At 44.2% G+C, this 52,441-nt stretch overlaps 1 protein-coding gene across 2 annotated transcripts; it reads right to left on the bottom strand.

Annotated features, from left to right (window-relative positions):
• Positions 1 to 6,930: 6,930 nt before the first annotated feature.
• On the bottom strand, positions 6,931 to 51,262 carry fip1l1b (FIP1 like 1b (S. cerevisiae)). Of its 2 annotated transcripts, none has more exons than XM_071408294.1 (19): positions 50,914 to 51,262; positions 50,396 to 50,447; positions 45,691 to 45,754; positions 45,213 to 45,319; positions 43,082 to 43,146; positions 40,942 to 41,052; positions 40,609 to 40,739; positions 31,757 to 31,875; positions 30,678 to 30,731; positions 29,801 to 29,900; positions 20,719 to 20,875; positions 20,384 to 20,410; positions 18,922 to 18,973; positions 18,400 to 18,458; positions 17,081 to 17,104; positions 13,452 to 13,538; positions 10,348 to 10,480; positions 7,499 to 7,780; positions 6,931 to 7,332 (listed from the first exon to the last, which is right to left on the bottom strand). In XM_071408294.1, the coding sequence occupies exons 1-19, from the start codon at positions 51,002 to 51,004 to the stop codon at positions 7,191 to 7,193; spliced, it is 1,857 nt and encodes a 618-aa protein (XP_071264395.1). In that variant the 5' UTR covers positions 51,005 to 51,262; the 3' UTR covers positions 6,931 to 7,190. The 2 variants fall into 2 exon arrangements, with proteins under 2 accessions (XP_071264395.1, XP_071264396.1); XM_071408295.1 differs by having other exon boundaries at positions 40,942 to 41,049.
• Positions 51,263 to 52,441: the final 1,179 nt, after the last annotated feature.

Here is a 52,441-nt window from a genome sequence, read left to right as displayed (position 1 = left end):
AGGCCCCTTTAAGAATGTCTCCTAGTACTTTTACAGTAATCCAGTCTACCAGATTCCCAACTGAACATTACCAACATCCACCTTCTCAATGAGATCATCTGTGATCTTCATCATCACTGGGACTGTATCTGCATAAAGACCAACAGGTCCCTGTAAGTCTGCATGGCAGGCCAGTTGTGCAGAGAATTCTGGACAGAGCTCTATACAGACAGAGACTGGGAATTAATATAGATAGACAGACACACAGCCTAGGAATTAATATAGACAGGCAGACTAGGAATTAATATAGACAGGCAGACTAGGAATTAATATAGACAGGCAGACTAGGAATTAATATAGACAGGCAGACTAGGAATTAATATAGACGGGCAGACTAGGAATTAATATAGACGGGCAGACTAGGAATTAATATAGACGGGCAGACTAGGAATTAATATAGACAGGCAGACTAGGAATTAATATAGACAGGCAGACTAGGAATTAATATAGACGGGCAGACTAGGAATTAATATAGACGGGCAGACTAGGAATTAATATAGACGGGCAGACTTGGAATTAATATAGACGGGCAGACTAGGAATTAATATAGACGGGCAGACTAGGAATTAATATAGACGGGCAGACTAGGAATTAATATAGACAGGCAGACTAGGAATTAATATAGACAGGCAGACTAGGAATTAATATAGACAGGCAGACTAGGAATTAATATAGACAGGCAGACTAGGAATTAATATAGACAGGCAGACTAGGAATTAATATAGACAGGCAGACTAGGAATTAATATAGACAGACAGACTAGGAATTAATATTGACAGGCAGACTAGGAATTAATATAGACAGGCAGACTAGGAATTAATATAGACAGGCAGACTAGGAATTAATATAGACAGACACACACACAGTGACAGACTGACCGAACAACCGACCAACAGATCGCTATAGATAATATAGTGAACTAGACAGTGTAGATGCTCACCGGATCATCTCTAGGGGTTTCAGGATGTTCTCACAGGTTAGAGGAGCATGAGCAGTCTGGTTCCCTGATAGTAGACTGTAGAGTACAGTAACACACCTCCAGCATGGTCACTACCCTGATAGTAGACTGTAGAGTACAGTAACACACCTCCAGCATGGTCACTGCCCTGATAGTAGACTGTAGAGTACAGTAACACACCTCCAGCATGGTCACTGCCCTGATAGTAGACTGTAGAGTACAGTAACACACCTCCAGCATGGTCACTACCCTGATAGTAGACTGTAGAGTAACACACCTCCAGCATGGTCACTACCCTGATAGTAGACTGTAGAGTACAGTAACACACCTCCAGCATGGTCACTACCCTGATAGTAGACTGTAGAGTAACACACCTCCAGCATGGTCACTACCCTGATAGTAGACTGTAGAGTACAGTAACACCTCCAGCATGGTCACTACCCTGATAGTAGACTGTAGAGTACAGTAACATACCTCCAGCATGGTCACTACCCTGATAGTAGACTGTAGAGTACAGTAACATACCTCCAGCATGGTCACTACCCTGATAGTAGACTGTAGAGTACAGTAACACCTCCAGCATGGTCACTACCCTGATAGTAGACTGTAGAGTACAGTAACACACCTCCAGCATGGTCACTACCCTGATAGTAGACTGTAGAGTACAGTAACACACCTCCAGCATGGTCACTACCCTGATAGTAGACTGTAGAGTACAGTAACATACCTCCAGCATGGTCACTACCCTGATAGTAGACTGTACAGTAACACAACTCCAGCATGGTCACTACCCTGATAGTAGACTGTAGAGTACAGTAACACACCTCCAGTATGGTCACTACCCCAAGAACACAGTGGCCTCCATTATTCTGAAATGGAAGAATTCTCTGACAGAGCCCCAGAGTTCCTCTGTGGAGATGGGAGAACCTTCCAGAAGGACTCCACCAATCAGGCCTTTATGGTAGTGGCCAGACGGAAGCCACTCCTCAGTAAAAAGCACATGACAGCCCGCTTGGAGTTTGCAAAAAGGCACCTAAAGGACTATGACCATGAGAAACAATATTCTCTGGTCTGATGAAACCAAGATTGAACTCTTTGACCTGAATGCCAAGCGTCACATCTGGAGGAAACATGGCTCCATCCCTACGGTGAAGCATGGTGGTGGCAGCATCATGCTGTGGAGATGTTTTTCAGCGGCAGGGAGACTAGTCAGTTTAGTTTATTTTAACAGGGACAGTGCACATTAATCAACGTTTCAGTAAAAGTGCCGGTTTTAGCCAGCCGGCTAATTTTCAACCGCAGTCACTGGGCAGGTTATTAAAAACAATTACAATACAGACAATCATTGAGCAGTGAGCACATGCAGAGCAACATAGGACAAGCAAGACGTAGCATACAGACAGAGCAACATAGGACAAGGAAGACGTAGCATACAGACAGAGCAACATAGGACAAGGAAGACGTAGCATACAGACAGAGCAACATAGAACAAGCAAGACGTAGCATACAGACAGAGCAACATAGAACAAGCAAGACGTAGCAGACAGACAGAGCAACATAGGACAAGCAAGACGTAGCATACAGACAGAGCAACATAGGACAAGCAAGACATAGCATACAGACAGAGCAACATAGGACAAGCAAGACATAGCATACAGACAGAGCAACATAGAACAAGCAAGACGTAGCATACAGACAGAGCAACATAGAACAAGCAAGACGTAGCATACAGACAGAGCAACATAGAACAAGCAAGACGTAGCATACAGACAGAGCAACATAGAACAAGCAAGACGTAGCATACAGACAGAGCAACATAGGACAAGCAAGACGTAGCATACAGACAGAGCAACATAGAACAAGCAAGACGTAGCAGACAGACAGAGCAACATAGAACAAGCAAGACGTAGCATACAGACAGAGCAACATAGAACAAGCAAGACGTAGCAGACAGACAGAGCAACATAGAACAAGCAAGACGTAGCATACAGACAGAGCAACATAGAACAAGCAAGACGTAGCATACAGACAGAGCAACATAGAACAAGCAAGACGTAGCATACAGACAGAGCAACATAGGACAAGCAAGACGTAGCATACAGACAGAACAACATAGAACAAGCAAGACGTAGCATACAGACAGAGCAACATAGAACAAGCAAGACGTAGCATACAGACAGAGCAACATAGAACAAGCAAGACGTAGCATACAGACAGAGCAACATAGAACAAGCAAGACGTAGCATACAGACAGAGCAACATAGAACAAGCAAGACGTAGCAGACAGACAGAGCAACATAGGACAAGCAAGACATAGCATACAGACAGAGCAACATAGAACAAAAAGCAACAAGACAAAATCCATAAAAGCAACAAAGTGTTTCCACACCTTACAAGTTACAGACAACAGACAACATGGAAAGCGGCAATACACAGCTAGAGATTATGTTCACAAGTCTGATTGACCTTTAGCCGTGTCTTCATGTTTTTTGTGAAAGTGTGATCGGTGGTGCAGTTGTGTGTGTCTGATGGCAGTGTATTCCAGACATGGGAAGCGGATTTACTAAAGGTGCTTTTCCTTAAGGGAACTATACAGTCACCTCTCATGGCAGACCTTGTGGCTCTGCTGCCATATGTTTGGGTTTTCTGTTTAACAAAAATATTGAGTGGAGGGGGAGCCAGGCCCTTTAGGATCTTGAATACAAGACATGCGTCGGGGTAGGATCGAGGCAAAGATGAACGGAGCAAAATACAGAGAGATCCTTGATGAAAACCTGCTCCAGAGCGCTCACGACCTCAGACTGGGGCAAATGTTCACCTTCCAACAGGACAATGACCCTAAGCACACAGCCAAGACAATGCATGAGTGGCTTCGGGACAAGTCTCTGAATGTCCATGAGTGGCCCAGCCAGAGCCCAGACTTGACCCCAATCTTGACCCTCTGTCTAACAACCTGACAGAGCTTGAGAGGATCTGCAGAGAAGAATGGGAGAAACTCCCCAAATATAGGTGTGCCGAGCTTGTAACATCATACCCAACAAGACTTGATGCCGTAATCACTGCCAAAGGTGCTTCAACAATGTACTGAGGAAAGGGTCTGAATATTTATGGAAATGTGATATTTCAGTTTCTTTTTTTCTTAATTTTTTTAACATTTCTTAAAACTTTTTTGCTTTGTCATTATGGGGTATTGTGATGTCATTCTGGGGTATTGTGAGGTCATTCTGGGGTATTGTGAGGTCATTATGGGGTATTGTGAGGTCATTATGGGGCATTGTGTGTAGATTGATGAGGATTTTATTTTTCATCCATTTTAGAATAAAGCCGTAATGTAACAAAATGTGGAAAAAGTCAACAGGTCTGAATACTTCCAAATGCACTGTACCCCGTATGGCTTGTAATGTAGTCTATATGTATCCCTTATGGCTTCTAATGTAGTCTATATGTACCCCTTATGGCTTCTAATGTAGTCTATATGTATCCCTTATGGCTTCTAATGTAGTCTATATGTATCCCTTATGGCTTGTAATGTAGTCTATATGTACCCCTTATGGCTTCTAATGTAGTCTATATGTATCCCTTATGGCTTCTAATGTAGTCTATATGTATCCCTTATGGCTTCTAATGTAGTCTATGTATCCCTTATGGCTTCTAATGTAGTCTATGTATCCCTTATGGCTTCTAATGTAGTCTATGTATCCCTTATGGCTTCTAATGTAGTCTATATGTATCCCTTATGGCTTCTAATGTAGTCTATGTACCCCTTATGGCTTCTAATGTAGTCTATGTACCCCTTATGGCTTCTAATGTAGTCTATATACCCCTTATGGCTTGTAATGTAGTCCATATGTATCCCTTATGGCTTCTAATGTAGTCTATATGTATCCCTTATGGCTTCTAATGTAGTCTATGTACCCCTTATGGCTTGTAATGTAGTCCATATGTATCCCTTATGGCTTCTAATGTAGTCTATATGTATCCCTTATGGCTTCTAATGTAGTCTATGTACCCCTTATGGCTTGTAATGTAGTCCATATGTATCCCTTATGGCTTCTAATGTAGTCTATATGTATCCCTTATGGCTTCTAATGTAGTCTATGTACCCCTTATGGCTTGTAATGTAGTCCATATGTATCCCTTATGGCTTCTAATGTAGTCTATATGTATCCCTTATGGCTTCTAATGTAGTCTATGTACCCCTTATGGCTTCTAATGTAGTCCATATGCATCCCTTATGGCTTCTAATGTAGTCTATGTACCCCTTATGGCTTCTAATGTAGTCCATATGCATCCCTTATGGCTTCTAATGTAGTCTATGTATCCCTTACTGTAGCTAAACATTAACAGGACAAAGCCTTTGGCCTAGATTGAGGGCTCTATTTAATGTGTAGCTAAACATTAACAGGACAAAGCCTTTTGCCAGGATTGAGGGCTCTATTTAATGTGTAGCTAAACATTAACAGGACAAAGCCTTTGACCAGGATTGAGGGCTCTATTTAATGTGTAGCTAAACATTAACAGGACAAAGCCTTTGGCCAGGATTGAGGGCTCTATTTAATGTGTAGCTAAACATTAACAGGACAAAGCCTTTGGCCAGGTATGAGGGCTCTATTTAATGTGTAGATAAACATTAACAGGACAAAGCCCTTGGCCTAGATTGAGGGCTCTATTTAATGTGTAGCTAAACATTAACAGGACAAAGCCTTTGGCCAGGTTTGAGGGCTCTATTTAATGTGTCATCGCTGAAGCGTTACAGATTCCACCATAGAAAAGTCAAGGTCATTTCTGATTGAGCCGACATATGCATCGTTTACCGTGAACTCAGTCTCCGCGAGCGCGGGATCGTTGACTTTAAAAGCCGCAAAGCCTATAATCTGCTATCATATACCACACCCTCATCCTATAATCTGCTATCATATACCACACCCTCATCCTATAATCTGCTATCATATACCACACCACACCCTCATCCTATAATCTGCTATCATATACCACACCCTCATCCTATAATCTGCTATCATATACCACACCCTCATCCTATAATCTGCTATCATATACCACACCCTCATCCTATAATCTGCTATCATATACCACACCCTCATCCTATAATCTGCTATCATATACCACACCCTCATCGGGCCTTATTGCTTCATTACCCCTCCGTCAGCCGCTGCCCCTCCGTCAGTCATAGAGGAAGGAAGAGCGAAGACACACCATCCAGCCTCACAGAGAAACCACCCAGCCACACACAGAAACCACCCAGGCTCACACAGAAACCACCCAGGCTCACACAGAAACCACCCAGCCACACACAGAAACCACCCAGCCTCATCACACATAAACCACCCAGCCTCATCACACATAAACCACCCAGCCTCACAGAGAAACCACTCAGCCTCACACAGACACCCCACAGCCTCACACAGACACCACCCAGCCTCACAGAGAAACCACCACACAGAAACCACCCAGCCTCACAGAGAAACCACTCAGCCTCACACAGACACCCCACAGCCTCACACAGACACCCCACAGCCTCACACAGACACCACCCAGCCTCACACAGACACCACCCAGCCTCACACAGACACCACCCAGCCTCACACAGACACCACCCAGCCTCAGAGAAACCACCTAGCCACACACACCAACCAGCCACACACACCAACCAACCAGCCACACACACACACACACACCAACCAGCCACACACACACACACACACACACACACCAACCACCACACACACACACACACACCAACCAGCCACACACACACACACACACACGCACACACCAACCAGCCACACACACACACCAACCAGCCACACACACACACACCAACCAGCCACACACACACATCAACCACCCACACACAGAAACCACCCAACACACAGAAACCCCCCATCACACAGAAACCACCCAACACACAGAAGTTATCAAAAGCTTGTTTTTTAATTCAACAAATTGACATCTTTCAGCGGAGGTGTTTGGTTAAGAAAAATAAATGACAGAAGATGAGGGTTGTTTATGATCGTCATGACTACGAAGGGAACGGGTAAACAACAACGATCTCTGAGCATGATCAACTACAACAGTGCTCTGAGGGAGAGGAGAGAGAGAAAGATGGAGGGACGTATAGAGGGAAACAGAGGGAGAGACAGATGAGGAGAGGGAGAGGAGGGTGTTGTCTTCATCACTCCATGGTGTCCTGGTTCTCCTGGTCTCCTCCCATGTCATCACTAGGTTCCTTGCCCTCCTTGCTTCTCTTGCTCTTCTTGTGTTTGTGTCTCCTGTGACCGTCTCCTTCTTCACTATCATGTCTCCTCCTGCTGCTACTGCTCAGAGTGAGAGAGAGGGGGAGAGAGTGAGGGAGAGGGAGGGAGAGAGAGAGAGAGAGGGGGAGAAAAGGAAGACAGTTCTGATTCAACAAAGAGGTGAAATAGTGTGTGTGTGTGTGTGTGTGTGTGTGAGTGAGTGAGTGAGTGAGTGTGTGTGTCGTACCTGCGTGATGACTTGTGTCTCCCCTCCTCCTTCTCTCTGTGTCTTCTCTCTCTGTGTCTCTCCTCCTTCTCACGGCTCGACCTCTCTCTGTGACGCTCCCCGCCTCCACCACCACGCTCACCACCACTGCCACGGTCACCGCCACGCTCCCCACCTCCACGGTCACCTCCGCGGTCTACGCCTCCACGCTCCCCCCCTCCACGGTCACCTCCTCCACGGTCACCGCCGCTGTAGCCACGCTCCGCCTGGTACTCCCGGTAACCGCGGTACCGCTCCTCGTCACTATGGAGACCAGACAGACAGAATATCTCATTGGACGCTGGACAGTGACATGACTAATCATCTTTTCTGATTGAAACAACTCACTGTTCAATCTGGTCGTTGTTAAACAGATCTTTTCTGATTGGACAGTGAGATGAGGTGTGTCAATCTGTCGGTCGTGGTTTAACCTCTCTTGGGTAGGGGGCAGTATTTTCACGTCCGGATGAAAAGCGTGCCCAAAGTAAACTGCCTGTTACTCAGGCCCAGAAGCTAGGATATGCATATAATTGATAAGATTTGGATAGAAAACACTCAAGTTTCTAAAAATGTTAGAATAATGTCTGTGAGTATAACAGAACTGATATGGCAGGCGAAACCCCGAGGACAAACCATCCAAAAATAAAAAGATTCAGCCTACCACTGTTTCCAATGGGTTTCATGTTTATTATGAGGCGAAGTCCTCCCAGATTGCAGTTCCTAGGGCTTCCACTAGATGTCAACAGTCTTTAGAAAGAGTTTCAGGCTGGTTTTTGGAAAAATGAGCAAGAAGTTGTCGTTTTTCTAAGAGGCTCCCATTTTGGCTGTAGTGTTTCCATGCGCGTGGATGAAAGTGCGTTCTTTCGTATTTATCTCCGGTAATGAACATCTCCGTCTTAAATTGTATTGTTTATTTGCGTATTACGGTACCTGAGGTTTGATTATAAACGTTGTTTGACTTGTTTGGATAAGTTTATTGGTAACGTTTGGGCTTCATTTTGAAGGAGGGAAACCGAGTGGATTATTGACTGAAGCGCGCCAGCTAAACAGAGTTTTTATGGATATAAAGAAGGACTTTATCGAACAAAAGGACCATTTGTGATGTAGCTGGGACCTTTTGGAGTGCCAACAGAAGAAGATCATCAAAGGTAAGGCATTTATTATATCGCTATTTCTGACTTTCGTGTCGCACCTGCCTGGTTGAAAACTGTTTTCATGCTTTTGTATGCGGGGCGCTGTCCTCAGATAATCGCATGGTGTGCTTTCGACGTAAAGCCTTTTTGAAATCTGACACCGCGGCTGGATTAACAAGAAGTTAAGCTTTATTTTGATGTATAATACTTGTATTTACATGAATGTTAAATATTTATATTTCTGTCATTTGAATTTCACACTCTGCAATTTCACAGGATGTTGGCCAGGTGGGACGCTACCGTCCAGCATTGCCCATAAGAAGTTAAACAGATATTTTCTGATTGGACAGTGAGATGAGCCAATCTGTTGGTCGTTGTTTAAACAGATCTTGCTCTCTCACGGTAGAGAACATGTGAAACTAGAAGAGGTGTGTATGTGTGACCATGCATGCGTCTGAATGTGTGTTGTTTTTGTGTTAACGTGTAACGTAAGGCCCTATAAAATTCTGTTTTGGTTTTCCTCAGTTTCACACAATAGAAAAACAACTAAATTGGATTGTTCTCTAAGTCCACAACACAAAGCTTAAAAGCAGCTTTGAGGTCTGGTCATGTTTGTGGATTTTTTATGCAGGGTTGTAGTTACCCTTTAATTCCATTACCCACCTAGCAAGAGGCTGTTAGCTGCGTTTTTTGTAGCGCACATGTGGCGGTCGAGTTTGCTAAACCAATCACGACAATGAAAATAATCATGATGTCATTCAGCCTGGTTAAAGCATAGGCTACTTTGTAGTTAACATTTAATTGAGAGGTTTTTTTTAATATTTTTTTTTACGGAAAACGTTGCACCTACCAGAAGATTTTTCATTAGCATCGTGGCTAACGGCTACATGAAGGGGTAGCTGAGTGCAAACCCCGCATTCCTCGTTGCCTCTTCAGAAAGTTGGTGGGAATAGGAATCACTGATGGCGCTCTGCTAACGTCTTATGATAAACTTGGAGCAAATTAATCAAATGTTGAATACATTTAGTTTTTGTCTGGATTCTGCGATCCCGTCCGGGGTCTCCAGATTTTATAGGGCCCTAGTAACAGAGTTAATTTTTATTTAACCTTTATTTAACTAGGCAAGTCAGTTAAGAACAAATTCTTATTTACAATGACGGCCTAGGAACAGTGGGTTAACTGCCTTGTTCAGGGGCAGAACGACAGATTTTTACCTTGTCAGCTCAGGGATTTGAACTAGCAACCTTTGGGTTACTGGCCCAACGCTCTAACCACTAGGCTAGCTGCCGTTAAGAATGTGCCGTAAGCGCACTCCACAGCTAGCTATCGTATTCAATATGTTTCTATAGCTCAACTGGTTTGTGCGTTGCCAAGGAATGCGGTCACTTGTGTTAGCGAGCAGAGGACCACTGGTCCGAGCCCGGTACGGGGACAGGGAAAGTGGGGGAAGATATACTGTTAGGAGAACACTGTCGCCGCGTCGTCCTCGGCTAACCCGCTGTCGCCGCGTCGTCCTCGGCTAACCCGCTGTCGCCGCGTCGTCCTCGGCTAACCCGCTGTCGCCGCGTCGTCCTCGGCTAACCCGCTGTCGCCGCGTCGTCCTCGGCTAACCCGCTGTCGCCGCGTCGTCCTCGGCTAACCCGCTGTCGCCGCGTCGTCCTCGACTAACCCGCTGACGCCGTGTCGTCCTCGACTAACCTGTTGTAAGCCATTGTGGAGGGGCTGTGCTCTCTCTCTCTCTCCCTCTCATGTGGTCTCTCCCTGGGTCTCTCTCTCTCCTTCTCCCTCTTGTCCTCCCGTCTGGGTCCTGGTCCAGGTCCCGGTCCCGGTCCTGGTGGGTAGTAGTACAGTAAAAAACATCAGGTCAGACTGATTGATTGGTTATTGATTGACTGGTTGGTTATTGATCACTAGTAAAAAACATTAGCTGACACCCAAAAACAGTTTGTAGAGGCGCTGACTAACAGAGTGACCCTTTTAAAGGCAATGTTCCTGTGTTCACGGAGACTGTAGTCACGGTAACCACTGCATAGGTCAGCTCAATCAGATATGACCTTTAAATTCTGCTATTACACAGATCTACTGCGGATCACATTAAATAAATACATGGTCTATACCACCCTCCTGTTTAGGTTTACCTGGAGGGTAGCAGTCCCACTGTTTAGACTGGTTTACCTGGAGGGTAGCAGTCCCACTGTTTAGACTGGTTTACCTGGAGGGTAGCAGTCCCACTGTTTACACTGGTTTACCTGGAGGGTAGTAGTCCCACTGTTTAGACTGGTTTACCTGGAGGGTAGCAGTCCCACTGTTTAGACTGGTTTACCTGGAGGGTAGCAGTCCCACTGTTTACACTGGTTTACCTGGAGGGTAGCAGTCCCACTGTTTAGACTGGTTTACCTGGAGGGTAGTAGTCCTACTGTTTAGACTGGTTTACCTGGAGGGTAGTAGTCCCACTGTTTAGACTGGTTTACCTGGAGGGTAGCAGTCCTACTGTTTAGACTGGTTTACCTGGAGGGTAGCAGTCCCACTGTTTAGACTGGTTTACCTGGAGGGTAGCAGTCCCACTGTTTACACTGGTTTACCTGGAGGGTAGCAGTCCCACTGTTTAGACTGGTTTACCTGGAGGGTAGTAGTCCTACTGTTTAGACTGGTTTACCTGGAGGGTAGTAGTCCCACTGTTTACACTGGTTTACCTGGAGGGTAGTAGTCCCACTGTTTACACTGGTTTACCTGGAGGGTAGCAGTCCCACTGTTTAGACTGGTTTACCTGGAGGGTAGTAGTCCTACTGTTTACACTGGTTTACCTGGAGGGTAGCAGTCCCACTGTTTAGACTGGTTTACCTGGAGGGTAGCAGTCCCACTGTTTACACTGGTTTACCTGGAGGGTAGCAGTCCCACTGTTTAGACTGGTTTACCTGGAGGGTAGTAGTCCCACTGTTTAGACTGGTTTACCTGGAGGGTAGTAGTTCTACTGTTTAGACTGGTTTACCTGGAGGGTAGCAGTCCCACTGTTTAGACTGGTTTACCTGGAGGGTAGCAGTCCCACTGTTTACACTGGTTTACCTGGAGGGTAGCAGTCCCACTGTTTAGACTGGTTTACCTGGAGGGTAGTAGTCCTACTGTTTAGACTGGTTTACCTGGAGGGTAGTAGTCCCACTGTTTAGTCTGGTTTACCTGGAGGGTAGTAATCCCACTGTTTAGACTGGTTTACCTGGAGGGTAGTAGTCCTACTGTTTAGACTGGTTTACCTGGAGGGTAGCAGTCCCACTGTTTAGACTGGTTTACCTGGAGGGTAGTAGTCCCACTGTTTAGACTGATTTACCTGGAGGGTAGTAGTCCCACTGTTTAGACTGGTTTACCTGGAGGGTAGTAGTCCCACTGTTTAGACTGGTTTACCTGGAGGGTAGTAGTCCCACTGTTTAGACTGGTTTACCTGGAGGGTAGTAGTCCCACTGTTTAGACTGGTTTACCTGGAGGGTAGCAGTCCCACTGTTTAGACTGGTTTACCTGGAGGGTAGCAGTCCCACTGTTTAGACTGGTTTACCTGGAGGGTAGCAGTCCCACTGTTTAGACTGGTTTACCTGGAGGGTAGTAGTCCCACTGTTTAGACTGGTTTACCTGGAGGGTAGTAGTCCCACTGTTTAGACTGATTTCCCTGGAGGGTAGTAGTCCCACTGTTTAGACTGATTTCCCTGGAGGGTAGTAGTCCCACTGTTTAGACTGGTTTACCTGGAGGGTAGTAGTCCCACTGTTTAGACTGGTTTACCTGGAGGGTAGTAGTACTACAGTTTAGACTGGTTTACCTGGAGGGTAGTAGTCCCACTGTTTAGACTGGTTTACCTGGAGGGTAGTAGTCCCACTGTTTAGACTGGTTTACCTGGAGGGTAGCAGTCCCACTGTTTAGACTGGTTTACCTGGAGGGTAGCAGTCCCACTGTTTAGACTGGTTTACCTGGAGGGTAGCAGTCCCACTGTTTAGACTGGTTTACCTGGAGGGTAGTAGTCCCACTGTTTAGACTGGTTTACCTGGAGGGTAGTAGTCCCACTGTTTAGACTGGTTTACCTGGAGGGTAGTAGTCCCACTGTTTAGACTGGTTTACCTGGAGGGTAGTAGTACTACAGTTTAGACTGGTTTACCTGGAGGGTAGTAGTCCCACTGTTTAGACTGGTTTACCTGGAGGGTAGCAGTCCCACTGTTTAGACTGGTTTACCTGGAGGGTAGCAGTCCCACTGTTTAGACTGGTTTACCTGGAGGGTAGTAGTCCCACTGTTTAGACTGGTTTACCTGGAGGGTAGAAGTCCCTCTGTTTAAACTGGTTTACCTGGAGGGTAGCAGTCCCACTGTTTAGACTGGTTTACCTGGAGGGTAGTAGTCCCACTGTTTAGACTGGTTTACCTGGAGGGTAGTAGTACTAGTGTTTAGAATGGTTTACCTGGAGGGTAGTAGTCCCACTGTTTAGAATGGTTTACCTGGAGGGTAGTAGTCCCACTGTTTAGACTGGTTTACCTGGAGGGTAGTAGTCCTACTGTTTAGACTGGTTTACCTGGAGGGTAGTAGTCCCACTGTTTAGACTGGTTTACCTGGAGGGTAGTAGTCCTACTGTTTAGACTGGTTTACCTGGAGGGTAGCAGTCCCACTGTTTAGACTGGTTTACCTGGAGGGTAGTAGTCCTACTGTTTAGACTGGTTTACCTGGAGGGTAGTAGTCCCACTGTTTAGACCGGTTTACCTGGAGGGTAGTAGTCCCACTGTTTAGACTGGTTTACCTGGAGGGTAGTAGTCCCACTGTTTAGACTGGTTTACCTGGAGGGTAGTAGTCCCACTGTTTAGACTGGTCCATCATAGGAGGCCATGGAGACACCACACCTGGCATAGGAGGAGGGTAGCCACCTGGAGACAGAGACGTTATAGTAGTGAGGAGGATATACTGTAGTGAGGAAGAGGAGGATATACTGTAGTGAGGAGGAGGATATACTGTAGTGAGGAGAGGAGGATATACTGTAGTGAGGAGGAGGATATACTGTAGTGAGGAGGAGGAGGAGGATATACTGTAGTGAGGAGGAGGAGGATATACTGTAGTGAGGAAGAGGATATACTGTAGTGATATACTGTAGTGAGGAGGAGGAGGATATACTGTAGTGATATACTGTAGTGAGGAAGAGGAGGATATACTGTAGTGATATACTGTAGTGAGGAGGAGGAGGATATACTGTAGTGAGGAAGAGGATTTACTGTAGTGATATACTGTAGTGAGGAGGAGGAGGATATACTGTAGTGATATACTGTAGTTATGAAGATGAGGATATACTGTAGTGATATACTGTAGTGATATACTGTAGTGAGGAGGAGGAGGATATACTGTAGTGAGGAAGAGGATATACTGTAGTGATATACTGTAGTGAGGAGGAGGAGGATATACTGTAGTGATATACTGTAGTGATGAAGATGAGGATATACTCTAGTGATATACTGTAGTGATATACTGTAGTGAGGAGGAGGAGGATATACTGTAGTGAGGAAGAGGATATACTGTAGTGATATACTGTAGTGAGGAGGAGGAGGATATACTGTAGTGAGGAAGAGGATATACTGTAGTGATATACTGTAGTGAGGAGGATATACTGTAGTGATGTACTGTAGTGATGTACTGTAGTGATGAGGACATACTGTAGTGATATACTGTAGTGATATACTGTAGTGATGTACTGTAGTGATGTACTGTAGTGATATGCTGTAGTGATGAGGACATACTGTAGTGATATACTGTAGTGATGTACTGTAGTGATGAGGACATACTGTAGTGATGTACTGTAGTGATATACTGTAGTGATGTACTGTAGTGATATGCTGTAGTGATGAGGACATACTGTAGTGATATACTGTAGTGATATACTGTAGTGATATACTGTAGTGATGTACTGTAGTGATATGCTGTAGTGATGAGGACATACTGTAGTGATATACTGTAGTGATATACTGTAGTGAGGAGGACATACTGTAGTGAGGAGGACATACTGTAGTGATATACTGTAGTGAGGAGGACATACTGTAGTGATATACTGTAGTGATATACTGTAGTGATGTACTGTAGTGATGAGGACATACTGTAGTGGTATACTGTAGTGATATACTGTAGTGATGAGGACATACTGTAGTGATGTACTGTAGTGATATACTGTAGTGATGAGGACATACTGTAGTGATATACTGTAGTGATGTACTGTAGTGATATACTGTAGTGATGAGGACATACTGTAGTGATATACTGTAGTGATATACTGTAGTGATGTACTGTAGTGAGGAGGACATACTGTAGTGATATACTGTAGTGATATACTGTAGTGATGTACTGTAGTGATGTACTGTAGTGATATACTGTAGTGATATACTGTAGTGATATACTGTAGTGATGAGGAGGATGTACTGTAGTGATGTACTGTAGTGATGTACTGTAGTGATATACTGTAGTGATATACTGTAGTGATATACTGTAGTGATGAGGACATACTGTAGTGATATACTGTAGTGATGAGGAGGATGTACTGTAGTGATGTACTGTAGTGATGTACTGTAGTGATATACTGTAGTGATATACTGTAGTGATATACTGTAGTGATGTACTGTAGTAATGAGGATATACTGTAGTGATATACTGTAGTGATATACTGTAGTGATATACTGTAGTGATGAGGATATACTGTAGTGATATACTGTAGTGATATACTGTAGTGATGTACTGTAGTAATGAGGATATACTGTAGTGATATACTGTAGTGATATACTGTAGTGATATACTGTAGTGATATACTGTAGTGATATACTGTAGTGATATACTGTAGTGATGAGGATATACTGTAGTGATGTACTGTAGTGATGTACTGTAGTGATGTACTGTAGTGATATACTGTAGTGATATACTGTAGTGATGTACTGTAGTGATGTACTGTAGTGATGTACTGTAGTGATGTACTGTAGTGATGTACTGTAGTGATATACTGTAGTGATATACTGTAGTGATGTACTGTAGTGATGTACTGTAGTGATGTACTGTAGTGATATACTGTAGTGATGAGGACATACTGTAGTGATATACTGTAGTGATATACTGTAGTGATGTGCTGTAGTGATGAGGAGGATGTACTGTAGTGATGTACTGTAGTGATGTACTGTAGTGATGTACTGTAGTGATGTACTGTAGTGATATACTGTAGTGATGTACTGTAGTGATGAGGATATACTGTAGTGATATACTGTAGTGATATACTGTAGTGATGAGGATATACTGTAGTGATGTACTGTAGTGATGTGCTGTAGTGATGTGCTGTAGTGATGTGCTGTAGTGATGTGCTGTAGTGATGTGCTGTAGTGATATGCTGTAGTGATATACTGTAGTGATATACTGTAGTGATGTACTGTAGTGATGTACTGTAGTGATGTACTGTAGTGATGTACTGTAGTGATGTACTGTAGTGATGTACTGTAGTGATATATACTGTAGTGATGTACTGTAGTGATGTACTGTAGTGATGTACTGTAGTGATATACTGTAGTGATATACTGTAGTGATATACTGTAGTGATGTACTGTAGTGATGTACTGTAGTGATGTACTGTAGTGATGTACTGTAGTGATATACTGTAGTGATATACTGTAGTGATATACTGTAGTGATGTACTGTAGTGATGTACTGTAGTGATGTACTGTAGTGATATACTGTAGTGATATACTGTAGTGATGTACTGTAGTGATATACTGTAGTGATGTACTGTAGTGATGTACTGTAGTGATATACTGTAGTGATATACTGTAGTGATGAGGACATACTGTAGTGATATACTGTAGTGATATACTGTAGTGATGAGGACATACTGTAGTGATATACTGTAGTGATGTACTGTAGTGATGTACTGTAGTGATATACTGTAGTGATATACTGTAGTGATGTACTGTAGTGATGTACTGTAGTGATGTACTGTAGTGATGTACTGTAGTGATGTACTGTAGTGATATACTGTAGTGATATACTGTAGTGATATACTGTAGTGATGAGGACATACTGTAGTGATATACTGTAGTGATATACTGTAGTGATATACTGTAGTGATGAGGACATACTGTAGTGATATACTGTAGTGATATACTGTAGTGATGAGGACATACTGTAGTGATATACTGTAGTGATATACTGTAGTGATATACTGTAGTGAGATACTGTAGTGATCTACTGTAGTGATGTACTGTAGTGATGTACTGTAGTGATATACTGTAGTGATATACTGTAGTGATGAGGACATACTGTAGTGATATACTGTAGTGATGTACTGTAGTGATGTACTGTAGTGATGTACTGTAGTGATGTACTGTAGTGATGTACTGTAGTGATATAGTGTAGTGATATACTGTAGTGATATACTGTAGTGATGAGGACATACCTGTCATAGGAGGAGGGAAACCACCTGAGGGACAATAAACATGATGGATTATTACAATATTGTGTTTGTACATATCAGTGTGTGCCCACCTAAAGAACCGTACACGTGGACTTAAAATACATCCCATATCAATTACGGCCGAGACGATAGCAGTATCGTAACAGACTAAACTGTTTGGTGCTTTAAACACCTGTTGGGTGTAAAATATGGTGTGCTACAACTTGGAAAATAAATACATGTGACTCTGGATGACATCATAATGATGTTTGTTTCCAACATCAGGGCTGTTTTCCATCATAATGCTGTTTGTTTCCAACATCAGGGCTGTTTTCCATCATAATGATGTTTGTTTCCAACATCAGGGCTGTTTTCCATCATAATGATGTTTGTTTCCAACATAATGATGTTTGTTTCCAACATCAGGGCTGTTTGATTCCAACATCAGGGCTGTTTCCATCATAATGATGTTTGTTTCCAACATCAGGGCTGTTTTCCATCATAATGATGTTTGTTTCCAACATCAGGGCTGTTTTCCATCATAATGATGTTTGTTTCCAACATCAGGGCTGTTTTCCATCATAATGATGTTTGTTTCCAACATCAGGGCTGTTTTCCATCATAATGATGTTTGTTTCCAACATCAGGGCTGTTTTCCAACATAATGATGATTGTTTCCAACATCAGGGCTGTTTCCATCATAATGATGTTTGTTTCCAACATCAGGGCTGTTTTCCAACATAATGTTTGTTTCCAACATCAGGGCTGTTTTCCATCATAATGATGTTTGTTTCCAACATCAGGGCTGTTTTCCAACATAATGATGTTTGTTTCCAACATCAGGGCTGTTTCCTAAAGAAGGTATTACATATTGAGCCAATCTGCTTCGTGTTTTGTTTCCTTGACACGATACTAAAGAGTATCACGATACTGGTATCGTACCGGCCCTAATATCAATCAAACTTTGGATCAAGTTCATAAATGGATGCTTCCCAACTGGAACCCTATTCCCTATATAGGGCACTACTTTTGACCACAGCCCTATTGGCCCTGCTTAAAAAAAGTGCATTATATAGGCCAGATTGGGGCCCATTGGGACTCATCCTATATATATGTTGCTAAATGAGGCCCATGGATTGATTTAATACCATGTAATATAATAATAACTTATTATTAATTGAAAGTGATTGAGAGTGAGGCTACATCGGAAATGGCACCTTAGTCAACGGTAGCGTACTACATAGGGAATAGGGATCCATTTTGGACCGACTTCTATAATATAATATTGATTGAAAGTGATAGTGTGTGTTGTCGCCCCCTACCTGTGGGGAAGGGGTATGGTGGAACGGGACGGACATCATATCCACCTGGATGCCCACTGCTATAAAAAATTAAATAAAACGTTCAATATATCAATATATCATTTTATCCAATACTTTAGATGCTATTTACATATTGATCCAATCAATCACATTAAATGGATATTTCAGGATTTTGGCATTGAAGCTCTTTATCTACTTCCCCAGCGTCAGGTGGACACCATGTTTATGTCTCTGTGTCCAGTATGAAGGAAGTTAGAGGTAGTTTTCATGAGCCAATGTTTAAATAGCGTTAGCGTGTTGAATGGAAGTCGATGGGTATCTACTAGCATGCTAGCAGTACCCATAGACTTCCAGTCAAATATGCTAACGCTATTTAAACAGATCAGCTCTTTTGTAAATAATTGGGTTAACAGATCAGAATTAGGCTGCCTGTGTAAACGCTGCCTTAGATCTCTACAAGTACATAGGAGGAGAGAGACTAGGGCTCAATCTATCCATGTCTACAAGGTGGAGGTGTCTTACCCGTCCAAGGTGGGGATGAGAGAGGGAGGGGGGCCGCTGGGAGGAGGGAAACCTGCACACACACAGTGTTACTATTAAGACACACACATTCTAACTGTTGAGTCTAAATCGCATTGACTATGACATCACCACACAGACACATTCTAACTGTTGAGTCTATACCACATTATGACTATGACATCACCACACTGACATATTGTAACTGTTGAGTCTATACCACATTATGACTATGACATCACATTTACATTACATTTAAGTCATTTAGCAGACGCTCTTATCCAGAGCGACTTACAAGTTGGTGCATTCACCTTATGATGTCCAGTGGAACAACACTGACACATTCTAACTGTTGAGTCTATACCACATTATGACATCATTTACATTTACATTTAAGTCATTTAGCAGACGCTCTTATCCAGAGCGACTTACAAATTGGAAAGTTCATACATATTCATCCTGGTCCCCCCGTGGGGAATGAACCCACAACCCTGGCGTTGCAAGCGCCATGCTCTACCAACTGAGCCACACGGGACCATTCTAACTGTTGAGTCTATACCACATTATGACATCACCACACTGACACATTCTAACTGTTGAGTCTATACCACATTATGACTATGACATCACCACACTGACATATTGTAACTGTTGAGTCTATACCACATTATGACTATGACATCACCACACGGACACATTCTAACTGTTGAGTCTATACCACATTATGACTATGACATCACCACACTGACATATTGTAACTGTTGAGTCTATACCACATTATGACTATGACATCACCACACGGACACATTCTAACTGTTGAGTCTATACCACATTATGACTATGACATCACCACACTGACATATTGTAACTGTTGAGTCTATACCACATTATGACTATGACATCACCACACTGACACATTCTAACTGTTGAGTCTATACCACATTATGACATCACCACACTGACACATTCTAACTGTTGAGTCTATACCACATTATGACATCACCACACGGACACATTCTAACTGTTGAGTCTATACCACATTATGACTATGACATCACCACACTGACACATTCTAACTGTTGAGTCTATACCACATTATGACATCACCACACGGACACATTCTAACTGTTGAGTCTATACCACATTATGACTATGACATCACCACACGGACACATTCTAACTGTTGAGTCTATACCACATTATGACATCACCACACGGACACATTCTAACTGTTGAGTCTATACCACATTATGACTATGACATCACCACACTGACACATTCTAACTGTTGAGTCTATACCACATTATGACATCACCACATTGACACATTCTAACTGGGTACATTAAGACAGATAAAACCCGTATAGTATTCTAATATGTGGAACTCTTCAGTCTTTCCCACATCATGAATGTCATTGTGTATTTTGTGTAGTAATAGTGAGTGTAGTTGGGAGTATTGTTCTTACCAGGAGGAGGGACATTCATAGGTATTCCTACCAAATAAAAACAACTGTTAGTAAAATTCCTCTCTGTGGGAAAGTTAAACAGGGTGAATATACAAATATATAAAAGGGAGAGAAAGTTAGAGCCTGAGAGAGAATGTGGGAGAGAAAGTTAGAGGGAAAGAGACAGAAAGCAGGAGAGAGAGAGAGACAGAGAGAGAGACAGAGAGAGAAACAGAGAGAGAGAGATGGGGGGGAGAGAGAGACGGAGAGAGATGGAGAGAGACGGAGAGACAGAGAGAGAAACAGAGAGATGGGGGGAGAGAAAGAATGACAAAGTGAGAGAGGTGTAGACTTACTTGGTGGGGGGATGAGAGGTGGAGCCTGGCTGACGTTGGGAGGAGGGGGGAGGAATGGAGGAGGAGGGATGTTAGGGGGGAGGGGGCCGGGGGGGAAGAAGGGGGGCATCTTGTTGGGGTTTGGCTCAGCGTCCGACGACGAGTGTTCCGAAATCACCTAGACAACAAAGAAACAGCCAATCACCACCGGGTATGTGACTCAACAGCCAATGGAATGGTTACATTGACCTCTATATGTCCAATGGAATGGTTATATTGACCTCTATATGTCCAATGGAATGGTTATATTGACCTCTATATTGACCCCTATATGTCCAATGGAATGGTTACATTGACCTCTATATTGACCTCTATATGTCCAATGGAATGGTTACATTGACCTCTATATTGACCTCTATACGTCCAATGGAATGGTTATATTGACCTCTATATGTCCAATGGAATGGTTACATTGACCTCTATATTGACCTCTATACGTCCAATGGAATGGTTACATTGACCTCTATATTGACCTCTATATGTCCAATGGAATGGTTACATTGACCTCTATATTGACCTCTATATGTCCAATGGAATGGTTACATTGACCTCTATATTGACCTCTATACGTCCAATGGAATGGTTACATTGACCTCTATATTGACCTCTATATGTCCAATGGAATGGTTACATTGACCTCTATATTGACATCTACAGTGGGGAGAACAAGTATTTGATACACTGCCGATTTTGCAGGTTTTCCTACTTACAAAGCATGTGGAGGTCTGTCATTTTTATCATAGGTACACTTCAACTGTGAGAGACGGAATCTAAAACAAAAATCCAGAAAATCACATTGTATGATTTTTAAGTAATTCATTTGCATTTTATTGCATGACATAAGTATTTGATCACCTACCAACCAGTAAGAATTCCGGCTCTCACAGACCTGTTAGTTTTTCTTTAAGAAGCCCTCCTGTTCTCCACTCATTACCTGTATTAACTGCACCTGTTTGAACTCGTTACCTGTATAAAAGACACCTGTCCACACACTCAATCAAACAGACTCCAACCTCTCCACAATGGCCAAGACCAGAGAGCTGTGTAAGGACATCAGGGATAAATTGTAGACCTGTACAAGGCTGGGATGGGCTACACGACAATAGGCAAGCAGCTTGGTGAGAAGGCAACAACTGTTGGCACAATTATTAGAAAATGGAAGAAGTTCAAGATGACGGTCAATCACCCTCGGTCTGGGGCTCCATGCAAGATCTCACCTCGTGGGGCATCAATGATCATGAGGAATGTGAGGGATCAGCCCAGAACTACACGGCAGGACCTGGTCAATGACCTGAAGAGAGCTGGGACCACAGTCTCAAAGAAAACCATTAGTAACACACTACGCCGTCATGGATTAAAATCCTGCAGCGCACGCAAGGTCCCCCTGCTCAAGCCAGCGCATGTCCAGGCCCGTCTGAAGTTTGCCAATGACCATCTGGATGATCCAGAGGAGGAATGGGAGAAGGTCATGTGGTCTGATGAGACAAAAATAGAGCTTTTTGGTCTAAACTCCACTCGCCGTGTTTGGAGGAAGAAGAAGGATGAGTACAACCCCATGAACACCATCCCAACCGTGAAGCATGGAGGTGGAAACATCATTCTTTGGGGATGCTTTTCTGCAAAGGGGACAGGACGACTGCACCGTATTGAGGGGAGGATGGATGGGGCCATGTATCGCGAGATCTTGGCCAACTACCTCCTTCCCTCAGTAAGAGCATTGAAGATGGGTCGTGGCTGGGTCTTCCAGCATGACAACGACCCGAAACACACAGCCAGGGCAACTAAGGAGTGGCTCCGTAAGAAGCATCTCAAGGTCCTGGAGTGGCCTTGCCAGTCTCCAGACCTGAACCCAATAGAAAATCTTTGGAGGGAGCCGAAAGTCCGTATTGCCCAGCGACAGCCCCGAAACCTGAAGGATCTGGAGAAGGTCTGTATGGAGGAGTGGGCCAAAATCCCTGCTGCAGTGTGTGCAAACCTGGTCAAGAACTACAGGAGACGTATGATCTCTGTAATTGCAAACTAAGGTTTCTGTACCAAATATTAAGTTCTGCTTTTCTGATGTATCAAATACTTATGTCATGCAATAAAATGCAAATGAATTACTTAAAAATCATACAATGTGATTTTCTGGATTTTTGTTTTAGATTCCTTCTCTCACAGTTGAAGTGTACCTATGATAAAAATTACAGACCTCTACATGCTTTGTAAGTAGGAAAACCTGCAAAATCGTCAGTGTATCAAATACTTGTTCTCCCCACTGTATATGTCCAATGGAATGGTTACATTGACCTCTATATTGACCTCTATATGTCCAATGGAATGGTTACATTGACCTCTATATGTCCAATGGAATGGTTATATTGACCTCTATATTGACCTCTATACGTCCAATGGAATGGTTACGTTGACCTCTATATTGACCTCTATATGTCCAATGGAATGGTTACATTGACCTCTATATTGACCTCTATATGTCCAATGGAATGGTTACATTGACCTCTATATTGACCTCTATATGTCCAATGGAATGGTTACATTGACCTCTATATGTCCAATGGAATGGTTATATTGACCTCTATATTGACCTCTATACGTCCAATGGAATGGTTACGTTGACCTCTATATTGACCTCTATATGTCCAATGGAATGGTTACGTTGACCTCTATATTGACCTCTATATGTCCAATGGAATGGTTACATTGACCTCTATATTGACCTCTATATGTCCAATGGAATGGTTACATTGACCTCTATATGTCCAATGGAATGGTTATATTGACCTCTATATTGACCTCTATATGTCCAATGGAATGGTTACATTGACCTCTATATGTCCAATGGAATGGTTATATTGACCTCTATATTGACCTCTATATGTCCAATGGAATGGTTACGTTGACCTCTATATTGACCTCTATATGTCCAATGGAATGGTTACATTGACCTCTATATTGACCTCTATATGTCCAATGGAATGGTTACATTGACCTCTATATGTCCAATGGAATGGTTATATTGACCTCTATATTGACCTCTATATGTCCAATGGAATGGTTACATTGACCTCTATATGTCCAATGGAATGGTTATATTGACCTCTATATTGACCTCTATACGTCCAATGGAATGGTTACATTGACCTCTATATTGACCTCTATATTGACCTCTATATGTCCAATGGAATGGTTACATTGACCTCTATATTGACCTCTATATTGACCTCTATATGTCCAATGGAATGGTTACATTGACCTCTATATTGACCTCTATATGTCCAATGGAATGGTTACATTGACCTCTATATGTCCAATGGAATGGTTACGTTGACCTCTATATTGACCTCTATATGTCCAATGGAATGGTTACGTTGACCTCTATATTGACCTCTATATGTCCAATGGAATGGTTACATTGACCTCTATATTGACCTCTATATGTCCAATGGAATGGTTACGTTGACCTCTATATTGACCTCTATATTGACCTCTATATGTCCAATGGAATGGTTACATTGACCTCTATATTGACCTCTATATGTCCAATGGAATGGTTATATTGACCTCTATATGTCCAATGGAATGGTTATATTGACCTCTATATTGACCTCTATACGTCCAATGGAATGGTTACATTGACCTCTATATTGACCTCTATATGTCCAATGGAATGGTTACGTTGACCTCTATATTGACCTCTATATGTCCAATGGAATGGTTACATTGACCTCTATATTGACCTCTATACGTCCAATGGAATGGTTACATTGACCTCTATATTGACCTCTATATGTCCAATGGAATGGTTACATTGACCTCTATATTGACCCCTATATGTCCAATGGAATGGTTACATTGACCTCTATATTGACCTCTATACGTCCAATGGAATGGTTACATTGACCTCTATATTGACCTCTATACGTCCAATGGAATGGTTACATTGACCTCTATATTGACCTCTATACGTCCAATGGAATGGTTACATTGACCTCTATATTGACCTCTATACGTCCAATGGAATGGTTACATTGACCTCTATATTGACCTCTATACGTCCAATGGAATGGTTACGTTGACCTCTATATGTCCTTTCATGTGTTAGTGTCGTGTTGTCCCGACACCAGTATTACTACGATACCAGACTAAAAGGTCCTTTAAAAACCTACTTTATAGAAAGACGGTGTGCTTTAGCTTTCAAAATAAACTAATGTGACTCCGGGTGTCAACAGAAGGTTTTCATAACAGCAGGACTGTTTTCCTCAAGAAATTAAAGATGCGTTCCTGGAAGATTTAAAACTACCTAGATATTTATTTAGTTTTTAACTGACGTTTTGGACTCGATGTGTCAATGTATGGCTCATTATTTTATTTAAATTAATAATATATATTTTTCTGGTTTAGCTCACATAATATACACTGAGTTTACAAAACATTAAGACCAACTTCCTAATATTGAGTTGTGTGTGTGTGTGTACCAGGATGTTGTCTCTCTCAAGGTGTGTGTGTGTGTGTGTGTGTATGTGTGTGTGTGTGTGTGTGTGTGTGTACCTGGATGTTGTTTCTCTCCAGGTGTGTGTGTGTGTGTGTCTGTGTGTGTGTGTACCTGGATGTTGTTTCCCTCCAGGTGTGTGTGTGTACCTGGATGTTGTTTCTCTCCAGGTGTGTGTGTGTGTGTGTGTGTGTGTGTGTACCAGGATGTTGTTTCTCTCCAGGTGTGTGTGTGTGTGTGTGTACCAGGATGTTGTTTCTCTCCAGGTGTGTGTGTGTGTGTGTGTACCAGGATGTTGTTTCTCTCCAGGTGTGTGTGTGTGTGTGTGTGTACCAGGATGTTGTTTCTCTCCAGGTGTGTGTGTGTGTGTGTGTACCAGGATGTTGTTTCTCTCCAGGTGTGTGTGTGTGTGTGTGTGTACCAGGATGTTGTTTCTCTCCAGGTGTGTGTGTGTGTGTGTGTGTACCAGGATGTTGTTTCTCTCCAGGTGTGTGTGTGTGTGTGTGTGTGTGTACCAGGATGTTGTTTCTCTCCAGGTGTGTGTGTGTGTGTGTGTGTACCAGGATGTTGTTTCTCTCCAGGTGTGTGTGTGTGTGTGTACCTGGATGTTGTTTCTCTCCAGGTGTGTGTGTACCAGGATGTTGTTTCTCTCCAGGTGTGTGTGTGTGTGTGTGTGTGTGTGTGTGTGTGTGTGTGTGTACCAGGATGTTATTTCTCTCCAGGTGTGTGTGTGTGTGTGTGTGTGTGTGTGTGTGTGTGTGTGTGTACCAGGATGTTATTTCTCTCCAGGTGTGTGTGTGTGTGTGTGTGTGTGTGTGTGTGTGTGTGTGTGTGTGTGTGTGTGTGTGTGTGTGTGTGTGTGTGTGTGTGTGTACCAGGATGTTATTTCTCTCCAGGTGTGTGTGTGTGTGTGTGTGTGTGTGTGTGTGTGTGTGTGTGTACCTGGATGTTGTTTCTCTCCAGGTGTGTGTGTGTGTACCTGGATGTTGTTTCTCTCCAGGTGTGTGTGTGTGTGTGTACCTGGATGTTATTTCTCTCCAGGTGTGTGTGTGTGTACCTGGATGTTGTTTCTCTCCAGGTGTGTGTGTGTGTACCTGGATGTTGTTTCTCTCCAGGTGTGTGTGTGTGTACCTGGATGTTATTTCTCTCCAGGTGTGTGTGTGTGTACCTGGATGTTGTTTCTCTCCAGGTGTGTGTGTACCTGGATGTTATTTCTCTCCAGGTGTGTGTGTGTGTACCTGGATGTTGTTTCTCTCCAGGTGTGTGTGTGTGTACCTGGATGTTATTTCTCTCCAGGTGTGTGTGTGTGTACCTGGATGTTATTTCTCTCCAGGTGTGTGTGTGTGTACCTGGATGTTGTTTCTCTCCAGGTGTGTGTGTGTGTACCTGGATGTTGTTTCTCTCCAGGTGTGTGTGTGTGTACCTGGATGTTATTTCTCTCCAGGTGTGTGTGTGTGTACCTGGATGTTATTTCTCTCCAGGTGTGTGTGTGTGTACCTGGATGTTGTTTCTCTCCAGGTGTGTGTGTGTGTACCTGGATGTTGTTTCTCTCCAGGTGTGTGTGTGTGTACCTGGATGTTATTTCCCTCCAGGTGTGTGTGTGTGTACCTGGATGTTATTTCTCTCCAGGTGTGTGTGTGTGTACCTGGATGTTATTTCTCTCCAGGTGTGTGTGTACCTGGATGTTATTTCTCTCCAGGTGTGTGTGTGTGTACCTGGATGTTATTTCTCTCCAGGTGTGTGTGTACCTGGATGTTATTTCTCTCCAGGTGTGTGTGTGTGTACCTGGATGTTATTTCTCTCCAGGTGTGTGTGTGTGTACCTGGATGTTATTTCTCTCCAGGTGTGTGTGTGTGTACCTGGATGTTATTTCCCTCCAGGTGTGTGTGTGTGTACCTGGATGTTATTTCTCTCCAGGTGTGTGTGTACCTGGATGTTATTTCTCTCCAGGTGTGTGTGTGTGTACCTGTATGTTATTTCTCTCCAGGTGTGTGTGTGTGTACCTGGATGTTATTTCTCTCCAGGTGTGTGTGTGTGTACCTGGATGTTATTTCTCTCCAGGTGTGTGTGTGTGTACCTGGATGTTGTTTCTCTCCAGGTGTGTGTGTGTGTACCTGGATGTTATTTCTCTCCAGGTGTGTGTGTGTGTACCTGGATGTTATTTCTCTCCAGGTGTGTGTGTGTGTACCTGGATGTTATTTCTCTCCAGGTGTGTGTGTACCTGGATGTTATTTCTCTCCAGGTGTGTGTGTGTGTACCTGGATGTTATTTCTCTCCAGGTGTGTGTGTGTGTACCTGGATGTTATTTCTCTCCAGGTGTGTGTGTGTGTACCTGGATGTTATTTCTCTCCAGGTGTGTGTGTGTGTACCTGGATGTTATTTCTCTCCAGGTGTGTGTGTACCTGGATGTTATTTCCCTCCAGGTGTGTGTGTGTGTACCTGGATGTTATTTCTCTCCAGGTGTGTGTGTGTGTGTGTACCTGGATGTTATTTCTCTCCAGGTGTGTGTGTGTGTACCTGGATGTTATTTCTCTCCAGGTGTGTGTGTACCTGGATGTTATTTCTCTCCAGGTGTGTGTGTGTGTACCTGGATGTTATTTCTCTCCAGGTGTGTGTGTGTGTACCTGGATGTTGTTTCTCTCCAGGTGTGTGTGTGTGTACCTGGATGTTATTTCTCTCCAGGTGTGTGTGTGTGTACCTGGATGTTATTTCTCTCCAGGTGTGTGTGTGTGTACCTGGATGTTATTTCTCTCCAGGTGTGTGTGTGTGTACCTGGATGTTATTTCTCTCCAGGTGTGTGTGTGTGTACCTGGATGTTATTTCCCTCCAGGTGTGTGTGTGTGTACCTGGATGTTATTTCCCTCCAGGTGTGTGTGTGTGTACCTGGATGTTGTTTCTCTCCAGGTGTGTGTGTGTGTACCTGGATGTTATTTCTCTCCAGGTGTGTGTGTGTGTACCTGGATGTTATTTCTCTCCAGGTGTGTGTGTGTGTACCTGGATGTTATTTCTCTCCAGGTGTGTGTGTGTGTACCTGGATGTTATTTCTCTCCAGGTGTGTGTGTACCTGGATGTTATTTCCCTCCAGGTGTGTGTGTGTGTACCTGGATGTTATTTCTCTCCAGGTGTGTGTGTGTGTGTGTACCTGGATGTTATTTCTCTCCAGGTGTGTGTGTGTGTACCTGGATGTTATTTCTCTCCAGGTGTGTGTGTACCTGGATGTTATTTCTCTCCAGGTGTGTGTGTGTGTACCTGGATGTTATTTCTCTCCAGGTGTGTGTGTGTGTACCTGGATGTTGTTTCTCTCCAGGTGTGTGTGTGTGTACCTGGATGTTATTTCTCTCCAGGTGTGTGTGTGTGTACCTGGATGTTATTTCTCTCCAGGTGTGTGTGTGTGTACCTGGATGTTATTTCTCTCCAGGTGTGTGTGTGTGTACCTGGATGTTATTTCTCTCCAGGTGTGTGTGTGTGTACCTGGATGTTATTTCCCTCCAGGTGTGTGTGTGTGTACCTGGATGTTATTTCCCTCCAGGTGTGTGTGTGTGTACCTGGATGTTGTTTCTCTCCAGGTGTGTGTGTGTGTACCTGGATGTTATTTCCCTCCAGGTGTGTGTGTGTGTACCTGGATGTTGTTTCTCTCCAGGTGTGTGTGTGTGTACCTGGATGTTATTTCCCTCCAGGTGTGTGTGTGTGTACCTGGATGTTGTTTCTCTCCAGGTGTGTGTGTGTGTACCTGGATGTTATTTCTCTCCAGGTGTGTGTGTGTGTACCTGGATGTTATTTCCCTCCAGGTGTGTGTGTGTGTACCTGGATGTTGTTTCTCTCCAGGTGTGTGTGTGTGTGTGTACCTGGATGTTATTTCCCTCCAGGTGTGTGTGTGTGTACCTGGATGTTGTTTCTCTCCAGGTGTGTGTGTGTGTACCTGGATGTTATTTCTCTCCAGGTGTGTGTGTGTGTACCTGGATGTTGTTTCTCTCCAGGTGTGTGTGTGTGTGTACCTGGATGTTATTTCTCTCCAGGTGTGTGTGTGTGTACCTGGATGTTGTTTCTCTCCAGGTGTGTGTGTGTGTACCTGGATGTTATTTCTCTCCAGGTGTGTGTGTGTGTACCTGGATGTTGTTTCTCTCCAGGTGTGTGTGTGTGTACCTGGATGTTATTTCTCTCCAGGTGTGTGTGTGTGTACCTGGATGTTATTTCTCTCCAGGTGTGTGTGTGTGTACCTGGATGTTGTTTCTCTCCAGGTGTGTGTGTGTGTACCTGGATGTTGTTTCTCTCCAGGTGTGTGTGTGTGTGTGTACCTGGATGTTATTTCTCTCCAGGTGTGTGTGTGTGTACCTGGATGTTGTTTCTCTCCAGGTGTGTGTGTGTGTACCTGGATGTTATTTCTCTCCAGGTGTGTGTGTGTGTACCTGGATGTTATTTCTCTCCAGGTGTGTGTGTGTGTACCTGGATGTTATTTCTCTCCAGGTGTGTGTGTGTGTACCTGGATGTTGTTTCTCTCCAGGTGTGTGTGTGTGTACCTGGATGTTATTTCTCTCCAGGTGTGTGTGTGTGTACCTGGATGTTGTTTCCCTCCAGGTTGTGTCTTCGTCGTCCCTCCACTCTGCTGATGGTAGCAGTCCCTCCTCCAATCACGTCGATTGTACCGCTGGTCTTCCTGAACACAATCACACCGTACAACGCGAGTCATTTAGCAGACCATCTTCTCCACAACAACTTACAGGAGCTGTCACGGCTAAGTGCCTTGCTCAAGGGCACATGAGATGTTTCACCTCGTTGGCTCTGGGATTCGAACAAGCAACCTTTCGGTTACGGGCCCAATGCTCTTAAACCACTAGACTACCTGCCGTCTACTCAGTCATTAAAGCTGAGTTTACCGTCTATACTCTCTACCAACTAATACACAGCCACATGCAGAGAACGGGGTACCTTACCACCACAACACAGATCAGTGACAGGACACTAAAGTCAGAAAGGACAACACACAGCAGTACTAATACACATGATGTAGAATCTGTTATTACATGTCTATAACATGGCTACCACCTGTCACACACACACACACACACACACACACACACACACACACACACACACACACACACACACACACACACACACACACACACACACACACACACACACACACACACACACACGAGTCATCAATGTGCATACATCTGTTGCATTTAAATGTGTTCACTGTTGCCAAGGTGATGACTCCCGTTAAACTTAACGTTGCCGTGGTGACAACTGCTGGCTACCACGTTGTGCCCTTATGACGGGATGCAACTACGTCGTTTGTTACTAGTTTATCGGCTGAGGGAACGTAAAATTATAATTTTTTAATTTTTTTAAATAGCATCTGGAAAAGACACACTACTGTACATGGATGTAATCAGTGTGTTGTGTGAACAAGCCCCATCCCACTCACGTATAGTAGGACATGTCCTGGACGGGGGGAGCAGTCCACTGGGGGGGGGAGATCCTACCATCAGAGGGAGGGAGGGGAGGGAGAGGAGGAAACAGTTAGACCTCCCCTCACACACTCAGAGGAACTCATTCAGGTGTACAGTGAGAGGAGAACAAAAAAGGAAGCAAGCTTGTCTGTGTCCGCCTGTCTGCCTGTCTGTCCGTCTGTCTGTCTGCCCGTCTGTGTGTCTGCCTGTCTGTCTGCCTGTCTGTCTGTGTGTCTACTGCCAGACCGTATTTTGCCAAATCCTCTACCAGAGCTAATACATGAGTCTCTCTCATGTCTCTACCTGTCCTAGGCTAACCTCACCGTCTGTCTCTACCTGTCCTAGGCTAACCTCACAGTCTGTCTCTACCTGTCCTAGGCTAACCTTACCATCTGTCTCTACCTGTCCTAGGCTAACCTCACCGTCTGTCTCTACCTGTCCTAGGCTAACCTCACAGTCTGTCTCTACCTGTCCTAGGCTAACCTCACAGTCTGTCTCTACCTGTCCTAGGCTAACCTCACAGTCTGTCTCTACCTGTCCTAGGCTAACCTTACCGTCTGTCTCTACCTGTCCTAGGCTAACCTCACCGTCTGTCTCTACCTGTCCTATGCTAACCTCACCGTCTGTCTCTACCTGTCCTAGGCTAACCTCACCGTCTGTCTCTACCTGTCCTAGGCTAACCTCACCGTCTGTCTCTACCTGTCCTATGCTAACCTCACCGTCTGTCTCTACCTGTCCTAGGCTAACCTCACCATCTGTCTCTACCTGTCCTAGGCTAACCCCCACATCTGTCTCTGCCTGTCCTATGCTAACCTCACCGTCTGTCTCTACCTGTCCTAGGCTAACCTTACCATCTGTCTCTACCTGTCCTATGCTAACCTCACCATCTGTCTCTACCTGTCCTAGGCTAACCTCACCATCTGTCTCTACCTGTCCTATGCTAACCTCACCGTCTGTCTCTATCCGTCCTATGCTAACCTCATCGTCTGTCTCTACCTGTCCTAGGCTAACATTATGGCTCTTATTCATCTGAGGACCCGTGTACAGCTCTTACCTGGTAGTGTTCATGTTCATGGATGACTTGTAGAGACTGGCTGGAGTGGGGAAGTCAGGTTTGGACGTGTGGATGGGTAAACTCACTTCCTTCTCATTCCCTGTCCTGCCCTGCTGAACCTGAGGGGAGTAGAGTAGGACATCTTTAGGTTTATAACATCATCGTTAAATGGCTATCTTGGTTTTAAACAACTCTGGTTTATCTGTTTTACACTGATTATCATATGGCAATTCAATGAGACAGAGAAGGAAGGGAATTGAGATGTTGTATCTTAGTGATTTAGCTGGTAGTGGAGGAGGTGTTGTATCTTAGTGATTTAGCTGGTAGTGGAGGAGGTGTTGTATCTCAGTGATTTAGCTGGTAGTGGAGGAGGTGTTGTATCTCAGTGATTTAGCTGGTAGTGGAGGTGTTGTATCTCAGTGATTTAGCTGGTAGTGGAGGAGGTGTTGTATCTCAGTGATTTAGCTGGTAGTGGAGGAGGTGTTGTATCTTAGTGATTTAGCTGGTAGTGGAGGAGGTGTTGTATCTTAGTGATTTAGCTGGTAGTGGAGGAGGTGTTGTATCTTAGTGATTTAGCTGGTAGTGGAGGAGGTGTTGTATCTCAGTGATTTAGCTGGTAGTGGAGGAGGTGTTGTATCTTACAGTGATTTAGCTGGTAGTGGAGGAGGTGTTGTATCTTACAGTGATTTAGCTGGTAGTGGAGGAGGTGTTGTATCTCAGTGATTTAGCTGGTAGTGGAGGAGGTGTTGTATCTTAGTGATTTAGCTGGTAGTGGAGGAGGTGTTGTATCTTAGTGATTTAGCTGGTAGTGGAGGAGGTGTTGTATCTCAGTGATTTAGCTGGTAGTGGAGGAGGTGTTGTATCTCAGTGATTTAGCTGGTAGTGGAGGAGGTGTTGTATCTTACAGTTATTTAGCTGGTGGTGGAGGAGGTGTTGTATCTTAGTGATTTAGCTGGTAGTGGAGGAGGTGTTGTATCTTAGTGATTTAGCTGGTAGTGGAGGAGGTGTTGTATCTTAGTGATTTAGCTGGTAGTGGAGGAGGTGTTGTATCTCAGTGATTTAGCTGGTAGTGGAGGAGGTGTTGTATCTCAGTGATTTAGCTGGTAGTGGAGGAGGTGTTGTATCTTAGTGATTTAGCTGGTAGTGGAGGAGGTGTTGTATCTCAGTGATTTAGCTGGTAGTGGAGGTGTTGTATCTCAGTGATTTAGCTGGTAGTGGAGGAGGTGTTGTATCTCAGTGATTTAGCTGGTAGTGGAGGAGGTGTTGTATCTTAGTGATTTAGCTGGTAGTGGAGGAGGTGTTGTATCTTAGTGATTTAGCTGGTAGTGGAGGAGGTGTTGTATCTTAGTGATTTAGCTGGTAGTGGAGGAGGTGTTGTATCTCAGTGATTTAGCTGGTAGTGGAGGAGGTGTTGTATCTTACAGTGATTTAGCTGGTAGTGGAGGAGGTGTTGTATCTTACAGTGATTTAGCTGGTAGTGGAGGAGGTGTTGTATCTCAGTGATTTAGCTGGTAGTGGAGGAGGTGTTGTATCTCAGTGATTTAGCTGGTAGTGGAGGAGGTGTTGTATCTTAGTGATTTAGCTGGTAGTGGAGGAGGTGTTGTATCTTAGTGATTTAGCTGGTAGTGGAGGAGGTGTTGTATCTCAGTGATTTAGCTGGTAGTGGAGGAGGTGTTGTATCTCAGTGATTTAGCTGGTAGTGGAGGAGGTGTTGTATCTTACAGTTATTTAGCTGGTAGTGGAGGAGGTGTTGTATCTTAGTGATTTAGCTGGTAGTGGAGGAGGTGTTGTATCTTAGTGATTTAGCTGGTAGTGGAGGAGGTGTTGTATCTTACAGTTATTTAGCTGGTAGTGGAGGAGGTGTTGTATCTTAGTGATTTAGCTGGTAGTGGAGGAGGTGTTGTATCTTAGTGATTTAGCTGGTAGTGGAGGAGGTGTTGTATCTCAGTGATTTAGCTGGTAGTGGAGGAGGTGTTGTATCTCAGTGATTTAGCTGGTAGTGGAGGAGGTGTTGTATCTCAGTGATTTAGCTGGTAGTGGAGGAGGTGTTGTATCTCAGTGATTTAGCTGGTAGTGGAGGAGGAGTTGTATCTCAGTGATTTAGCTGGTAGTGGAGGAGGTGTTGTATCTCAGTGATTTAGCTGGTAGTGGAGGAGGAGTTGTATCTCAGTGATTTAGCTGGTAGTGGAGGAGGAGTTGTATCTCAGTGATTTAGCTGGTAGTGGAGGAGGTGTTGTATCTCAGTGATTTAGCTGGTAGTGGAGGAGGAGTTGTATCTCAGTGATTTAGCTGGTAGTGGAGGAGGTGTTGTATCTCAGTGATTTAGCTGGTAGTGGAGGAGGAGTTGTATCTCAGTGATTTAGCTGGTAGTGGAGGAGGTGTTGTATCTTAGTGATTTAGCTGGTAGTGGAGGAGGTGTTGTATCTCAGTGATTTAGCTGGTAGTGGAGGAGGTGTTGTATCTTACAGTGATTTAGCTGGTAGTGGAGGAGGTGTTGTATCTTACAGTGATTTAGCTGGTAGTGGAGGAGGTGTTGTATCTTAGTGATTTAGCTGGTAGTGGAGGAGGTGTTGTATCTCAGTGATTTAGCTGGTAGTGGAGGAGGTGTTGTATCTCAGTGATTTAGCTGGTAGTGGAGGAGGTGTTGTATCTTAGTGATTTAGCTGGTAGTGGAGGAGGTGTTGTATCTCAGTGATTTAGCTGGTAGTGGAGGAGGTGTTGTATCTCAGTGATTTAGCTGGTAGTGGAGGAGGTGTTGTATCTCAGTGATTTAGCTGGTAGTGGAGGAGGTGTTGTATCTTAGTGATTTAGCTGGTAGTGGAGGAGGTGTTGTATCTTACAGTGATTTAGCTGGTAGTGGAGGAGGTGTTGTATCTTAGTGATTTAGCTGGTAGTGGAGGAGGTGTTGTATCTTAGTGATTTAGCTGGTAGTGGAGGAGGTGTTGTATCTTAGTGATTTAGCTGGTAGTGGAGGAGGTGTTGTATCTTAGTGATTTAGCTGGTAGTGGAGGAGGTGTTGTATCTTACAGTGATTTAGCTGGTAGTGGAGGAGGTGTTGTATCTCAGTGATTTAGCTGGTAGTGGAGGAGGTGTTGTATCTCAGTGATTTAGCTGGTAGTGGAGGAGGTGTTGTATCTTACAGTTATTTAGCTGGTAGTGGAGGAGTTGTTGTATCTCAGTGATTTAGCTGGTAGTGGAGGAGGTGTTGTATCTCAGTGATTTAGCTGGTAGTGGAGGAGGTGTTGTATCTCAGTGATTTAGCTGGTAGTGGAGGAGGTGTTGTATCTCAGTGATTTAGCTGGTAGTGGAGGAGGTGTTGTATCTCAGTGATTTAGCTGGTAGTGGAGGAGGAGTTGTATCTCAGTGATTTAGCTGGTAGTGGAGGAGGTGTTGTATCTCATTGATTTAGCTGGTAGTGGAGGAGGAGTTGTATCTCAGTGATTTAGCTGGTAGTGGAGGAGGAGTTGTATCTCAGTGATTTAGCTGGTAGTGGAGGAGGTGTTGTATCTCAGTGATTTAGCTGGTAGTGGAGGAGGAGTTGTATCTCAGTGATTTAGCTGGTAGTGGAGGAGGTGTTGTATCTCAGTGATTTAGCTGGTAGTGGAGGAGGAGTTGTATCTCAGTGATTTAGCTGGTAGTGGAGGAGGTGTTGTATCTTAGTGATTTAGCTGGTAGTGGAGGAGGTGTTGTATCTCAGTGATTTAGCTGGTAGTGGAGGAGGTGTTGTATCTTACAGTGATTTAGCTGGTAGTGGAGGAGGTGTTGTATCTTACAGTGATTTAGCTGGTAGTGGAGGAGGTGTTGTATCTCAGTGATTTAGCTGGTAGTGGAGGAGGTGTTGTATCTTAGTGATTTAGCTGGTAGTGGAGGAGGTGTTGTATCTTAGTGATTTAGCTGGTAGTGGAGGAGGTGTTGTATCTCATTGATTTAGCTGGTAGTGGAGGAGGAGTTGTATCTCAGTGATTTAGCTGGTAGTGGAGGAGGAGTTGTATCTCAGTGATTTAGCTGGTAGTGGAGGAGGTGTTGTATCTCAGTGATTTAGCTGGTAGTGGAGGAGGAGTTGTATCTCAGTGATTTAGCTGGTAGTGGAGGAGGTGTTGTATCTCAGTGATTTAGCTGGTAGTGGAGGAGGAGTTGTATCTCAGTGATTTAGCTGGTAGTGGAGGAGGTGTTGTATCTTAGTGATTTAGCTGGTAGTGGAGGAGGTGTTGTATCTCAGTGATTTAGCTGGTAGTGGAGGAGGTGTTGTATCTTACAGTGATTTAGCTGGTAGTGGAGGAGGTGTTGTATCTTACAGTGATTTAGCTGGTAGTGGAGGAGGTGTTGTATCTCAGTGATTTAGCTGGTAGTGGAGGAGGTGTTGTATCTTAGTGATTTAGCTGGTAGTGGAGGAGGTGTTGTATCTTAGTGATTTAGCTGGTAGTGGAGGAGGTGTTGTATCTCAGTGATTTAGCTGGTAGTGGAGGAGGTGTTGTATCTCAGTGATTTAGCTGGTAGTGGAGGAGGTGTTGTATCTTACAGTTATTTAGCTGGTAGTGGAGGAGGTGTTGTATCTTAGTGATTTAGCTGGTAGTGGAGGAGGTGTTGTATCTTAGTGATTTAGCTGGTAGTGAAGGAGGTGTTGTATCTTACAGTTATTTAGCTGGTAGTGGAGGAGGTGTTGTATCTTAGTGATTTAGCTGGTAGTGGAGGAGGTGTTGTATCTTAGTGATTTAGCTGGTAGTGGAGGAGGTGTTGTATCTTAGTGATTTAGCTGGTAGTGGAGGAGGTGTTGTATCTCAGTGATTTAGCTGGTAGTGGAGGAGGTGTTGTATCTTACAGTTATTTAGCTGGTAGTGGAGGAGGTGTTGTATCTCAGTGATTTAGCTGGTAGTGGAGGAGGTGTTGTATCTTACAGTGATGTAGCTGGTAGTGGAGGAGGTGTTGTATCTTACAGTGATTTAGCTGGTAGTGGAGGAGGTGTTGTATCTTAGTGATTTAGCTGGTAGTGGAGGAGGTGTTGTATCTCAGTGATTTAGCTGGTAGTGGAGGAGGTGTTGTATCTCAGTGATTTAGCTGGTAGTGGAGGAGGTGTTGTATCTTAGTGATTTAGCTGGTAGTGGAGGAGGTGTTGTATCTTAGTGATTTAGCTGGTAGTGGAGGAGGTGTTGTATCTCAGTGATTTAGCTGGTAGTGGAGGAGGTGTTGTATCTCAGTGATTTAGCTGGTAGTGGAGGAGGTGTTGTATCTTACAGTTATTTAGCTGGTAGTGGAGGAGGTGTTGTATCTTAGTGATTTAGCTGGTAGTGGAGGAGGTGTTGTATCTTAGTGATTTAGCTGGTAGTGAAGGAGGTGTTGTATCTTACAGTTATTTAGCTGGTAGTGGAGGAGGTGTTGTATCTTAGTGATTTAGCTGGTAGTGGAGGAGGTGTTGTATCTTAGTGATTTAGCTGGTAGTGGAGGAGGTGTTGTATCTTAGTGATTTAGCTGGTAGTGGAGGAGGTGTTGTATCTCAGTGATTTAGCTGGTAGTGGAGGAGGTGTTGTATCTTACAGTTATTTAGCTGGTAGTGGAGGAGGTGTTGTATCTCAGTGATTTAGCTGGTAGTGGAGGAGGTGTTGTATCTTACAGTGATGTAGCTGGTAGTGGAGGAGGTGTTGTATCTTACAGTGATTTAGCTGGTAGTGGAGGAGGTGTTGTATCTTAGTGATTTAGCTGGTAGTGGAGGAGGTGTTGTATCTCAGTGATTTAGCTGGTAGTGGAGGAGGTGTTGTATCTCAGTGATTTAGCTGGTAGTGGAGGAGGTGTTGTATCTTACAGTTATTTAGCTGGTAGTGGAGGAGGTGTTGTATCTTAGTGATTTAGCTGGTAGTGGAGGAGGTGTTGTATCTTAGTGATTTAGCTGGTAGTGAAGGAGGTGTTGTATCTTACAGTTATTTAGCTGGTAGTGGAGGAGGTGTTGTATCTTAGTGATTTAGCTGGTAGTGGAGGAGGTGTTGTATCTTAGTGATTTAGCTGGTAGTGGAGGAGGTGTTGTATCTCAGTGATTTAGCTGGTAGTGGAGGAGGTGTTGTATCTCAGTGATTTAGCTGGTAGTGGAGGAGGTGTTGTATCTTAGTGATTTAGCTGGTAGTGGAGGAGGTGTTGTATCTCAGTGATTTAGCTGGTAGTGGAGGAGGTGTTGTATCTCAGTGATTTAGCTGGTAGTGGAGGTGTTGTATCTCAGTGATTTAGCTGGTAGTGGAGGAGGTGTTGTATCTTAGTGATTTAGCTGGTAGTGGAGGAGGTGTTGTATCTTAGTGATTTAGCTGGTAGTGGAGGAGGTGTTGTATCTTAGTGATTTAGCTGGTAGTGGAGGAGGTGTTGTATCTCAGTGATTTAGCTGGTAGTGGAGGAGGTGTTGTATCTTACAGTGATTTAGCTGGTAGTGGAGGAGGTGTTGTATCTTACAGTGATTTAGCTGGTAGTGGAGGAGGTGTTGTATCTCAGTGATTTAGCTGGTAGTGGAGGAGGTGTTGTATCTTAGTGATTTAGCTGGTAGTGGAGGAGGTGTTGTATCTTAGTGATTTAGCTGGTAGTGGAGGAGGTATTGTATCTCAGTGATTTAGCTGGTAGTGGAGGAGGTGTTGTATCTCAGTGATTTAGCTGGTAGTGGAGGAGGTGTTGTATCTTACAGTTATTTAGCTGGTAGTGGAGGAGGTGTTGTATCTTAGTGATTTAGCTGGTGGTGGAGGAGGTGTTGTATCTCAGTGATTTAGCTGGTAGTGGAGGTGTTGTATCTTAGTGATTTAGCTGGTAGTGGAGGAGGTGTTGTATCTTAGTGATTTAGCTGGTAGTGGAGGAGGTGTTGTATCTTAGTGATTTAGCTGGTAGTGGAGGAGGTGTTGTATCTCAGTGATTTAGCTGGTAGTGGAGGAGGTGTTGTATCTTACAGTTATTTAGCTGGTAGTGGAGGAGGTGTTGTATCTCAGTGATTTAGCTGGTGGTGGAGGAGGTGTTGTATCTCAGTGATTTAGCTGGTAGTGGAGGTGTTGTATCTTAGTGATTTAGCTGGTAGTGGAGGAGGTGTTGTATCTTAGTGATTTAGCTGGTAGTGGAGGAGGTGTTGTATCTTAGTGATTTAGCTGGTAGTGGAGGAGGTGTTGTATCTTAGTGATTTAGCTGGTGGTGGAGGAGGTGTTGTATCTCAGTGATTTAGCTGGTAGTGGAGGAGGTGTTGTATCTCAGTGATTTAGCTGGTAGTGGAGGAGGTGTTGTATCTTAGTGATTTAGCTGGTAGTGGAGGAGGTGTTGTATCTTAGTGATTTAGCTGGTAGTGGAGGAGGTGTTGTATCTTAGTGATTTAGCTGGTAGTGGAGGAGGTGTTGTATCTCAGTGATTTAGCTGGTAGTGGAGGAGGAGTTGTATCTCAGTGATTTAGCTGGTAGTGGAGGAGGTGTTGTATCTTAGTGATTTAGCTGGTAGTGGAGGTGTTGTATCTCAGTGATTTAGCTGGTAGTGGAGGAGGTGTTGTATCTTACAGTGATTTAGCTGGTAGTGGAGGAGGTGTTGTATCTCAGTGATTTAGCTGGTAGTGGAGGAGGAGTTGTATCTTAGTGATTTAGCTGGTAGTGGAGGAGGTGTTGTATCTCAGTGATTTAGCTGGTAGTGGAGGAGGTGTTGTATCTTAGTGATTTAGCTGGTAGTGGAGGAGGTGTTGTATCTTACAGTGATTTAGTTGGTAGTGGAGGAGGTGTTGTATCTTACAGTGATTTAGCTGGTAGTGGAGGAGGTGTTGTATCTTAGTGATTTAGCTGGTAGTGGAGGAGGTGTTGTATCTTACAGTGATTTAGCTGGTAGTGGAGGAGGTGTTGTATCTTACAGTGATTTAGCTGGTAGTGGAGGAGGTGTTGTATCTCAGTGATTTAGCTGGTAGTGGAGGAGGTGTTGTATCTCAGTGATTTAGCTGGTAGTGGAGGAGGTGTTGTATCTCAGTGATTTAGCTGGTAGTGGAGGAGGTGTTGTATCTTAGTGATTTAGCTGGTAGTGGAGGAGGTGTTGTATCTTAGTGATTTAGCTGGTAGTGGAGGAGGTGTTGTATCTTAGTGATTTAGCTGGTAGTGGAGGAGGTGTTGTATCTTACAGTGATTTAGCTGGTAGTGGAGGAGGTGTTGTATCTTAGTGATTTAGCTGGTAGTGGAGGAGGTGTTGTATCTCAGTGATTTAGCTGGTAGTGGAGGAGGTGTTGTATCTTACAGTGATTTTGCTGGTAGTGGAGGTGTTGTATCTTACAGTGATTTAGCTGGTAGTGGAGGAGGTGTTGTATCAGTGATTTAGCTGGTGGTGGAGGAGGTGTTTTATCTTACAGTGATTTAGCTGGTAGTGGAGGAGGTGTTGTATCAGTGATTTAGCTGGTAGTGGAGGAGGTGTTGTATCTTACAGTGATTTAGCTGGTAGTGGAGGAGGTGTTGTATCTTACAGTGATTTAGCTGGTGGTGGAGGAGGTGTTGTATCTTAGTGATTTAGCTGGTAGTGGAGGAGGTGTTGTATCTTAGTGATTTAGCTGGTGGTGGAGGAGGTGTTGTATCTTAGTGATTTAGCTGGTAGTGGAGGAGGTGTTGTATCTTAGTGATTTAGCTGGTGGTGGAGGAGGTGTTGTATCTTAGTGATTTAGCTGGTAGTGGAGGATATGTTGTATCTCAGTGATTTAGCTGGTAGTGGAGGAGGTGTTGTATCTTACAGTGATTTAGCTGGTAGTGGAGGAGGTGTTGTATCTTACAGTGATTTAGCTGGTAGTGGAGGAGGTGTTGTATCTTAGTGATTTAGCTGGTAGTGGAGGAGGTGTTGTATCTTACAGTGATTTTGCTGGTGGTGGAGGAGGTGTTTTATCTTACAGTGATTTTGCTGGTAGTGGAGGAGATGTTAACGACCTCCAGGCCCATCCTCAGCCTCTTCTGTTTGTCACAGTAGCCCTTCCACGTGTCCTCGTTGAACCCATAGTTAAAGTAGTCAGACAGGTCAGCACCTACACACACACAGAGAGAGAGAAAGACAGACAGGTCAGCACCTACAGACACAATCGTTTATTTTTTACAAACTCCTACCAAGCCTCTCAGTGTAAAAGTGGACCAATCAGAAATGTAACCCCCCAGCCTCTTCTGTTTGTCACAGTAGCCCTTCTGATTGGTCCACATACTGTGTCTGTCAGAAGACACAGTAACACGTACCTGGTTTCCTCCAGGGTTTCTCCTCGAATGTCTCCATGTCCACCTCCACCACTGGGACTCCATTGATGTTGCCCGGGGCCTCCAGATCCACACCCTTCAACTTGTTCCCTACTAGAGAGAATAGAAACCAAACCACCACATAGAAAATAAACCATTTAGAATATCGACCAGTAATATACAGAGGACAATTTAGTACATCAATCAAAAATTTAAAACAACAATATCTACATTTATACCATCTAGTTCCACTTAACCGCCCCTGACACGGCGATGGGAATCGACACCTATGGTGGTGGGAATGGACACCTATCAAGACACGGCGATGGGAATGGACACCTATCGAGACACGGCGGTGGGAATGGACACCTATCGAGACACGGCGGTGGGAATGGACACCTATCGAGACACGGCGGTGGGAATGGACACCTATCGAGACACGGCGGTGGGAATGGACACCTATCGAGACACGGCGGTGGGAATGGACACCTATCGAGACACGGCGGTGGGAATGGACACCTATCGAGACACGGCGGTGGGAATGGACACCTATCGAGACAAGGCGGTGGGAATGGACACCTATCCAGACACGGCGGTGGGAATGGACACCTATCCAGACACGGCGGTGGGAATGGACACCTATCGAGACACGGCGGTGGGAATGGACACCTATCGAGACAAGGCGGTGGGAATGGACACCTATCCAGACACGGCGGTGGGAATGGACACCTATCGAGACACGGCGGTGGGAATGGACACCTATCGAGACACGGCGGTGGGAATGGACACCTATCGAGACACGGCGGTGGGAATGGACACCTATGGTGGTGGGAATGGACACCTATCCAGACATGGCGGTGGGAATGGACACCTATGGTGGTGGGAATGGACACCTATCAAGACACGGCGGTGGGAATGGACACCTATCAAGACACGGCGATGGGAATTGACACCTATCCAGACACGGCGGTGGGAATGGACACCTATCAAGACACGGCGGTGGGAATGGACACCTATCCAGACACGGTGGTGGGAATGGACACCTATCGAGACACGGCGGTAAGAATGGACACCTATCAAGACATGGCGGTGGGAATGGACACCTATGGTGGTGGGAATGGACACCTATCCAGACACGGTGGTGGGAATGGACACCTATCGAGCCACGGCGGTGAGAATGGACACCTATCCAGACACGGCGGTGGGAATGGACCCCTATCCAGACACGGCGGTGGGAATGGACCCCTATCCAGCCACGGCGGTGGGAATGGACACCTATCGAGACACGGCGGTGGGAATGGACACCTATCCAGACACGGCGGTGGGAATGGACCCCTATGGTGGTGGGAATGGACACCTATCAAGACACGGAGGTGGGAATGGACACCTATGGTGGTGGGAATGGACACCTATCAAGACACGGCGGTGGGAATGGACACCTATGGTGGTGGGAATGGACACCTATCCAGACACGGCGGTGGGAATGGACACCTATCCAGACACGGCGGTGGGAATGGACACCTATCCAGACATGGCGGTGGGAATGGACACCTATGGTGGTGGGAATGGACACCTATGGTGGTGGGAATGGACACCTATGGTGGTGGGAATGGACACCTATCAAGACACGGCGGTGGGAATAGACACCTATGGTGGTGGGAATGGACACCTATCCAGACACGGCGGTGGGAATGGACACCTATCCAGACACGGCAGTGGGAATAGACACCTATGGTGGTGGGAATGGACACCTATCAAGACACGGCGGTGGGAATGGACACCTATCCAGACACGGCGGTGGGAATGGACACCTATCCAGACATGGCGGTGGGAATGGACACCTATCCAGACACGGTGATGGGAATGGACACCTATCAAGACACGGCGGTGGGAATGGACACCTATCAAGACACGGCGATGGGAATGGACACCTATCCAGACACGGCGGTGGGAATGGACACCTATCCAGACACGGCGGTGGGAACGGACACCTATCGAGACACGGCGGTGGGAATGGACACCTATCAAGACACGGCGATGGGAATGGACACCTATATTAGCCTGTACTATACATTTCCCACTACATGTAGGCCTATGTAAAATCAGGTGCATAGAACAGGTGATGGACAGAACACTACAGTACCTGTTCCATAGGGTCTGGCTCCCGCTGTCTTTATGTTCAGGTTAACAGGAGCCACTCCATACGTTCTACAACAACAAACCAGACATGTCAACAACAACAACACACAATTTAACGCTACAGCGTCAAAGGCTGTGAAATACAATACATGAATTCAGGCTCATCAGCTGTACTTGAAACCCCTTATCTGGGAATAATAAGGACAGATCGGCTTAGACATTGCGGTGAACTATCCCTTTAAAGACATTACGGGTGAACTATCCCTTTAAAGACATTACGGGTGAACTATCCCTTTAAAGACATTACGGGTGAACTATCCCTTTAAAGAACGTAGGGTGAACTATCCCTTTAAAGAACGTAGGGTGAACTATCCCTTTAAAGACATTACGGGTGAACTATCCCTTTAAAGACATTACGGGTGAACTATCCCTTTAAAGACATTACGGGTGAACTATCCCTTTAAAGACCGTAGGGGTGAACTATTCCTTTAACATTACGGGTGAACTATCCCTCTAATGACCGTAGCTAGCATTAAACTTATCTTATAAAAAACAATCAATCTTAACATAATCACTAGTTAACTGCACATGGTTGATGATATTACTAGTTTAACTAGCTTGTCCCTGCGTTGCAAATATTCAATGCGGTGGCTGTTAATTTATCATCGAATCACAGCCTACTTTGCCAAACAGGTGACGATTTAACAAGCGCATTCGAGAAAAAAGCACTGTCGTTGTACCTAACCATAAACATCAATGCCTTTCTTTAAAAAAATTAAACCTGCATATTTAGTTAAAAGAAATTCATGTTTTATTTATTTTTTATTTTACCTTTTTTCTCCCCAATTGGTAGTAGTTACAGTCTTGTCTCATCGCTGCAACTCCCGTACGGACTCGGGAGAGGCGAAGGTCGAGAGCCACGCGTCCTCCGAAACACAACCCAACCAAGCCGCACTGCTTCTTGACACAATGCACATCCAACCCGGAAGCCAGCCGCACCAATGTGAGGGCCAATTGTGCGCCGCCCCATGGGCCTCCTGATCGCGGCCGGCTGCGACCGAGCCTGGGCTCGAACCCAGAACCACTGCGCCACCCGGGAGGCCCCAAAAATTCATGTTAGCAGGCAATACTAACTAGGGAAATTGTGTCACTTCTCTTGCGTTCTGTGCAAGCAGAGTCAGGGTATATGCAGCAGTTTGGGCCGCCTGGCTCGTTGCGAACTGTGTGAAGACCATTTCTTCCTAGCAAAGACCGTAATTAAATTGCCCGATTTTTACATAATTATGACATAACACTGAAGGTTGTGCAACGTAACAGAAATATTTAGACGTACGGATGCCACCTGTTCGATAAAATACAGAACGGTTCCGTATTTCACTGAAAGAATAAACGTTTTGTTTTCGAAATGATAGTTTCCGGATTTGACCATATTAATGACCTAAAGCTCGTATTTCTGTGTGTTTATTATATTATAATTAAGTCTATGATTTGATATTTGATAGAGCAGTTTGACTTAGCGGTGGTAGGCAGCAGCAGGCTCGTAAGCATTCATTCAAACAGCACTTTCCTGCGTTTGCCAGCAGCTCTTAGCAATGCATCAAGCATTGAGCTGTTTATGACTTCAAGCCTATCAATTCCCGAGATTAGGCTGGCGATACTAAAGTGCCTATAAGAACATCCAATAGTCAAAGGTATATGAAATACAAATGGTATAGAGAGATATAGTGCTATAACTACAACCTAAAGCTTCTTAACTGGGAATATTGAAGACTCATGTTAAAAGGAACCACCAGCTTTCATATGTTCTCATGTTCTGAGCAAGGAACTTAAACGTTAGCTTTCTTACATGGCACATATTGCACTTTTACTTTCTTCTCCAACATTGTGTTTTTGCATTATTTAAACCAAATTGAACATGTTTCATTATTTACTTGAGCCTAAATAGATTTTTATTTATGTATTATATTAAGTTAAAATAAAAGTGTTCATTCAGTATTGTTGTAATTGTCATTATTCCAAATACATATATACAAATCGGCCAATTAATCGGTATCGGCTTTTTTTTGGTCCTCCAATAAATCGGAATCGGAGTTGAAAAATCATAATCGGTCGACCTCTACTTTAAAGACACGTACGTGTACTGTGGGGCTCCGGTCTTGATGTCTCCGATGGTGACGCGAACATCATCGTCATCATCGTCACTGTCGCTATCACTGTCATCATCATCTCCTGGCTCCTTCTCCTGAGAGAGAGAGAGAGAGAGAGAGAGAGGGGATAGAGAGAGAGATAGAGAGAGAGAGAAAGAGAGGGTAGGAGAGAGAGAGAGATGGAAAGAGAGAGAAGGGGGAGGAGAGAGAGAGGAGTGATAGAGAGGGAAAGAGAGAGAGAGGGGATAGAGAGGGAAAGAGGGAATAGAGAGGGAGAGGTAAGGGGGATAGGGAGAGAGATGGAAAAAGAGGGGGGGAAAGAGAGAGAAGGGGGAGGAGAGAGAAACAAACAGACAGAGACAGAAACCGGATCAGAACCCATCTCTTCTACACATAACATAGTAGGGCCTGGAGCACTATAGGGGGATATGGTGCCACTTGGGACACACTGGAGAAGAGGTCTTACCTGAGCTTCCACTCCGTTGCCCGTAGTAGCTGCCTCATCTGACTCCGTAGCAGGAACAGGAGCACTGAGGGTGGAAATATCACCAACACATTCAGACTGAGGGTGTAAATATCACCAACACATTCAGACTGAGGGTGGAAATATCACCAACACATTCAGACTGAGGGTGTAAATATCACCAACACATTCAGACTGAGGGTGTAAATATCACCAACACATTCAGACTGAGAGTGGAAATATCACCAACACAGTCAGACTGAGGGTGTAAATACCACCAACACATTCAGACTGAGGGTGTAAATATCACCAACACATTCAGACTGAGGGTGTAAATATCACCAACACATTCAGACTGAGGGTGTAAATATCACCAACACATTCAGACTGAGGGTGTAAATATCACCAACACATTCAGACTGAGGGTGTAAATATCACCAACACATTCAGACTGAGGGTGTAAATATCACCAACACATTCAGACTGAGGGTGTAAATATCACCAACACATTCAGACTGAGGGTGTAAATATCACCAACACATTCAGACTGAGGGTGTAAATATCACCAACACAGACTGAGGGTGTAAATATCACCAACACATTCAGACTGAGGGTGTAAATATCACCAACACAGACTGAGGGTGTAAATATCACCAACACATTCAGACTGAGGGTGTAAATATCACCAACACAGACTGAGGGTGTAAATATCACCAACACATTCAGACCGAGGGTGTAATTACCACCAACACATTCAGACTGAGGGTGTAAATACCACCAACACATTCAGACCGAGGGTGTAATTACCACCAACACATTCAGACTGAGGGTGTAATTACCACCAACACATTCAGACTGAGGGTGTAAATACCACCAACACATTCAGACTGAGGGTGTAAATACCACCAACACATTCAGACTGAGGGTGTAAATATCACCAACACATTCAGACTGAGGGTGTAAATATCACCAACACATTCAGACTGAGGGTGTAAATATCACCAACACATTCAGACTGAGGGTGTAAATATCACCAACACATTCAGACTGAGGGTGTAAATATCACCAACACATTCAGACTGAGGGTGTAAATACCACCAACACATTCAGACTGAGGGTGTAAATACCACCAACACATTCAGACTGAGGGTGTAAATATCACCAACACATTCAGACTGAGGGTGTAAATACCACCAACACATTCAGACTGAGGGTGTAAATATCACCAACACATTCAGACTGAGGGTGTAAATATCACCAACACATTCTGACTGAGGGTGTAAATACCACCAACACATTCAGACTGAGGGTGTAAATACCACCAACACATTCAGACTGAGGGTGTAAATATCACCAACACATTCAGACTGAGGGTGTAAATATCACCAACACATTCAGACTGAGGGTGTAAATATCACCAACACATTCAGACTGAGGGTGTAAATATCACCAACACATTCAGACTGAGGGTGTAAATATCACCAACACATTCAGACTGAGGGTGTAAATACCACCAACACATTCAGACTGAGGGTGTAAATACCACCAACACATTCAGACTGAGGGTGTAAATATCACCAACACATTCAGACTGAGGGTGTAAATATCACCAACACATTCAGACTGAGGGTGTAAATATCACCAACACATTCAGACTGAGGGTGTAAATATCACCAACACATTCTGACTGAGGGTGTAAATACCACCAACACATTCAGACTGAGGGTGTAAATATCACCAACACATTCAGACTGAGGGTGTAAATATCACCAACACATTCAGACTGAGGGTGTAAATACCACCAACACATTCAGACTGAGGGTGTAAATATCACCAACACATTCAGACTGAGGGTGTAAATATCACCAACACATTCAGACTGAGGGTGTAAATATCACCAACACATTCAGACTGAGGGTGTAAATATCACCAACACATTCAGACTGAGGGTGTAAATATCACCAACACATTCAGACTGAGGGTGCAAATATCACCAACACATTCAGACTGAGGGTGTAAATATCACCAACACAGTCAGACTGAGGGTGTAAATATCACCAACACATTCAGACTGAGGGTGTAAATATCACCAACACAGTCAGACTGAGGGTGTAAATACCACCAACACATTCAGACTGAGGGTGTAAATATCACCAACACATTCAGACTGAGGGTGTAAATACCACCAACACATTCAGACTGAGGGTGTAAATATCACCAACACATTCAGACTGAGGGTGTAAATACCACCAACACATTCAGACTGAGGGTGTAAATATCACCAACACATTCAGACTGAGGGTGTAAATACCACCAACACATTCAGACTGAGGGTGTGAATATCACCAACACATTCAGACTGAGGGTGTAAATACCACCAACACATTCAGACTGAGGGTGTAAATACCACCAACACATTCAGACTGAGGGTGTAAATATCACCAACACATTCAGACTGAGGGTGTAAATATCACCAACACATTCAGACCGAGGGTGTAAATATCACCAACACAGACTGAGGGTGTAAATATCACCAACACATTCAGACTGAGGGTGTAAATATCACCAACACATTCAGACTGAGGGTGTAAATATCACCAACACAGACTGAGGGTGTAAATATCACCAACACATTCAGACTGAGGGTGTAAATACCACCAACACATTCAGACTGAGGGTGTAAATATCACCAACACATTCAGACTGAGGGTGTAAATACCACCAACACATTCAGACTGAGGGTGTAAATATCACCAACACAGTCAGACTGAGGGTGTAAATATCACCAACACATTCAGACTGAGGGTGTAAATATCACCAACACATTCAGACTGAGGGTGTAAATACCACCAACACATTCAGACTGAGGGTGTAAATACCACCAACACATTCAGACTGAGGGTGTAAATATCACCAACACATTCAGACTGAGGGTGTAAATATCACCAACACATTCAGACCGAGGGTGTAAATATCACCAACACAGACTGAGGGTGTAAATATCACCAACACATTCAGACTGAGGGTGTAAATATCACCAACACAGACTGAGGGTGTAAATATCACCAACACATTCAGACTGAGGGTGTAAATATCACCAACACATTCAGACTGAGGGTGTAAATATCACCAACACATTCAGACTGAGGGTGTAAATATCACCAACACATTCAGACTGAGGGTGTAAATATCACCAACACATTCAGACTGAGGGTGTAAATATCACCAACACATTCAGACTGAGGGTGTAAATATCACCAACACATTCAGACTGAGGGTGTAAATATCACCAACACAGTCAGACTGAGGGTGTAAATATCACCAACACATTCAGACTGAGGGTGTAAATATCACCAACACAGTCAGACTGAGGGTGTAAATATCACCAACACAGTCAGACTGAGGGTGTAAATACCACCAACACATTCAGACTGAGGGTGTAAATATCACCAACACATTCAGACTGAGGGTGTAAATACCACCAACACATTCAGACTGAGGGTGTAAATATCACCAACACATTCAGACTGAGGGTGTAAATACCACCAACACATTCAGACTGAGGGTGTAAATATCACCAACACATTCAGACTGAGGGTGTAAATACCACCAACACATTCAGACTGAGGGTGTAAATACCACCAACACATTCAGACTGAGGGTGTAAATACCACCAACACATTCAGACTGAGGGTGTGAATATCACCAACACATTCAGACTGAGGGTGTAAATACCACCAACACATTCTGACTGAGGGTGTAAATACCACCAACACATTCAGACTGAGGGTGTAAATATCACCAACACATTCAGACTGAGGGTGTAAATATCACCAACACATTCAGACCGAGGGTGTAAATATCACCAACACAGACTGAGGGTGTAAATATCACCAACACATTCAGACTGAGGGTGTGAATATCACCAACACATTCAGACTGAGGGTGTAAATATCACCAACACATTCAGACTGAGGGTGTGAATATCACCAACACATTCAGACTGAGGGTGTAAATACCACCAACACATTCAGACTGAGGGTGTAAATATCACCAACACATTCAGACTGAGGGTGTGAATATCACCAACACATTCAGACTGAGGGTGTAAATATCACCAACACATTCAGACTGAGGGTGTGAATATCACCAACACATTCAGACTGAGGGTGTAAATACCACCAACACATTCAGACTGAGGGTGTAAATATCACCAACACATTCAGACCGAGGGTGTAAATATCACCAACACAGACTGAGGGTGTAAATATCACCAACACATTCAGACTGAGGGTGTAAATATCACCAACACATTCAGACTGAGGGTGTAAATACCACCAACACATTCAGACTGAGGGTGTAAATACCACCAACACATTCAGACTGAGGGTGTAAATATCACCAACACATTCAGACTGAGGGTGTAAATATCACCAATACATTCTGACTGAGGGTGTAAATACCACCAACACAGACTGAGGGTGTAAATATCACCAACACAGACTGAGGGTGTAAATATCACCAACACATTCAGACTGAGGGTGTAAATACCACCATCACATTCAGACTGAGGGTGTAAATATCACCAACACAGACTGAGGGTGTAAATATCACCAATACATTCTGACACATCCTGTAGACAACAGAGAAAGTTGAGACGACTCAGTAACAGGCTTAGACACAAACGGGTGGAGGGCGAGGAAGTCACCTGACAGCAGCGGTTAGTTTGGCCTCTTCTTCATCAGCTCTCTCATCATCATCTAGAAGGGAAACGACCATTCATTAACTAACGGTAAAATGTAAACAATAAAGTCATAGATTACAATATCTCACGTGACCTAGTTATATAACGTACATAGCTAGCTAGCCACGTTTGTTGGTTCAGAAGATCAATGCAAACGAACCATTCATATCCAATGCTTCTTCCCGTCCATTGTATTTTTCCACATACCGGTACCTAGATAACTACAAGCTGAGCAAAGTGCAAATCTTTGGTGCATTCCTGAAGGATATGCTGTAGCGTTAGTGAGCCGGCTTGACGTTTACAGTACGCTAGGCCAACACATGCAGCACCACGGCTTATGCTTTAGCAAGCTAGCTACAGCAACTACTGTGCTAAATAGGTAGCACCTGTGCTAACGATTTGTAGTTGTAGCTAGTTGCATGTGGCTTAGTTATAACTGGAACAACTTAGCTAATGTTTTATTCATTGTAACACCTCTTTACCTCCGTAGAGCCACTCTTCTTCCTCGTCTCCGCCATCTCCCGCACTCGCGTCCGCCGGGGTTGTTTTGTCTACCGCCTCTTCCGCAGACATCTTCTTTAACAAGCGGTAAGAAAGTGCCTTTCACGAAGATCGCAACTCTTGTTTTCCAGCTAGCTAGCTAGCTAACGAAACAACCCGGATAGTAGTAAATGCACACGACCAATATTTTGTTGTTGTTAAAACAGCAGAAGTCGTCATAAATTATTGCACTATCTTGAAGCGCGGAAAATATCCACTTCATACATTTTGATTTCGACGAGCTAGCGGTGGACGGTGTGCCCGGAAGTAATCCTTCAACAGAGGGCAAACAAACTGTCTTCCTATTGGTCTAGCGAGAATCTGTCCCCGGACGTCGAAAATCGAACGGTTCATGCGCATTTTGGCCCGCGATGTCGAATGGAGTAACGTTTTAAAGACACAAGAGGGCGAAATAACTTAAATTATATTTTCTGGGGGGGGGGGGGGTTTATTATTGAAGGACAATGTAGCAGACCACTCCCTGGAATACATCTACTTGCTATTTTGTTCATCACAACAATTATGTGTTGATACATACACCATTGGTGACTACATTGTGGACAACTATTCTGCAAATTTTTGTATACACTATACCCGTATGCTAATCATGAATACACTTCTCATAGCGTCCCACACAATCATTTCAACCAACACAATATACAATGTCCATTAAATACCCAAACTACATAATTTTCTTCAAAATAGGCGTGTATCATCATGTCTACTGAGCACACAACAGCAGTCCAGTCCATCTGTAGTGATAGACAGCCGATGGCCACTTTAAAATGTCCTGATTGGTGTTGTGGTTTTGTATGGGGGTGGGATAGGGTAGACTTTAATGCAGAGGCTGCTCTATTGTTAATGTAGTTAATGTAGTTATGGCCACTGGAGTTCAGCCTCTGTTTATTGAACTATAAGGGGACGTAAAGATGGATCTATTAAGGCATACACACATACACACACACACAGGCACAAACACACACACACACACAGATACACACACACGCAGGCACACACACACACACACACACACACACACACACACACAGATACACACACACGCAGGCACAAACACACACATACACACACACACACAGGCACACACGCGCAGGCACACACACACACACATACACATATATATACACACACACAGGCACACACACACACACACACACACACACACACACACACACACACACACACACACACACACACACACACACACACACACACACACACACACACACACACACACACACACACAGACACGCAGGCACACACACACATGCAGGCACACACACACATGCAGACACAAACACACACACACATACGCAAGCACAAACACACACACACACGCAAGCACAAACACACACACGCAGGCACACACACACACGCATGCACACACACACATGCACACACACACACTGTGAGGTACTTAGAAACAGTCTCTTGCACTTTGCCGATCTGTTC

This window comes from Salvelinus alpinus, chromosome 6 (genome assembly GCF_045679555.1).
Source record: "Salvelinus alpinus chromosome 6, SLU_Salpinus.1, whole genome shotgun sequence".
In the NCBI taxonomy this organism is placed as follows: domain Eukaryota; kingdom Metazoa; phylum Chordata; class Actinopteri; order Salmoniformes; family Salmonidae; genus Salvelinus; species Salvelinus alpinus.
This window is presented reverse-complemented; position numbering and strand designations above follow the sequence as displayed.

What these genes read in the sequence shown, in the direction of transcription:
- fip1l1b (XM_071408294.1), bottom strand. Translation starts at nt 51,004, where the DNA reads ATGTCTGCGGAAGAGGCGGTAGACAAAACAACCCCGGCGGACGCGAGT. An exon ending in CCACTACCAGCAAAATCACT is followed by an intron (nt 31,876 to 40,608) that starts GTAAGATAAAAC and finishes TACTCCCCTCAG; the next exon opens with GTTCAGCAGGGCAGGACAGG. An exon ending in ATGAACATGAACACTACCAG is followed by an intron (nt 30,732 to 31,756) that starts GTAAGAGCTGTA and finishes CTCTGATGGTAG; the next exon opens with GATCTCCCCCCCCCAGTGGA.